This window comes from Cyclospora cayetanensis, unplaced genomic scaffold, assembly GCF_002999335.1.
Source record: "Cyclospora cayetanensis isolate NF1_C8 unplaced genomic scaffold, CcayRef3 CcayRef3_contig_43, whole genome shotgun sequence".
Taxonomy (NCBI): Eukaryota; Apicomplexa; class Conoidasida; order Eucoccidiorida; family Eimeriidae; genus Cyclospora; species Cyclospora cayetanensis.
This window is the reverse complement of record NW_020312403.1, coordinates 1-64,583: the sequence shown is the minus strand read 5'-3', so window position 1 is coordinate 64,583 and position 64,583 is coordinate 1. Positions and strand designations below refer to the sequence as shown.

Sequence of the window (64,583 nt, the reverse complement as noted above, 5' to 3'; positions counted from 1 at the left end):
CCGTAGCAGCGAAACTCTACACTACGCCCCCAGTACCAAAGTTTGTGGCTCTGCTGTCGCTGTGTCTGTACTGTGCTGTGCATAAGCACTTTGCATGCATGAAGAAGCTCGAAGGGGGGCGGCTGTGCAGTTGGTGCGTGCATGGACGTTCTTGAAACATACCGAGGAGGCCAAGGCTGTTCAGTAAGAAATGAAACTTGTTTTGGGGCTTCCGCGGCTCCTGCCATTCTCTCTTGCAAATCACCTGGTGTGCATGTCTCGCATGCACATCAACATATTTGAATACATGTGCATGGACACGGGGTCACATCCACACACATAGACCGATGCACACATACATGCATTCATGCAGCCGTACATTCGTACCAACCTACATGCAGATTAACAAACATTCATGCATGCATACATGCATAAAAGCGAATCTCGGATGCAGGACAGCAACAAAACGGGCACGACTGCAAAGGAGCTGCCACCGACTTAGAGGCACAGAAACACGCACCCGAGGACGGAGGAACAAAAGAAAACGGCATCGGCAGACACAATGGCAGCCACAGGACTTACGACGTCATCCTCAAGGGGGTGCAGTTGCTGCAGACGCCGCCTCTCCTCTGGCGAGTTTGCATTGTGCTGCACATTGAGCTCAACCACTTCTGGCCCCTCCTCGTTCTTCCTACTGCTTCTGCCTTTGCGCTGCAGGACAGCCATGCAATCGCCGCTGTTGGCGACAACCACTCCCTTTTCTGTAAAAAGCAAGGCAATGCAGCAGGCTCCAACCTGCATGCGGCAAGCATGCACGCGCGCAAGCAGGGGCGGAAGGATCACAGGCCTCCCGCAGATGAGGTTTCACAGAAAAAGAATAGCACACGGCGATACAAACAACCAAAAAACAACATGCAGGCTCGCCTGAAGTCATGAATCCGGATCACTAACTGCGAATTCACTCAAACACGGACTGATCGCATGCGCGAGTGCACTGATATTCACGAAGTCAATGCAGCATATCCCCCCCACCCCCCACCCCACTGTGAACCCCAACACGCATGAGGTGAGTTCCCGCGGCCTTTTCTCGCTTTCACGCCGCTGCCTTGAAGGCCTCTGATCGCTGCATCCTCCCGAGGAAACGCATGCAGCGATAAGGCAGCCCATATGCACGCCCTTGCGCAGACATATGCACTGCAAAGGCGCTGTCCATAGGTGGTAAAGGGCAGCAGTAACAGCAGCAGCAGTATCAGACTTGCCCTGACACTCCGTTTGATACCGATCCCATACGCTGCATCGACAGAAGCGCCTATAGCTTCATCCTGCAGCAGCAGGCAGAAATCAGCAGGGAAGGCACGATCTCCTTGAGCAACAACAGCACTTCTAGCCACCACCCGCAGCATTATTTTATAGCCGCAGCAGACGACTAGGAACCACCCAGCCAAATACACAGCCGTGGAGTAGGGAAGGGAAGAAAGACGCTCTCGAGGAAAACGTCGTGCTGCCTGTACACCCGAATTCGGGGTTGTGATGCCAACGCATCCACAGGTTGTTCCTTCTTTAGAGGGGTCAAACAAAAAATTCTCCTCCCGTTTATCTCTTGCCCAACGCGAAGGGAGGAGCCAACCCCGAGAAGCAACGCAGACAACGCACCAGGCGGCAAAAGGCGCGACTAAGTGCTTTTTCCATCATTTCCAAATCGCCGGGATCGCCTGTTGCTGCCAGTTCAGCAGCCACAAAGCGTGGGAGTTCCGCGTGAACGTATTCAGCTGCAACCGCAGGAAGAGCAGCAGAGATTGCACGCAGAATAGGAAGCGTCGGAGCTGCTCGAGGCGCTGTTTCACGAGGCTGAATCTTGAGTTTGGAGTAGGTGTTTCGTAGGAGCAGCGACACCAGCAACAAACGGCTCTCTGAAGCAAAAGCTCACCGACTTCAGGACCGCCATGGCCGTCCACGATGGCAACGAGGCAGCAAGGCCGTTGCAGGTTTCCCTCCTTCGAGCGAATTGCCAGCTGAACGGATTGCACGACGGCAGCACCTGGTGGGGGTGTGTCAGAGGAGGTGCCTGCGGCAGCAGCAGCCCCAGTGGCTGCGGCCTCTGGAAAAATCCGCTGCGCGAGGAGCTCCTGCTGATTCTGTGTAGCAGCGAAACCAGCGGGTGTTGCGGCTCCCGTGGCACCAGCAGCGACAGCGCTGACATTGGCGATGAGCGCTCTGTCCTCAACAGGGCTGTTTGCAGCCACTTGGGAAACACCGGCTGCAAGGCCTAAGTGCTGCAGAGCCAGTTGTGTGGGCTGTACAGACAGCGACCATGCACTTCGAGGCTGCTTCACGAGTTGCTGCAGCAGCAGCGAATGCCTTTGCGCTTCATGCTGCTGTGGCTGCTCGCATCGCGCTGGCGACTGGAGAAATATCGCCCCCCAGGAACCCTTCTTCCCAGCTACGCCCTGCCTCTGCCCGCGTCTGTTGCCTTGCGGAGCCAGCAGCGGCTTCAGCGGCTGCGACTGCTGCCGCTGCTGCATGCTCTTGAAGGCGAAGGCAGGCAGCGCTGCAAGCGCGAAAGCCCATAGCATGGCAGAAGAACGCGGCGAGGAGCAACAAACCGCAGGGCCAGCCGCTCCCTGCGGAGGGGTGGCTGCTCTGCGGGGGCATGCTGCGAAAGACGCATAGCGGCGTTGTTGCTTTGAAGGAGCAGGGGCAGAAGCAGCAGCAGCAACAGTCCAGTCGCCTTGCGTTGGAAAGGCGAGGCGCAGTGAAGGCCACACAGCTGCCGCATCCCCCTGAATAACCCCCCGCACACTGGACCTGCCCCTGCTGCGCTCTGCCAAGCGGCGCAGCGTAGCCGCAGCAACAGCCACAACTGCTGAAGGCTGCCTCCGCTGTGGCTGCATGGTCAATCCCACAAGGCAAGCTGCCCAGTCTCGGAGGGAGAGACGGGGGAAGGGGAAAGTCTGAGATGCAACACAGACAGCTGTCACGCACGAGCAAATCGCTTGAGACAGCGTCGTGTGCCTCTCGGCCTTCTCGCCCTCTCTGAGGCAGAAAGCGGAAGCAGGCTCAACAGACAGCGGAGGAGGGTGAATAGAGGTTCCCCCTGCTCCCGGGGGTTGAGTTGCGGGAGGTGCGCCGGCAGCACACGAAGAGGAGCATAAATACACCTAAACACCAGAAGGAATAAGGCAAAAAGAGGCAAAAGAATCGGATCTCTCTGCCCACTGGGCTTGCTCCTCCCGCCTGCCCCGTGTGTCTTGTCGACAGCAGCAGCAGCTGGCGACTGCTGCTGCTGTCGCCGCCGCTGGATTGTGCGTAGGTGGACCGGACGGAGGAAGGGATCCTTGAAGGGAAAATGACTGGCTCTCTTGCTGAAATATTTCTTACTTTCTCCTCATTTAGGCCTAGCTGCTGTTTCCACTACCGCAAGCGTTCCGTCGAGCCGCGCCAGGAAGAAGATTGCCACCATCATGCCCAGCGGCGGGGGGAGGGGGGCCCCTCCTGTAGGGGCCTCCTGATCTTAAAGTGCAAATTCGCATGACCATCCGACTCTTTTTCGCACCCTCCCCCCGTTCCCTGCACTTAGGTCTCTTTTTTACCCCAGTCCCCTTCCTTCGTGGCAGCTGAAGGCTGCGCCGCATCGATGCACTTCATCAAACGCGGAAATATAGCGGCTTTCTTTGCTGCGGCGCAGCAGACAGCCAAAGCATCAACATCTACTGCTCCTCCGTTCTTGACCTCCTCCGCTGGCGTGGCGACTTCCGGCAACGTGTCGCACTTGGCAGGAGCAGCTGCAGCATCACCAGCGCCGCCGCCCCTGTGCCGAAGAGCCTTGTGTGAAACGCACGAAAGGACGGCTGCAGATGCTGCATCCGCCACCCCTCAACATTCTGCTCGAGCAGCTGCAACACCGGCGCTGGGAACGGCTGCAGCAGCAGCTGCTCCAGTAAAGGCACCAGGGGGAGCTGCAGGGGAGTCTCCTTTAAAGGTTCTACGCAGGGCAGTAAGACGCGGAAAACCCTTGTTGCTGCTTCAGTGTGCTGCTTCTAGTGCCTTGGACGCCATGCAGCGGCAAGAGGTGTCGCCTCGGGAGGCGGCTCAGGTGCTGCAGGTGCTGTCAAGACACCACGAGCTGCTGCCACGACACGTGTGGCGAGATGCAGCAGCAGCCCTCTTGCCCCTCCTGAAGAAGCAGCGTCAGCTTGTAGATGCACCGCTGCTGCTTTCCAGCCAAAGTTACCGCAAGCAGCATGATCCTGAAAAGCCGAGAGCGCCTTCTCAGCGGCAGCAACAGCTGACACTCGGTGATATCGTCACCATCTTCAATGCCTTTGCCCGAGTAAACCACAGGCCTTCTCTTCTTCTTCAGGAGGCTCTCCGCCTCATTTCTCCGCAAGACGCCGCAGAAACGCAGCAGCAGCAGAAAAAAGCAGACTATAAAAGACACAGCAGACTTGGTCGTGCAGCCTTTGCAGAGCACAGCGCTGGTAGCGTTCCACAGGAGCAACAGGCCCTGCAGCAACACGCTCAAGAGTCTCAAAGGGCAGCTAGCTCTGCTTCTGAGGAAACTGTTGCTGCCGATGCTGTTGCTGCTGGTCGTACTGAGGCGAATATATGGGCTCTCAGGACGAACTCCGAGAGGAGAGAAGGCGCTGACACACCTGCAGCAACAACGCCAACGTCGAACCCTCAGGCAGCAGCTTCGGAAATACCAGCTCCGGTAAATCTCGTAGGCGCAGAGGGGGAGTGTAGGAGTATGCTGCAGCCGTCGCCTGCTGCCACGCGCTCTACCGACAGAGACTTGCTGCTGCTGCTGCATGCTGTAGCGAAGCTGCAGCTAAGTGCTCCTAGTCTGTTGCGGCAGCTGCGGCAGTGGCTGCTGCAGTCCTCCGAACGGCTGCGTCCACTGCAGCTAGCCGTTGCACTGCACGCCCTCGCGGCAGCAAAACATGCAGATGCAGAAGTGCTGCGCACAGTGGGAGACGTGTTGCTGCAGCAGACGCAGCAGACTGAATACAGGCAGCAGCATGGGCTGCTGCGGCTGCATGCACTCGACGCAGGTGGAATCAGTATGCTCCTGCTCGCACAGCTGCGGATGAAGACTGCGGACTCACGTCTCTGCAGACCCTTGCTGCAGCATCTTCTCTCCAATGAAAGCAGAAAACCTAGCAGAAAAAGAAGCGAATTGCTCAACACGTCCAGCACCAGAGACTTCGACACAGCGCCGGCATCTGCAGAGAGTCGCACGCCTTCAACAACCACTAGAAGGAGGGACTATCAACTTGACGATCACCATCAGGACCCCAACACTAACGACGTATCTTTGCAATTACAGCATTTTAGAGGAAAAGAACTTGCAATCCTTCTGCTGTACTTGTCAAGGTACCATAGGTTTCATCCACCAGCAATGGTGAAGAGCATTGCAGAAGAAAGCCTGCTCTTGCTGCCCTCCTTAAGGGACAGAGCGCTGCTTCTATCGGCGCATGCACTGGCGCTGCTTCTCCCACAGCTGCAACGGCAGCAAAAGGAACAACAAGGGCAGCTGTCAGAGCAGGAAGACAGTGCAGCAGGAGAGCTGCTGCGTCGGCAGCAGGATCGCGTGGCTTCAATTGTTGCTGCTCGTTTTGCTGCACGTCCTCCTGGGGGGCACCTGGCCTTCGCGCTGCTTCACGTGCTGCAGCTGCTGCTTGGTGGACTTAGGCAGCAGGAGTTTCCTTCATGCTGTCTCGATCTGCTGCAGTCGCTACAGCAGCTGCTTGCCCGTTCTCTGCAGTCGCTGACAGATGCCCAGCTGGCGCGCACTGCTGCGGCTGCTGCTGCTCTGGGGTGTATGGACAGTTCCCTTCGAGACCGCCTGCTCACAGAGGGAGCTTGTCGCTTGCATGACTTCCATCCAAAGCATGCGAAGATGTTGCTGGCCGCGCTGCAGCAGCAACAACCGTGGGAAGCGGAGGGATCCGACTTGCACTGCGAAGGCGAGGAGGGGTCGATCCATTACTTAGGGGAGTCCAAGCTGCTTCAACGACACATTGAAGGTTCAGCAGAGGTGTTGCAAGCTCTGGCTGCGCGCGCATCTGAATCTACGCATCAGGCCTCTCCTCCGTGACTGCCGCTTCAGGGTGTCTTGCCACCTCTGCATTTTCTCCTTAGGGCCTCTCGGACCTTATTCCATCAGGTGCCATGGTGGTCTCTCGTATGAGTGCATCGCTTTCTTCTCGCATTTTAAAATTGTACTCGGGTCTGTCATATTTGAAGCGGAGAGGCGGTACGGCGACTGCCAAAGCGCAAGGACCGTAGCGCACACCGCTCCCATTCGCTCGAGAAGTTTTCTGTGATGTCGAGAAAAAGCCGCTTTTTATGTGGATAACTATGGGCCGCCGTTTGTCTTTTTGTCTGGTGAAATTCCACACACTGATCTGCATTGCAACGCTCGTTGAGATCCGTAGGGAGAGTCTTTCCGCCTTAATTCACTACAAAGCTTGCTAGAAATTCATGTTTAGCATCTCTAGAGATGTCCCCTGCTACCTCCCCGTGCTGATCAGAAGTAGCGCCAGAGGCCTTTGGAGGAAAAAGGAGGGAAGGCCACTGCTAGGCTGCATGAGCGCTGCGGAAAGCTGTGACCTCGATGCGTATGTACTCGCACCTAGTCGTACATACACATACTTATAAGGCAACGGCGCTCCCAGCTACACTGACTCGCGCAGAAGTGCCGAGAGAACCAACCCCGCATACTTTTTTGCAGCAAGTAGCATGTGAGTGCGCCGTAATCGAACAGTCAATCCCACAGTTCTTCATTAAGCGGAGATAGGACAACGGTAAGTGCCCCCATTGATTCAGGGCCCACTGCGTGTGATGTTTTGCTTGTTAGGTAGAGCCTGTGTGATGGCAAGCGTTCGGGGGTCATCGGGGTCTAAGACGCTAGTGGCATTTTCTGTTCACCAGCTCTTGAGTTGGCAAGACAACGACTAAGCCTGTCGAAAGCATCTTTCAATGGCTTTTGGCATATTGGTGTGTCGTCTCTGCAAGGGCATGACGCTCGGCGTCAGGGGTCTTCAAAGTATGGATTTCGGGAACAGTTAGTCCACACCGAAAAACGCTGGATGGCAGTGGGGCGAATGGGGCAAAGACTAAACGTCCGTGATGCTTTGTTGTTGCGCATACTGCCACACAGGATCACGCGAAGACAGAAAGTAATGCAGAAGAGTGCAAAAGTGCAACTTGTCGCTCTAGAGCGGCACGGTGTGCGACATCATAGAACAGAGTCAGCATGAACATTGCTGCCACACGGGGTATAGGGCCCTCGGCGTTGTGGCCTGTTAGGCCCTTCAATCATTCACACACATGGTTGCTCTAATAGGATTTCTTTTCAAATCCTCTTTTTAGGCTCTGTCATAGTGTTTTTCTCTCGCTGTTCTTGCAATCTCTTCGTGTGTTACTGCCATCCCTCGCTTATGGCAGAGGCGGCATGCGCCCCCCCTCGCTTCCGCCCTCTACGCCGTTGCTCGACCTGCCTACCGCTTCTTTCCCTTCCTACAGTCCTGCACTGCGGCATCAGCAAGTTTGCTTTCTTTGCATTTCCCTTTGGATTGTGGGCCTTATACCCTCATAGCGGCTATCTGAACCCTCCTACAAACGGCTGGTTGTCTGCGCCTGCAGCAGCTCACCGGTGGCACGGTAGCGGGGGCGTTACGGCTGCGTTGGGAATCCTATCATGGGGGAACTTCTGTCGAGTATCTGGCTGCATGTATTCCCTGTTTGCTGGAGCCACGGCTTTCTTTTGCCTGAACGGCTTTCCCCGCCGTCCTTTGACGCCCCTCTACAGCCCAGTCCGAATCTGTTGTAGTGCCTTTGAAAGAGCTATCAGACACGCGCAGCACCTTCTTCTCCACGCCTAGTCTGTACGGCGCGGGGAAGAATGGCGCTTAATCCAGTTTTGGCGGAGGACGCTTCCGGCTCCCTGTTCCCGCTACCCCAGTCGGGCGAGGTCTTTTTCTTGAAACGCGCATCCATCGGTTTCAAACTCAAGGGCCCTGGGGTATCCCTAAAGGGAAACGGCAGCTTTTTTCTCAGCAGCCAGCGCATCGTTTTTTTAAAGCAAGGCAAGGTTCAGACGCATGGATCCTTTTCCTCATGCGAGCTGCCGCTACACCTCGTGCAACGGGCGCAGTTCAAACAGCCCATTTTTGGAGCGAACTATATCGAAGGCACAGTACACCCCAAGCAAGAGGCCGAAAGCCCCCTTCAAGGCACGAGCACCTGGTCGCTCACCTTTAACGCCGGAGGATGCGGAACCTTCATTAACATCTTTTTCAGAATCTGGAGGCAAGCTCGGAACCACCAACAACCCGACGACGCCCTAGTGCAACAACTGCAATTTGGAGCTGCGGCTGCCTTCGTGGACCCTAGCGACCCATCAATTGTGTATGTTTCGCAGCCTCAACCCGTAGGTCAGCAGCCACCCCACTCCCAGTTGCAACAGCAACCACAACCACCCGGTATGCCGCAACAAACACACCAGTTCACAGCGTCTTCCGCCACACCTCAGCATCCGCCGTGGCAACAGCAACAGTGGCAACCTCCTCCGCAGCAGTATCCCCCCCCTCAGCAGCAGCACCAGCAGCCCCCAGGACAACCCTCGTCACAGGTACACCCCCAACAACAACCTTGGTATCCACAACAACAACCTTGGTATCCACAACAACAGCCGTGGCAGCAGCAGCAACAGCCGTGGCAGCAGCAGCAACAGCCGTGGCAGCAGCAGCAACAGCCGTGGCAGCAGCAGCAACAACAACAGCCTGGGCAGTCCCCTCCTCAACAGCAACCACAAGCTCCGGAATTTTCAGGTAGACCCCGCCCCCCTGAGTCTGTGCTGTAGCTTTATGAAGAGGTGCATGCGGTCGGCTACCCAGCCGTTACTCAGCGGACCTCGCTGCTTTGCACCATCCTATGCGTCTTGAATTCCATGTTTCTTGAAATCCATGTTTCTTGCTTTTTTTGAGGCGCTGCGGAGAAACTCCTCACGCCCAACGCACGCGCGAAACATCCGGAAATTCACGCGCGTCCCCTCAGGCTTGACTGCGCTTCCAGCGTATATCCTTTTTTCCTAGTTTTTCTACCTAAGAAAATGTAAGACTGCTCTCCTTTGAGGCAGCTAAGCTGCGCCTTACGTCGTGCCGCACATGGGGATGGCTCCCAGGGCCCTCCTGTATAGCTGCAAGCAGTGGAACGGAAAACTGCGTTTCGGCTATCACCCGATTCCTAAAACACCTCGACATGCAGACAAACAGGACGTACTGGAAACGAGGGACTGCCTCCGGGAGGTTCTGACACACCATTGCCCGCCTTCTAAGTGTTCAGATTGCGGTCTGTTCATTGAAGGGAAGAGTAGCCGTCTTGGCATCAGCAAGGGGTCACACTAGCGACGCCTCTCACTGCTTCTGTCTCGGCTTCTACTTTTGCGCCCGTGCCTTTCCCTCTCCAACCCTCTGTCGCTGCTCTTTTCTTTGTTTCGTCTAGAACGCTCGTCTCGGGGATCTCTGTCTCTTGCCTCTCGGGAGGCCTCTCTTGAAGGGGACGCAGCGACTTTCTCCGCTTTAGTCACTGCATCTTTTCGTCTACCACTGCTGACGCTGAGATGGTCGTGCCCACTGCTGCTATCATCACGCCTGCTCTTATGGCGAGCCCTGATGTTGCTGCTGGTGCTTTCGTTGCTGCTGTGTCTTCGTTTGCTGCTGTGCCTCTCTACTTCCCGAGCGCTCTGCCGCTGCTCCTTTTTCACCATCTCGTCTTCCGATCTGCTTCCTCGGCCGCTACTACTGCTTCTGCTGCTACTCCTACTGCTAGTTGTACGCTGGTGCTTCTTAATTTGCTTCTTTAGGCGCTTCTTCTCTTTTTTCAACTTCTTCTTAAGCCTCCTGTCTTCTTGCATCAATTCCGACACCTCAGCATCCGCTTGCTCATTCATCTGCATCCCAAATAGAAAGCAACGGATGAGCGGACAAATAACACATCCATAAGCAATACGGGGAGAGATACATGAATAAATTTGCATTTACTCTGGTGCCTCCGTATATATATATACTCGCGTGTACTGCGTGTGTTGCCTAGAGGCGCACCTTCGAGAGCATCAGTTCAAACTCTTCAGCCCACATTTCGTCTACATCTTTACCCCCCTCAGCGGCGCGGGCCATTGCCTGCTGCTTTCGCTGTTCCTGCAGTCGCTGCTGTTGCTGACGCGACTTGCTAAGTTGCTGCTCCCTCTTCGTAACCAAATACTTATCGATCCCTGCACCCTCGGCGCCTGTGGGCTGGTACTCACAACCCTTCGCAAGGGAGCACACACATCCACACACCTACGCACATGTACTTACACTGAAACAAAGGTACGTTTGGCGAGGCGTATGATGAGGGAAAAGTCGGGAGGGAGGAGGGACATCCGTGGAATGTTCAAGAGTCATCCCCTGTCGAGCAAACATTCGTGATTGCGAAGCCAAGGAGGAAGCGCATCTGGTAGAGGAAAATGAGGCTGCATATGGTAACCTAAGGGTAAGGGGTCAATGCAGGAAGGCATGCATGCTAGCAACACAAGCGCACGAACAGAGTTCATGGTCTGCGCGTCAGCCTAGCAAGGTTCCTTCAGAAAAGAGAAGAGGTGGCAGGCAAGTGCCGAAGGTAAAAGCGTACACTGCGGGCAGCACGGGAAAAACCAATATGTAGAGGCTCTTGAGCAACAGAACCATCAGGTGACGGTTATGGAGTACCTCTTTGTCTGCATTTGGTGGCCTGAAATCCTTGCAGTGATCAACACGAAGAGTTCTTTGCAAAAGTTTCATGCCGTTTGCATTATCAACTGCCAAGATTGTTGAACGTTGGTCCTCATACCCCAAAAATCCGAACCCCCGGGGGACGCCTGTGCAGCCAGCAAAATGCAAAGCGAAAGGTCAAGAAAAGGGAGACAGGTGATGAAGCAACGATGGTGATGACAATGCACAGGCAGAAGATCGCGAAGATGAGGGTGAACAGGAGCCTGACAATGAAAGGGCGGCACAGGGAAACGGTGAGGCTATGCCAAAAGAAGACGATGAAAGCGAGGGATGAAGAAATGCTCCTGCTGAGAAGCGACCCGGAAGATGGGAAGGAGGGAAGGCAAAAAGGGGGATTCACTCTCTCACGAAGAGAAACTTAGATACACGCGGAGGGAATCCAGATAGAGAACAGAGGAAAGTCGTTACATAATTAAGACCCTTCATGCGTACCTGTCTTTTGATCTCTGATGAGGACGACATCAATGGGCTCTCCCCATTGGGAAAAAACAATCGCAACATCGCCCTCTGTCAGACGCGGGTCTAATCCACCTAAAGGCAATGGCACCGTGTACTGGGAAAGAACGCAGCGTGCATGCACGAAGGGAGCTGCACACAGAGCTCTGCAGCGAAAAGTTCGGCGATCAAGAGAGAAACAAACACGCACAGACACAAACAAGGGCACAGTACCCCCGCTCGACACCCCCATCGCACAAACAACAAACGAAATAGAAACAAGGGCGAGTGAGCAAATGCCGCGGAGCCACGAAAAATGCCAATCGGCAGGTTGAGAAGGGAAGGATGGATGCCTCGCAGGGATAATTTGTGGTGTGGTGCCCTTCTTTTCCCCGTGCTTCTATTGATACAGCATACGGAATAAGTTGAAACTCTTGGGCCTTAGTCATACGAACACGGCTGAGGTTTCTGCGTCCTGTCGCCTTATATCCCCTGCGCTTTTCCCCCCCTCCCCCCAAAACGGTTGCTTTTGCGAGACACGTGCATCTCTATATGTTACGACACTTTCATAGAGGGCAGGAGCCGAGAAGGAAATCAACAGGCAACGAATATGCTCACCAATATAGATGTAGCAGGAATCCTTGTACTGGTGGTGCCACGAGGCCTCCCCACTGATGCCCAGCCGAAGCTCCTCGGCGTTCAACCGCTGGACAGCATTGATGTTGCTGAACGCCCCTGTTACGTTCAATGACATCCTGTCAGTGCCAGGTTCTCAGGTTTAAGCGTAGAAGTTTTTGTGCGCCGGATCGAGGTCTATTTCTGTCAAGGCAGGAGGGGGGGAAGAATGAATGGACAGGACAGGAGGTAATAGACAGGGAACGGCTTGCGGCTTCTCACGACTCAGAAAAAAAGACGAAACTCTCGGCAAGAGACTGACGAAGGCAGATTCGCCTTCATCTGCGACCGATTTGGGGGGATCGGACGGCAGTGCCTCGGACGGCCAGGAGAACGAAAAGGCTGTAGAGCGAAGCTACACCGCGTCCAACACGAAAAGCTCACAAATCCCTGTCACGAAAAGAGCAAGAAAACCGCCCTTCCTGACGGGCGGAACCGAAACACATCAGAAAAACAAGCAGTCGAGCAACATCGCATTTACTTCAATTACGCATGTACGCGCAATCTAGCATTAACAAAGTTCGACAGGAATTTTACGCTTCTTGTTTGCTTGCTCAGTGGAGTCAAATTCGCTGCCAGGAAATAGGGGGCCCCCTAGGGTCCGCTGGACCCTATTCGCTTCTTTGACCCAGGGGCCCCAAGGGCCCCCTCCACCCGTCTTTGACCAAACCAGAGGCCCCTTTTTGACCCCATCTAGTTATTTCAAAGAAAGCCGAAGCGCTTGTTGCTTATAATATAGATACCTGTGCCTCTTGACTCACATTGTGTTGAGACGCTACCTCCCCGTTTGCCGCAGCACGACACTCCTGGCCCCTCCACTCGCCATCCTTTCTATCTGGCTGCCACCAACTGCACTCCGTCTTTTTCGATCAGTCCCTTCATCGTTTTCCGATGCAAATCTTAAGACGGCGTTCTTTTTCAGCCTTCGTCACGGCCTTCCTTCTGGTCCTTTGGGTATTCCTCCCGCGCGTCTAGATCACCTAGGTTCTTTTATGTCTTGCCCAGCTCGCTCTCTGACACAGTTTGACATCGGGGAGGGGTATTCATGAAGGCAGCAGCATCTGGGTAAACGTTAGAGTAGCGCGACCTCCCCTTTTCCACAGTCTGTACAGCAGGGTGTCTTGAGCGGGGAAGCAGCGAGGGACAGAACACCACGCTTTTCGCCCCTGCTTTCTTCCCCTCTTGGAGTCCGATTCGCGGTTCAAAGACGAGCTTGAAAAAGCTTTCCGTGGCTGCAGCAGTGTGTGGCTGCATTAGGGGCCCGATCAGGGGCTACCACTATAGCAGCAGTAGCGCTCATGGCACAACTTCCTCAGAAGCTGCCTTTCGAGGAGGGAGCCTCAGAAATCTCAGATTTGTATGAAGAAGCAATCAAGGGTACTTGCGCTGCCGAGATTGCGGCTGCCTTGCCTGTGGCTGCAGGACTCTATTTGCTGGCGCCCACTTTCCTTGCAGCTCCTTTTTGAACCAGTGTCGATCCTTTTTTCTCCCTTACTGCTGATGCTCTTCCGCATTCGCTTTTGCGCGGATTTTTGCCTGCCCCAAACCGCGGTCCGCTATCGCTAAGCTTACGTTTAGCTGACCTATTCCAGTGTCTCTCGGTGTGTGTATTAAGTGTGTGTGTATGCATATATGTATGTATGTGTGTGTGAGTACCTCTTTTACAGCAACGATTGCGCAGTGCCACTTGGTACAAAATGGAAAAGTTCTTGCTGCCATTGAAAAGGTATTTTTGCTCAGGGTCCAGCAGCGATTGTGTGTGTATATATAGCCGCGCATCTGCCGTTCGTGCTCAGTATCCCCCTTTACCGTCTAAAATATCCCCCTTTACCGTCTAAAATATCCCCCTTTACCGTCTGATTCGGTCCCGCGAAGAGCTGCATATCGTTGCTTGAGGGGATATTTCAGTTTACTGCGCTCAAATGCACGTGCTCAAAAACGGCGCTGAAGAGGCGAGGCGGAGGGGGCTTTCTGTGAGGATGAAAGCCAACCCCTACCGCCTAGCTCGAACACGACAGCCTGCCCCCCTTCAGCTGTTGCTCTTGCTGCTGCTTCACGTGCAGAAGGGTGCTGCTTGCTTTCCTGCCTGTGCGCAGCAATGGAGGCATGCGCTTCGCAAGAAACAGGTCGAGCTCAGTCGGGCTGCTGCCTCGGTACGCTGCCCGTGTTGCCTTCGTTTGCCGCATTGTGGCTATTGCGCCTTCACTGCCGCATCTGTCTGCCCTCCCCCACCCCACCCCCCACCCCCCTGTCTCTCCCCGATTAACAACTGCCCACTGCTCTCCCCTGCTGCAGGCAGCAGCAGCAGCGAACACCATACGCCCTCGGACTGTCCGAGAGGCGCAGGAGACCAGTCAAACAGGATTGAAGACCCCTCCGAGCGCCTCCACTGGCGCTTCTGCTGCTGCTTTTGAGGGTGGAGCGTCGTCTTCCCTCCCGGGGAATAGTACACCGCTGAATGTAGAGCCAGGGTAACGCGCTGGAGAGACACCAGGAATGCGACGCCAAGGCAGCAGGAAGGCCTTTTGTGCTCTGAGAGAGACCCTTCCTTCATCTTCTCTCCTCGTGGCGATGCAGCGAGGGAGCAAGCCGCCACTCGTTGGCTACACGCCTGCTTCCAAAGCCTTCAACGTAGGGCGGTGCATAAGGGGTCACCTGCTTTTTTCGGTGTGTTTGTGGTCAGCGCAACCGCTCGAGCAGCATCCGAGCCGCCGTCAAGAGCCACTGGGGCACCACGTGCCTCTGAGACTTCAGAGCCTAAAAATGAGGGCGAAGACGAAGGCGACGATACAGGTGCTTGCTCTCTCTCTCTCCTGCCGTTTGGTGCTCCCTCCGCCTTCACTCCCCTTGACTGCTGCTGACTTCGCATTGAGCCTTGCCTCCTTCCCTTCCCGCGATCCTGCGGCGCGTCCATCCTTCCTTGCCTCCCGTCTCGATGTTCTCCTGGGCGCGAGGGAGGGAGGCTTTGTTGCGTTGTGCTGGTGTGTGTCGTTGTGTTCGTCCTGACTGTCACTGCGATGCGCGCTTTCGGATGTGCTATCGGGGTAAACTCGTCGGCCCCTACGCGAAATGCACTATGACCTCCTCTTTACGCGTCATTCGCAGAAGACGAATTTGAAGACGCGGAAGTTGACGCAGCAGAGGAGGGCCCTCCAGTCTTGGGGGTGCCTCAAGGCCCCCTATGTGCGCTTCGGAATCCCACAGATGAGGGAGGGCAGCCCGAACCGCGAGTGGCTGCGACTGCATCAACAGGGGGAGGAGTCGAGGGTAGTGTCACGGCAGCAGCAGTAGCAGCAGCCCAGCCTCCTCATGCCACAGAGAACGCCTCGCAGCAAACCAAAGAATCGAAGTCCTTGGATCAAGAAGACAGCGGTAAGCGGTTCCCATCCCCTAAGAGCGCTGCGCATGGCTTCAAAAAATATGCTTGAGCCGACCTAGGGGGCTCCTGGCCGCTCTCGACGACTCTGGATGCAGGACGATTTCGCTCTCTATCCGTTTGCTAATTCAGATGAAGACAGAGAAGAGGGCTTCGGACTATCGGTTGACGATGTTTCTGACCTCGACGACGCAGAACCCCAAACCACCGATGGGATTTTCGGCTTCTTTGAGAAGGCATGTTTCGATCGTTTCTTTGTGTTGCTTTTCATTATTATGTCTGGGAATTTCTTCGTTGCAGCTCGCGATCCTGCTTCTTCTTGGTTTATTACTCCACACGACGGCACTGCACGCCGATCTCCGCTCTCCTCTCGCTGGTCACATGGTGCAGAGTATGCGTGCTAGCTCTGCAGTTTCCACTCATCGCTCACATCCTCCCTCCTTCGTGGGTGTAAATACTTGTGGCGTAGGGTCTACTTTGTTTGTACAAATAGGTTTTGCATGGTAAAAGGGCTTCAATTCTGAGGTTTCAGGTCGAGCGGTCGACTGCTGGCGCATCTCGACGGTCAAGCAAATGGAAAGTTCTTTTGCGACACGGAATTCTTCGGGCAAGCGTTCTGTCCCTCAGGGCTTATAATTCTCTGCCTCCTGCTTTCAATGGACGGGACTCGTATCTTGAATCTTAGTGCTCGTGCCATTCCCGCGCTAGTATTCGCGCGCATGCTTCATCCTATTTCTCCTCTGTATCTGCAGGTTGGCGGCCGAGAGATCCCCTTTGATCGATTTAACGGGGAATTTTTGTTCTGATGGACCCCATCGCATCTGCTGAAACAAAAACGGAATCTGGATGCCCCCCAAAGCTAGATCTGGCGGGCTCGTTACCTCCTTTTGCCACTGCCGTGCTCGCTGACCTTCGGCCGCACTCCGATACAGGAGGCTAGAGAACAAATTTGCCATGAAACACGCGACGCCTTTACATGCGTAGCACGCCAGTAGAGGCACAGAGGACTTCATGGGGGGCGCTAGTACGGGAGGCGCGGCGTCCTGTGAGTCCGAAATTGGGTGTTTCATGCAACTGCGTCATGAAGAGTTGTCCGAGGGAAACCCTAAGAGAGCCCCTTGACTTCAAATATTTGAGCATCAGACACTGTAGTGCTTCCAGTTTGATAGGTTGCGCGTCTGGCTTGTGTGTCCTACTGTAGAGGTTGGAGGGCTTTTTTAGACCCTCAGAGCAGAGCAGAAGAGACTTCTGCACACTGCTTGAAGTGACTAACTTGCTATGGGGCTTCAGGTTGTGTGTGCTTTGCACACCCAACACCCTTTGCTCTTTATTCATACGATATGTTGGCCTATATATCTACGCTACCTGCCTAACGGGTCGGTCCTGCTGCTACCGCTAGTTGAATACACACACTTCAGCGCGGCCCTAGAGAGCAGCACGTGCAGGAACCCCAAATGCTCTTGCTACCTGACGCCCCCCCCGGCAGCAAGAGTACCCGTAAGGGAAGAAGAGCCACAAGGTCTCTTCTTCTTCTTTGGCACAAGGACACAGGTGTTCCCGCGGTCGGTGGCAACTGCCTTTACGACTCCAGCGACGCTACCACCATCTACCGTTTCCGCGCACTCAAATTCCTAGTGGATGCACTGGCACAGAGAACGCGCTAAGCAGAGCAACGAAAACAGAACAGCTTCACAGCACTGGTGGGGCTGTGCTGTAGTTGGGCTGCAACGCCGTTCCCACGCGATCGGGCATCGAAAGAAGCAGCAGCAGCACACCCTAGGGACCTCCCTGAGCGTACTCTAGGGTCCTACAGGAGTAGGCAAGGTGATCCCATGAGGCCTTGCTCCCTCCGCAGGATCCTTGTGCAGCACCTTCGACGCACAGAACGACGCCTCTCTGGCTTCCAACCCTCTACAAGGCGAAGGCTGGAAGCCTCGCAGCAGGCGGGGAGTGAGGTGTTGCCAGCACATCCCAGAGGTGGTGTAACTAGCAATACATGCGTCCACAGCGAGCCTCGAAAGGTGCCTCAGGCGTGCAGGGAGCCTTGACAGCCCACCTGGACCTCTAGGCGGCTGCAGCAACTGCGCAAACGAGGAGCATGGCCAGAGACACAGGGGGGAAGGCCTCGTCTCCGTTGTGTTGCCTCCTGCAGATCACCACGACTTTCTGCTTGCCGCCTGTCACCTTGCGCTTCCTAGGCTGGTGATGGTGCTGCTGCAGGGGTTGCGGCAGGCAGTTTTTGGTACACGAAGGCGCTTCGTCCGCTGACTGGAGGTCTTCCAGCGATACAGAAAACGAGTCGACTACAGGGGTCAGAGCCACCAACGCGTGCGCCACCTTCCGCTCAAAGCCGTTCAGCCGCCACAACAACAAGCAGTAGCGGCCTTCACTGGCCTCGTTTGCAGTTGGATTCCCCCCCGTTGCCGATGCTGCCGCGGCTCCTCCTCTGCCCCCCGAAGCTCCTGCTGGCGCTGCCCTTGTGAGGCTGTGCAGTCGCCTCTTGAGACGCTTCAGCACTTGCGCTTCTTCCACGGAAAGAGACGACAGCGACAGCTCCTCGACACAAGGCGAGCCAGAGTCTCTCCTAAGGTGTGCGCAGCGCGTCGCGAGGCCGTCATTGTCGCCTCTGCCATTGTCATTCGTACTGCTGCTGGCAGCTTTGTTGTGGCTGCTCTCTTCTCTACAGCTGTTCTGTAGAATGGGTCGATCCTTCTTCCGCAGCTCTCCTGCTGCCGCAGCTGCAGCAGCCGGATGCAGGAGCTGCGAAAGGCCTCCCCGGACTGCGGCAAGCGATGGATATGCGCCTCTAATCGCCGCTTCCAGTGCGAAACTCAAGGCGTAAAGTGTTGCGGGGTCCTTCGTGATCGTTTTCAGAGGGCGAAACGCAGAGCGAAGAGACTTCATGCGCTGCACCGAAGGCAGATGCTGCAGCTCTGAAGGCTGCAGCTGCTGCAAGAGCACACGCTGGTCATCAAGCGCTCGAGCCAAAGCACCTGCAGTCGGCGAGAGCGCTGCTGGTGTTAGCGCTGCTGCTTGCAGCGCGCGCACTGACGACGCGATCTCCGATACTGCGTCTGCTGAAGGGAGAGACTCCACACCCCTGGAGGTACTTGCACTCGCCGAGACAGAAGGCCTCACGAGCGCCGAGCAGCCTAGCCGATCACAGGAAGCCGCCCTTCGCAATGGCCGTCCAGCCCTTTGCTGTTGCTGGTGCTGCTGTTTCTTCATGAGACTCAGGCAGTGCGCCTTCCTTTGCAGAAGCGCGTCTTCTCGCTTCTGTAGCGCCTGCTGCCCCTCTGACGAGGAGTCTTGTAGGCTTTCTGCCAGGGGAAAGGAAATTTTCCAAGTGCTTTCTTTCCGCTTGATATAGACATCGCGCGCGATCGGATCGTCCTGCAACAGCTCCCAGCACGAGGGGCCGCGGGAAACCCCCCACCTGTCTGTTGCGTCGGTCGGATTTTCCCCGGCTACAAAGATTAGACGTCTTAGTGCAGCCACAAGTAACTGCTGGTGCAACCAGCGTCGCTGCTTGTGCTTTCCACATCGCCTGCTGCCGCTGCCCTCCCCTTGCTGCTGCTGCCGTCTGCTGCGCCGCACACGAAAGCGGTAGCAGTCCTCCCCCGCGCTGCTGCTACCTGCATCTGTGTTTCCAGGAGTCGTGGCCTCGCCTCCTCCCGCCGTTCCGAGGGATCGATCTACGCCTGCACTGCACCCCGGGGGCAGTCCCCCCCCACTGCTGCTGCTGCTGCAGGAGGGGAGGGCCTGCAGCCACCGCACGCGTCTGTCTCCCGTCTCCGTGAGAACATGCGGTATTCTTCCTGCCGCTGCCGTGTCCAAAGAGGCTTCAGAGTCCGAGAGGCTTCGCGCCGCAGCGGCAACTCTTGCGGCTGCGAGCGCCCGCAGTGCCGGGTCAGAAACTGTCGGCGGACGAATTACGTCATCTGGGGGAACGCGCATAGCCGCAGACGCGGCTGTCGGGGTCACTTGGTTCTCTGGTGGATCTGGGGAGCCCTGGGAGACACCGGAGGGGAGTGCGATGATGCCTCCGAAGTCTTCCGCTCCCTCCGCCAGCATCGCTGGGGAGTGTTTGCTAAAAGGAAGTGTGCGGCCAAGGCGTAGCAAAGCACAAGGGAACCCTGGCGTAAGAGCCAAAAAAACTGTTGCGAGGCGCGGGCGGGTGCAGGAGGTGCTAACCCTCCATTTTACGGGACGTCGAAGGGAAGAGGGAGCCTGCGAATAGAGGGTTCTCGTGGGAGAGGAGTACTGCTAAGAGGGGTAAATAAACTGCCTTGATGTAGAAAACAATAGATCAAACCATAAATTTGCGTGATCTCGCTGATTTCCTGTTGTTGTGGACCTAATCGCCTTGCCTGGCCCCGAGCGCACGCTCCGTGTGTGGTAGAAGGCACCTGCTTTGCTGAGACGTTGTTTCTCTGATTTCGGAGTTAGGCAAAAGGCATGACCGGCGATGAGGGAAATGAGCAGGAAGATTGGGGATAGAAATGGGGTTTTTACGAAAACACTTACTTCTGGGGCTGGTGCCTTGCTGTACGTGGCTGGCTACAAAGGACACGGTTTCCGAAGAAAAACCAGGAGGTAGACGGGTGGAAACTAATTAAATAGTGCAAATACTCATTGCTTCGGCGAAATGTAATCCTCTAGCTCCATACTGCTCCCCCTCTCGGTCTACGGTACGCAGCAGGAAACTGTTTTGCTCATTGGGCGAAAGACGTGAAAGAACTGCCTTGTGTTGCTCTTTCTGCCGGACAACTAAGACAACTAACTGCAAGTTGCACGAAATAATACTTCGATGTTTGCCCGGCTGGCCACTACCTCCTGCATGAAGTGAAACACAATCGGACAGATACGAAAATCTTCCAAATCACGGCACGCACTCACACCCTTTCCCTTCGATTGCTCAAATAGTCCATCTGCGTCAACTCTCTACTGAAGACGCGCATTTCCGCATCTTTGTCTTGAGCTTACTGTGCTGCACAAATTGAGCAACGCAGGCAGGCGCTAAACAGTCAGATCTGCATAGAACCTACTAAATTACACAATGACACACGAGTGTAACGCTGCATCGAAAGTCTCTCCAGGATGTGCTAAACCCAGACTCAATGTAAGCTTTGTATAAATTTATTGGGTGTTATGTAGGAGAGCTCGAGCATTCCCCTGCCAGCGTTCATAAGAGTTTGTAGTATTATGGAAGGAGAACAGGTAGGATGCCCCGAGCTGCAGCCCCCATGGCGCTCCAAACACTCATAGCCAGTTGCATATCACATCTATGGAATATGCACATGACACTGCGTACTCTTGCATCAACGTAGCAGTACTCTGCAATATATAGGATACGCGTACAAACTAATCAGTCAACACTTCACTAATTTTTAGTTATAAATTACCACCGCAGTAGAAGCTGCTTAAGTGGAGCTTAGCCCACTACATCTTTCACTCACTCCAAGTTCAATATACATGCCCTCTCGTTCGGTATCTGAACGTGGAGACCAACTGCGTGCAGGACGGTGGAGGAGATCCTGCCAAATCGCCATCCTCAAACAAAAAAAGGCGAAGCACTGCATATGAGAACAGCGAAAATGTGCTCCAACTGCTGAAAAGAGCTCGAATAAAAATAGGCACAATACTCTGAACGAATGAAGGACCTAACAAGCACGAGCGTGGCTGCGCAGTGGGTTACTGTCGTAGGAGGGCAGAAGGGCGCGATTCTCCTACATCGAGACGACAGAAACAATTAGAACGTGTGAAGAAAAAAATTAGAATATGCACTACTTTAGAATGCCTCTGCGCGTCATAGGGCAGTTTCTGCATGAAACAGGTTTGATTAATATAAGGCCTCAAAACAGGCAAAAGCAAAAAGGCAGGGACAACACAGTTTAAAGCGTCTCCGCTTAATCTGAGTGTAGAGAACGCCTCGATAGTGATTACCGGAAACATCAAAAGAAATACTTATAGACGAATCTAGGTGCTCCAAATAGAACATGCGCTGGGGAAGGACAAAAACCGAGGAGATGAGGAATCTGGTTCATGGCGGCTGGCATTGTCAAACTCTCGCCCTCCACAATGCTCGCAAGAGCCTTTCCATCAACGACTGAGGTTGACGTTCCCTAGCAAGCTTCACTGCCCTTGATGCTCAATATTTCGATAATTTAGCTCTTCCACCGCTCCCTGTGAGCCCTACGTCTGCAAAGGGTCTACGAATCTGCGGCGCAAAATCTACCAGTCATGTGGGGATATTTAAAGCTTTTTTACCCAACAAATATGCATACATCCGGGACTCTTCCAACTTCTAGGCAAATTGATAAAGTAAGAAAGTGCGTTGGTTTGTTCTAGACTTGCAAGTGTTCCTAGCCATCCATCTGGCCCCAAGTTCCTTCTCCTGCACACTTTCAGTTGTAACTTGCAAAGTCTGCCCACCCACCAAAACTAAATCTACCAGCTCTAGTGCACAGCTCATAATTCGTGCTTGCCCCTCTTGAGCTTTGCCCATACATTTGGGTGCATTAGCCAGCCCTTTCCTAGATCTCCCTGATGCTGAGGCCCTATGCTAACCCCGAAGCACCAGATCCGGCACCAGTTCCAGGCCAAACGCCAGGTCCAGGTCGGGCCTGAAGAGGGGCTCCTCGTCGTAGACGGATGTGTAGTATAAGTGGGTAGACGAGCTTCCTCTCAAATTGTCAACTCACTCAGCAAAGAAAGGAACAACAAACCAAGCAACCGTTTTTTGTCAATATACAGCCGCAAAAACTACAGAAGAATGAGTCTGCCGCGCCCTGTGTGTCTCCACCTGGCGGAGGGTGATTTTTGGTGGCGATATATAGGGTCAATGTGTGGGCGGGTAAGAACCGCACGCCACTAAGCACTAACGAAACTTGGATCCCTTTCTGTAATGACACCCTTTGAGGAATCGTGAATCTTTCGTGGAAAAGTCAAAGTAAATGAGCCACGGCCTGAGCCGTGGCAGTCTAGTGTATGGGATGAAATCAGCATATTTGCAGACTATCGACAACAATGCAGATGCTATTCTGACCCTTGATACTTGGCAGTCTAACAGTGAAGTCCATTGTCAGAGCAGTTCAAATCCTTTTGTGAGCTGGAGGGCACTGCAAAGGGTCATCTAAGAACGTTTCCCGCCTCCTGTTGCTGAAAATCTAGTGACGGTAAACACTCCTCTGCCACGAGGCGTACTCGTACCACCAAAAGTACTGTGATAGCGTTTTTTACTGCAGTTCGAATCTCGTATTTCCCCGAATGAAGCATAAGCATGCGCTTTGTGGAAAACAGCATTGCGGAGCAAAGTCGGCATGTAGAAACTAGGCAACACTTGCTTACTTTTACACCACAGTTGGACAGCCTCAAAAAGGTTGGCCTTCAGCCTTTTGCCACTCCTGTATGTCGGCAATACTTGAGGATGCATGGATCTCAGGAAGAAAGACTCACGCAGCTCTGATAGAAACCATAAATTACGCAGGTAAGGCCTGCTGCGCTGCTCTGCAAAGGAACACCAAGATTGGGCGAATATTTAGGAGAATTTTGCACTTGTGCTTCCACGTAGCGAGCTAGCGGCAGGCTGCTCGCTTTCTGGTCGTCCAGTGCCCTATACGGAGCTGATCGCCGGGTTAGCCTCAAGCTATGTGCCGCAATATTGGAAGTCCCCTCAGCATGAAGAAAAGAATGAGTAGCAGGCGCATCATTTGTTGGAAGAAGGACAGCGCAGGAGTCAATACATGCCTTTGAGTATAAGCTAGTGATAATGCCGAATTGGAATGGAAGGTGTTGCACTTGTGCTAATGAAGGCCCCGGAACAAGATTTCTGTAAAGCAAAGGTTCCCGATGCCTTATATCTTGACTTTCTCTCAGTGCGTATACCAACAGTATGCTGGACATCTGATTCCAAAGACACCTTGTAAGATCTCATTCGTCTAAACGACAGGCACAAAACGGCTTTCCGCAGTGCCACACCCACACGTTAACTCGTGGATACCTGTATTCCGTTTGGACTTGCGAGTGACTCAGCTGAAGGGTAACGTCGAATTAGGGTAGTTTCCAATAAGCCTGTTGAGGAGGGGTGAACGGCAGTCTGCATCGACAAATTCACAGCATGTAACCCGTTTCAAGGGCACCTACAGCGGCGATGGCAATGTTGGCTAGAATTTGTATTGTCCTTTGCTTCCACGTCTCTGTACCAGGTGATGCTTCGATATACTTACTTAGTGGCAATGATTTTTGCGTTTCTGCATTTCAGGGGAGTGGCAGTAGTGCGAGCAAGCTTGTTCTGCCTTGTGTGTATTGGATGCTGAAGGACAGGAACGGAACACGGGGCCTTGTGTTTAGGGACTGGGGGACAATGTAGCTGGCTAAATCACACTTAAACGTTCTACATTAGACTGCTGGTATTCAATGGAGCGTTAGTCAATAATCTCTTTGGCTTGGCTGTTCGTATATGTTATCGGTTGTGGACTGGCGTTAGCTTGACATGATACGAATCGGTATTGTGCGTATATGCGCTATATGTGATGTGCAGCTAGCTGTGAATGCCTTAAGGGCTTAGAAAATGCATCTACGCGCATCGTAGTTGCCCCTCTCCTCTCCTGTCTGTTCCTGAGGGGCACAGGCAAAGGGAAGAGAGAGCTCGTGTAGAGGGGCACTCATTCGTTTCAAAGTAAGTCTGTATTGAGTTTGCCCTTGAATTAGTCCCTTTGGAAAACTTAGAAGGAAGTTACAGTTCGAAGCCTTTGAGGCCCCGCAGGGCAATTTGCATCCTAGTTGTCCCTTTTCCTCCGACCCTGGAACATGGGAAGAAATGCACTATTAACAGGATAGATGATCACAGTCTCTTAGACCGGGACACTGCTCTGAGGCGATGAGTGGATATACAGAAGCCCAACAAAGAGCCGTAAGGAAAGGTGTAAATGCTCCCACCGTGGATTGCCCTTTGACTTCTCAAGGAAGCAATCTGTGCGCTTACAGTGTGAGGCGGGAAGAAGCTTTGAGGGGATGGACAAAAGCGTTACTAAATTTTGGAGTGTGCTTCCGTCACTGTATTCTCTCCTGGACACTCTAGGAGGAATGGCATATTGTCCTTCAGACTCATCGTACCTTATCCCGCCAAGCCAATACTGTTTTATACAGCATAGAAACATTCCTTTTGAGACCCTTATAAGGATTCTACATGTAACGCTGGGCTCCAAGCAGGTATGGCCCAACATTCATCCTAGGAAAGCAGATTCTGTTACTGGTGACTGCTTAAATGAAGCCAGAGAGTTGAAACCAACAACGTATACTGCAATTGCACAGATTGTGGAAGTGTCTGATGGGCCTCGGAATGCGGACCGATGGCTCAAAATTTCACTTGATGCGCTTACCAAGGTACCAAATCCTTCAAGCAACCTCTCTGAGAGCTTTGAAAGGGATGTATCACGAGCGTACGCTTGGATGAAGGTGACGCAGCACAAGGAGGCATGCAACAGAACTCTTCATGCAGTCTTCCACTGGCACTATTTTAAAAGCGAAATTTCTTTCTTAAGCGCATCTACTCCCCATTTGAGCTAATGAGCTCTGAAGTTCAAGAAATAATTGGGCAAAACGGACGGCGTAGCAGGGTTAGCTACATCCAGGCATTTTCTACTAAATCATTTGCCTTGCACTAAGAATTGGTTCTTCTGAACATATATATTAGTTATTGCAAAGTAGTTTTAGCTCGATACAAGAGTACGCAAAGGTACGTGCATTCGCGCAAGAAGGTATGCGCAACTAGCTCTGCATGCCCGGAATGCTTAGACGGTGCAGCTGCGCAAACATTTATAGCCCATATCCCTCGTGTGGGGCACTCTGATGGGCGCAGGAAAACAGAGCTGGGGGTTCGCTTGTAAAAAGCTCAACAGCTTGTGCATCAAGTGCGGAGGTAGGCGTCAATGTTAGGAAACCTCTAGAGAGTTCCAACTGCACGAACAAGGCATCAGGCTACTGGGCGTGCGCTTCCCCATGTTCCACGATGCAAAGCACCAGTGACTACATGCTTCACCGTGATTCATTTGAATCACACATTTAGAACCCTGTGTACCATACCCTTGCCCTCCCCGCTGATCCATATTCTTGAAAACCGAGAGGAGCCACGAATACTAGGCAGTAAATTTGATTACTGCATTTCATTCATTACATGCAAACAAAACTGACAAAGGCAGGAAGAAAAATAATTGGAAGGTGGTCTTGATGCAAAGCGCTCAAAACTGACTGTACGTTTCTCGAAAGAACTGAGCATTTCCTGTCGCCCACACGGCTTTTCCCAAAACTGCTTGTCTTTTCACCATTCTTTGTCTCCTCCTATCCCTCGCATGTACACTGCATCCTCGGTCTACGTTTTCCCTCCATATATTGCTGTATTTCTCCTAGTGACACTTGATAAGTCGAACAAAACGATTTTTGTTTGAAATCTTGGGTCATATAGACAAGGAAGTGAGAACAAACAGAGACCTAGTTAGACCCCTCTATATCCTTTTTCCAGGCTTACCGGTGTTTCAACAGGTCGTAGTAGGAGGCAAGTAGGGGTGGCATAACAAAACCAAAAGGTAGCTCGCATAGAGCAGCCAAATGAAGGGGGAAATACTTTCAAGGATTTCCTTGCAATGCGTCTGTCAGAGCTTTGCTTAATACTCGATATTTGAGATCATAGAACTCATGCAGAGTGCGTGTTTTTAAGAAGCCTTCCTTTGCTTCTTTGTATTTTGCTTTTGACTGCTCATATCCTCCACTCCAATCTGCTTCCTTGTTGTCCTGAAGCCCCTCTTCGAAAACTTCATCGTTCTGGGCCCCTTCGGACTTCTTTGACTTTTTCTTTCTTCTCTGTCTTTTCTTCTTGTTTTTTTTCTTTTCTTTTTTCTTCGTGTATTTTTTCTTTTTGTCTTTCTTCTTCTTCTTGCCTTCTAAAAAGCTACCCGTCGCCTTTACTTCCGCTGCAGCTTCGCTGTGTGGAGGTTTCTGAAGTCTCGCCCACTGGTGCTCTTTCTCCTGCTTGTCATGATGCCCCGCAAGCTCATCTCTCTGATGCACACCGACTAATATTTCAGTTGTAGGCGTCTTTATAACTTCCGCTGCAAGGCCTGAAAATTGGATTTCCTTCCACCATGCCAAGCATACTGCAGTCCCGATTGCCTGTACGAGCAGCAATCGCATTGTGGCGCGCCTAATATACACAAAAAAGAAGAGAGAATCGAACTGTTTTAAAATTTTTACCTAAATTTTCACAAAAAAATTGTGATTAGAAGGAAGGAAAGCGCGTCGGTCGAGCTGCGGGACGCGCAGTGACCCGGTCCTTGCCAGGTCAACAGCCAACCTGTGTTAGTGTTAACAAAAGCCTGTTTTAGTAGCAAGACAACCAATTAATCTGGCACCAATGCGCTAATGTAGATAATTCTACTAATCCGATGGCCTATGTCTTGAGGCAGGAATTGTTTTCATAGCCCTCTCCGGTATTCTCATTGTTCGGCCACACAACTGCGGGGCAAGCGCCCTCCTCCTGTGTGTGTAAAGAGACTTCAAGATAAGAAAGCCTAAGGCTCTGTCTCCTTTTTTAAGTAGTGTCCTTATTGAAATCCTTTTATATTCTAGTACGAGAGGCAACTTCGCCCGAGGCTTCTTGTGAAGTATTTGTACAGAGTGCCTCGGATACGTGAGGTAAAACGTGGGAACCAAGGCTAAAAATAGATTTTTCCTGTCCATAATAGTGGCGTTGACGAAACTAAGAATCTGTCGCATGTTCTGTGGAGGCGTGCCGCTTAGAGCGAAAAAGACAGTGTAGCGGCCTGGCCTACACCCACAGTTGCAACTGGATTGGCTCGCCCGCAATTCTGCAACAATAATAATCTGATCCTTTATGTCCCGCTGCAAAGCTCTTGACAAGAACACGTGCCATGATTTTGCCTCAAGATACTGTGCAGACTATGTAGGGGTGTTTGGAGCGCCCATAGGTGCACGCCCGTTTTCCAGTAGTGTAGATTCGCGACCGTATGAACTGAGGCCAACAGAGTACAAGCTCCATTAAACTTAAGAAGCCTTTCTTCGGGTTCTAGTTTTTGTATTAGGTTCTTCTTTTGGATAACCTAAGAGGAGTGCTAGAGAACACAAAAGCAACCAGACTGCCTTTCGTATCCTCCTAGTTGATGACAAGCATAATATTAAGCCAAAATTGAACGTCACCTCTTTAGTCTCCGCTAAATGCACAAGCGAAAAGCCCACGGAGCATCGAAGCGGCCAGCAAGGGACAGTTGAACTGACCACCTTGCCTAGTAAGAGGTACACTCGAGACAAGCTTCAGAAAGGCAAGTGAGAAACTGAAAACGCTCAGGCCGCATCGTGGGTATAAGCAGTGCTTAGCCCCGGAATAATTGTACTTCCCTTGCACACCCCTGCCTATCCTTTCATCAAGGCAGGATGGGCAAGTAGAATCAGGAAGTGGAGGTCTCATCTGCACCTTCGCCTGACACCGCGCCTTTGGATTCTGCATTGCTCTGTGTAACCGCATCTACAATTGCTTGTTCCTCAAGTATTTTGAGTTCTTCCTCGCTGTGATCTTCCATGTATTCTTTCTCAGCCTTTTTTCGTGCTTTTCTCAGTTTCTTCAGCCTCTTTTTACGCTTCTTCGCCTGGGACCTCTCTGCCAATGAACCAGAGCCACTGCCTACAAATACGCAGCCGTCCTCATCACATTCGGAAGAAAGCAGCGTATCGTTATTTGCATCGGGGGAGAGATTCAGAAACCTGGCGGCGGCTTCGGCGGTCGGGTCCGGGGCCTGGCTTGCCATATTGATTGTAACTGGATCAGTTTGTCCCATCCTTTTTATCTTCAGTGCATCGCCCTCCCCGCAGGAAAGGAGCGCCAGAAGCACGAATGGAGAGACCTTCCACATTTTAAAGAACAACAGACAATGAGTGAACCAACAATGCTGAGACACGGCACCCGCCTCGCACCTACCAAGCTTGGATTCCAGAGATGCCGATGCTGCTGGAAGGGAGGAACGAATTCCTTCGTATGTGCCCGAAGATGAGAGACAAGCAGAAAAAAAATTATCACGCAGTATGCAAGGGATAACCCTCTAGTTTTATTAGTGGGGTTTCAGCATGACAAGAACACACAAACACGCACGCCGATAGAGGGTGGGGGGTTGTTGTGTGGCTATATACTATCTCCAAGGGGTCCACACTCAGTTTCCACTGGCTATCGAAGCACAAAAATTCTTAGCTGCAAAGAAGTGTGACTGGTTCCAGCCCGTTTTGGTGGGTGAGGACGACGGTGTGTCACAGGGTGCCGGGGGTGCCAGTGGTGTGGGTGTGACCACCACAAACCACCTGATGATAGACAAACCTAAAATGGATACCATATCTAGTTATTTTGAGCATTTAAACAGAAAAAGCAATGAAGTACCTTTTAGAAAGATTTTCACAAAGTGCTGCGAAGTAATTCACTGACTTTCATGTTACTTTTGCTTTCCCGCTAGTCAGTCGGAGGTGGGAACTGATAGGTGGTGTCAAATGGCATAAAGATGCTGTTGAATTAATCCGAGAGAATTTTTAGCTCGAAAAACGTACCACTTTCAAAAAGAGACAGGGTAAGTTACTTCCTCGAAAACACAGTCCAAGGGATCATTTGCTTCATTACTCTTGCGGGCTGAGTTATTCCTCGGTTGTCTCTAAAGGTAAGAGAAAAACCCGCAAATATAGAGTTTTCATTCGAATAGCTATCATGTGAATGATATTTTGTTAATGATTGTCTGTTTGGCTCCAGTTTGTATTTTCTTTTTATTGCAGGAATGAGTAACTCCGTGCTGTTTAGAAACATTTTTTGTAACGGGTCGACCTACAGCTACGTAGTTTGGACTATAGTTGTTTACGTAAAAATTAGTTTAAAGATCCTACACTTGGTCTGTCTCTGTCTTAAATCGCATGTATCGTAGAGTAGCGCTAGCCGGATGTACGGACACGCAATGCGGTCAGACGTGCACTAGGTGTTGTGTGCAACTAGCTGTGAGTGCTCGGGCTTCCTAGAAGGTGAACAACACATACCCTAGGTATCTCTGTCCTCTCAGACTAAAAGTGTATGGGGTATGAATTTAGGAGACCCCGGGAGCAGTCAATAACTCTCCATAGGTTTGTATAGAGCGTACAATTGTTACCTCAAGAAGACATCGTATGGAGTACCACGGTTGGTTACACCGCAATGATTAGATCGGACTGTTCTCAATTTATTCACTAGGAGTGCACGCAAAGGGATGCCAGTGTCGCCTACAACACTTTCCTGGTTTCGACCACGCTTTCAGTAATTCAAATTTTGATTTTTCTTCGCAACAGTTCGGGAATCAATCCTTCTGGAGATGGAAGATGGAAGTGGGACAACACCTATTGGGGCGGCAGAAGCCGTCCTGCAAGCTGATGTGCACGCAGTAGTTCCACTAAAAAGCATGATTATCCAGCCAATAAAAAGGCCGTGGATTCATCAATGAGGATGTGCAAACCAGAAACATATGACGGCCATAAGGATGGGAAAGTATTTTAAAGTTTTATCAGCCAGTTTGTTGTTCCTCTTTTTGAATCCCCAGACTAATGGGGAAACTAGTGCTTCTTGCGGCACTTTTTTCGAGTTTGGAAGCACTCTAGTGGTAACTTATTCCGATATAAGACATCGCGTGCTTGCAGAAAGTACTACAACTCGAGCATTCGTAGAAGCCCTCGCTCACCGGCTTATGAGGAAACCACCTGAACAAGCAGCTTTTGCAAAATTGAAAAAGCGGTTGTGGAAAATGTATTTGTATATCAGTATTTCAGGAAACGTGAAACTTTGGATCACAAACGCCACAACATAGGCAAACTGTTGCTTTACTGGGTATCTCCCTCGGACCCATCTGAAGTGTTACGTCAGGTGGTCACAGGATGAGCAACGAGTAAGTGATAAAACACCCCGTCTGTGTAATTCCCACAATCGATGGACGTGACATTCTAGGAGCAAATGAGCCCACCGTCTGCATCTTTGACTTATACAAAAGCCAAGACGAGACTTAGAACAAATGGATATTGGGGCTGTGTCAACCGGCCCTAGCCTAGAGGCTGAAGCGCACAAAAAGATGACGCCAGTAGGAGCCTACGTCTATGCAGCTCTAGAGAGCCTCGGAACAACGCACAAATTCCTATTGTGGAAAATTCGGGCTAAACAATCACGAACGAAGTGGATGCAAAATGCCTTGCAATACTTGGACAAGGAAAAGCCCCACCGGAAGCAAGGTACTTGGCACGAAGAGAAGGCACACCACGGAAACGGAAAGCTTCCCATGCAGGCCGCGACGCAGTGAAGGGAGCTACAGAGGATAGGACCGCAGTCGAAGGCTCACCACGGGTCGCTTCTGGGCTGAAACGAGCTCGCCTTTATGGCCAAGAGTTGCTAGCGCTATTTGAAACTGGTTGTGAAGTGGGTCTCTTTCCAGGAAAGACGGCGCAGAAGTGTAACCCGCAGTACGAACAGTCCCTAGGACTCAGATGGCCTTCCAAGTAAAAGAATCCAAGGCTTTGCAAGGCTGCGGCGGTTGGAAGCCGCGTGCACTCTAAATCAGGGCTTTATTAAATTCCTGCGTTACCTCTATGTTGGACCTGTGCACCATGACGTAATCCTGGGTATGCCATCGGTGACGCAGGGGAATGCATACCCGCGACCACCGCTGAGCACTGTGAAGGTTAGTATGCAGGGGAGTGCCAGAAATGAGGATATCTTGGTCTCCTCAGCAAGGCACATTTCATCTATGGTAAGTGGAATAGATTTGGTGCCCCAACAAGGTGAGGCAAAATCTTCATGCGGGCGCCTCAACAGAAAAGTAGGAGAATACGGTGTTGAGCAGAAATCCGGTCTTGACGGCTTGGTAGTGACTATATATTAAGGTATTTGCTGGAATGTTCAGTAAAGGGGCAGAAAGAGTGGGAAATCGTAAAGGAGGAGTTCGTGGGTGTGCTCAGTTACGATGAAATTCCAGCAATCTGGCCTCCTAGTGGTCGGCCAGTGCATCGTAGTGAGCTCGTGGCCGGGTTAGCCTGTAGCTGTGTGCCTGCTGTATTGGAAGGCCTTACAGCTTGGAGGGACGAATTTTGGAGCGGGCGTCTGATTTGTAAAACAAGGCCACGGTGCAGGAATTGCCCATCGCCTTTGAGCAACTCCTGGTCAAGCTGCCTAGAAGGACGGAATATGGTGCATGTGCATCACCACTAAGCCTCTGAGCGATGCATAGCTATGATGCAGGAGTGTCTAAATTAGCGTAGTGACGACCTACTAGCCGTATTACATGCATTAACAGCCTAATAGGCTGTTGAGTTCCTGGGGAAATTTCTACTAATAATCATGCACGCTGATAACAGGAATAGACAAAAGTTTACATCATTTTCTATTTTTAGTGGTCTAGCTGAGCTGCAGCGTATAATCAAAATGTCGGCAGGCCTATTAAGGAATTGTAATGACTGGGTACACTTACGAAGCGTATGTCTTCAACCGTAACATTCAGTAGCACCTCCCGCAGCTATGGTGTGCACTTGAGCTGATTTGGGAGAACCAGTGCCATGTTAAGGCACACAGGTGCTCACCGTTCCTCATAACAATTGAATTCCTGGATTTCGTGTTTCGGCTGCAGGAGTTAGGGCGGAGCTACAAAAAATTGAATCAGTCAAAGAATAGCTCGTGCCTTTTGAGCACCTTCACAGACATCGAAACGTTCTACGCTTTTGCACTTATATTATAAAGGTTCATTTGCCTATCTGCTCGGATCTCTACTCCTTCGATTGGTCTTCTCAAGAAGCCGCAAACTGTGACCTGGAAAAAGTCTGATGTCGCAGCAAGGACGCTTATTGACAGCCCTAGACATCCTCCGGTACTCGCAATGCCCGATAAGTATCAGTATTATCTCATCTCTTCCAAACAGCCAATGCTAGTGATGTACCGGTGGATGCTAGTCCCTCGACAGATATTACACAATCTCCAAAAAGACCCAAATAAGGTTTGATTAGACTTATACCTTCACCAAAACTAGTTAGTAGTATCAATTGGGCAATGCAGTGTGTCGGAGCTTAGACAAATGGCAATAATATTTATATAAGCGTTGTTTTAGTGTCCTGGCCGACTAAGCTTCGAGGTGCCCTATAAAGATTTTCAGGACTAGTCAAAGAATGCTCGCCGGCTTGGGCACCGCCTACAGTGCGTCCTCACGATGAAGCACATTGACGACATCACCATCGTGGTTGCCTACGCGCTCACCAAATGCCTTAGCAGTTCACTGTTGTGGAGCGCAGCAGCTCTTATCTGTGGAGCTTCATGGTCTCAATCAAAACAAAGTGGGCTTCCGTTGACAGGTATGCACCAGCTATTGTAACCTACAACTCACGTGGCACAAGCGAAGAAGCCATACTTTGCTGAGGATTTCCCTCTGCTGCTCAAAACAAAGCGGAGACTCCGTCACTTGTACATTCCGATTCTGCTTCGCAGTGCAATTTTGTGCAACGCACATGATAATGTTCTTTCAAACCAGCATTGGAATCAAAATAATGTGGAAATGCTTGTACAGTCCTTCTAATGGCTTCGGCTGCTTCCCGCGCCAGATGAAAATGCGCGGTCATCCCAGACTGTGAGCAGTTGATGGTACGCAAATCTTTTCCATCTAGCCTCTTGCAAAGCTTCTCTATCCTGTGGAGGAATTTAAACTGGTCTTACGGTGAGCTTTATTGTTAGGCTGGCGCAGCTCAAAGGTCAGGGTGCTACATAACTCGCTGTCAACAGACTCAGCTAGTATGCTCGTCTAATTCCTTGCTCCAGCACTGTCACAGCCAAGGCGATTGCTTACGTATTCTTCACTGCTTTAATGGGCTTTGCGGGATTTCCAATTGGGATAGAGTAAAACAACTGCATGTAGGTTCTGGCGTTCTCTTTTGACCCGCCTACATTTCGACAACGATAGGACCACTGCCAACCACCCTAAGGCGCATGGACAGACAGGGTGCACCAACCGCACTCCTCTGCAGTTCTTGCAGCTTTGTGCCAAAATATTCAATAGCTTGCCTTGATCTGTTTCCTATTGCTGAGTGGGTTTATAACACGCCCTCCCGCATTCCTCGTTTAAACTGGGGAACCTCTTTCTCATAAGGGCCTGGAAGTAGTGACCTGCGATTAGCAGGCACTCGTATTACCAGACGGATTCAGAGGACAGTTGGCTATTGCACATGAATGTATGACCAAAGCTCAAAGAACAAGTGCAGAGTTACGATAAGTGGCGGCTGGCCGTGCTTTTCGAGCCTTTAGATTTGCTCCTGAAGCGTGCCACCTTCCTGTTAGTTTGGCGTCTCGTTGGTTGTTGGCTAGCGTGTTTCGTTCCTGCCGATGAATTCCCTTAAGCGCCTGGTGCACACTTTGCTTTCCTAATTTGCACTTTTCGCGTTTGTGGCTGTTTGAGGGGCGACAATAGGGCGAGAACTCTTTTATTGTTCTGCACATTGCTGAACTCCACGAGGAGGTGCAGACTTCGGGGAATGTGGTCAAAAAATGCGAGACGCTATCTGCAACTGGCTGCGAATGCTCCGACCGCATAAAGGGTGCAGCAACGCGCACTGTAGTTGTCCCTACTCCTTACTTAAGGAACTGTAAGAGGCACATGCACGAGATTGAGACAGGTTTTTTGTAACACTGTAACTTTTACTAAGTTTGTATTGAATCCGGAGTGAAATGCTTTCCTTTGGATACCTTAGTTCCTCCTTCATAAGTGGTGTCCCCCCTCCATGCCATACATCCACTAAACCATTGATCTGAATAGAAAATAGTAGTAGGGACAGGCTGCTACACCTTCCGGGTACCATACATTTGATATTACGCACAAGCAGCTGAGAGCACAGATGCACCGCACGTATTCTTTAGGAGTAGGATTGACGCCTCATTGCACTGATTTTGAATAAAAACTACGAGTAGAACATGCGGCAAAAATCCATTTAAATCTTGCTCAAATGCAAAGTTGTGAAGTCCGACTGTGTCGGTAGCACCGCAAAAACATACATTACTGCTCTTTTGTCTGTTGTGCATCGCCAGAATTAAATTTACTACAAAATCATCTCTCTCTGAATTAGTTATCGAGTTAAATCAAACTTTAATATGGCAGACCATCCCTTGAATTATACAAATGCATTATTTTAGTACATAACACGCGTTTCACATTTTTAAACGATGGGGTGAATGAACATGCGGCCGAGCTGTGAGCGCTGGCACCGAAGGGCCACTCACAATAGTCTGCTGTCTTCAAATACTGAAGCGCCCGCTTCTAGTAGATATATAAGGGTTATCTTGAAGAGGACGTGATATATCAGACAGACACGCGAAGGCCGCCGGGGCGGTGAACTACATTGCTTCAGCCTTTTTGTGAACATCCTACACTTCACCCTGCAAACCTCCATGCGTTTTCTGCCTACTACTTGTTCATGTTTCTTTTTCTTATCCTGTCATCTCCTTCAAATTTAGAATAGCTCCGACTCTTCGACTTACTAAAGCGTGTTCCGCCCCACTGGGCGCTGCTTCTCCCTTCATCCACCACCAAGCTGTACTAGTTTGTTTCTCCTCCGTGGATACCATGCACAAGGCTGTACATCGGGATGACGATGGCGAGGGAGAAGTCCGCGTGCCTAAGCCGCATGCCGAATGAAGTCCGATTGCTGCAGCAGGCAGATGCAATCACGGATTACCCAACACAGCTGTTGCGGGCAGTGGAAGATGAACTCGGGGAGTACCACCGCCAGCTACAGGCTTGTAATGCCTTCGTGAGCAGGTAAATTCCACAAACCCTTGTGGCACCTTTAATAAGACCCCTGCAGTTTTGTTCCCAGTGAATCTGATTGCGTGATGCATGCTCAACAGAAACTGCCCCTATGATGCGACCGGTATCAATATCCTCGAGCTTCGTTTACTCTATTTCAGACTGGGTCCGGATACTCCACGAGATGAGATAGAGGCGCATGAGAACAGGCGGCAGTTATTGGAGCTGGACGTGCTGCACGCGTTGCGTGTACTGAAGGCGTTTCAGCAGACACGACAGCACTTGCTGGACAAAATGTGTGTGCGGGCTTTGGGGCAATTCGAGGCTTTCAATGAACAAACTCTCTCAAAACTTTCAGACAACGAGAAGCAATATTTAAAAGATGCATGCACAGCTGAGCACTCGCGAAGAGATGAATTCAATGCCCGGAACGTTGAGGACAAAAATGGGAAACCTTCGGCTGTAAGACTGTCCGGCAGCGCTTTCCACTACCAAATATCCGCTGCAGCTGTTTCCGGAGTGCGTATGCTCAGGCGCTGCTTGTCTTCAGCACCTGTGTCTGCCTCCCCCAAGCTGTGCTGTCGTTTGTGGGTTTTCCTCGTGTACCTTTTGGTTGGCGTTCATATATGAGTTCCTTGGATTTAGGGAAAGTGCCGATGCTCTGGGAGTGTAGCATGAGGCAGTTTAGGCATTTCTCAGATAGCAATTCATACATCTAAGCAACCAAGGGAAAATGTATGGCTTTCGTCTTTTGTTTGATGTTCTGCACAGTTCGCGGACGTCGTCTTTGAGAAGGAATGCCTATTGGAGGAGCCGTGGCACTTTAGTGCTTCTCTTTTTTCAGAGGACGGCGATTCATCCGAGTCTCGCCCCTTGAAGTATTTTGAAAAGGGGACTGTCTCCCGTCTACCGCTGTACAGAGCAATGCAACTGCGAGCCAAGGGAATTGTTAAGGTGATGCAGGTATCTGACCATCAGTGGGCACAACTAGACGCCGCGGCTTTCTTAGGCCTTGTCTAGCACCTCCGCAGCGTGCTTGAGGACCGGGATTGAGAAAAACACTTCAGCACCGCCAACAAGCAACAGTAACAACCTGCGAGGTGGACGACGTGGGGGGGGGGGGTGAAGGAAGCAGATTTAGTTCAGTGTCCGACTGAACGGGTAGACCAGCACTTGGCAAATTGCCGGGGTGTCGAGCATCAGGATGGCACTGAAGCGGGAGATATTTCAGTATCAGACGGCTTATAGCCCGTAGCCTTCCACGTCGAGAGGCACATACATTCATTGGGCGGACAAAGAATTGACAATTGCTACTGTGCCGCAAGCCCGCGGACAGCAGTTGTAGTGTGGTCTATATTTTGGAATGCTTGGGCCACTAAAGTAGTGGATACTATCAAGCAGAACGCATTCACCACAAAAGCCACCATGCAGTATAAGCGGCGCTGGGGGGGGGGGCGAAAATGAACGGTTCTACGTGTGCATTGCTTCACTGGGAAATTTAAACCTTGGACTCCATTAAATCCGCCCTTCCTACTTTTAATGAATTAGATAATTGGGCACTATAGTGGTAATATTGCCATGTGCTCAAAAATATTCGACTGCTACCGGCAGGCTCCCACTGTTAAGCGGTGCTCCATGCAACATCTCCGTAGAGAGACTTCACTCCAGGCATAACACAAGTTTTATCAAAGAAATCAGCTATTTTGCGGAATCTCTGCTTTCGTGAACTCGCCCCTCAGTGCACTACATGGAGGGGGAAAGGCAGATAGAGTGAGCTTTTTTGCACCTTTTAAGCCATCGGAGCATTTACAGCTAGATGCTGGTAGCATCTAGCGCACACGCACACATCAATGTGCATTGTTGTATCAAGCAAATAGTGCTTGAATAGGATATGCGAACAGACACTTCCAAGGTCAATTCTTTACTATGTCGGTCAAATATAGCTACTGTAGGGGAAAGCGCTGCAGTCGAGCGTGGCTCGCTGCACCGTCCGGGCACCCTATTTCAAAGATACACCTCCCGTGCCCTGTCCATATCCTGGGAGCTCGGCTACGTGCAGGAGAGCGGAAGAGTTCCTGTTCTTTCGCCCCTCTGCATGCTAGCAAAATAGCGATAAAAATGCAAATGAGAAATGCAAAGTGTGCAACAATCGCTTGAGGAGAAATTGACCGGAGGAAAACCTACACACTAGCCAACAACAAAACAGCGCACCAAATTAACACGGCCGCGGCGGCGCGATGGATTGCTGTCGTGAGAGCCCTGAACTCTGCAAGCTTCCTGCCACTAGAGAGCAGAAGACAAGTAGAATCCTCGCGGAGAATTAAAATGCACACTAGCTCAGCGTTGTCTCCGCACCTCATACAGCAATTTGTTTAGTGCAAATACAGCCGGTGCATGCAGCATAGTGAACTTTCCTGCCCCGAAAATGGTAATCAAAAGCTAGGCACCATATGTGGAGGTGTCTGAGGGTATTGAACACGTAGCAGTAATAAGCGGGATCTTCTTAGCAACACCAATAGAATAAGCTGGCTGTCACGGCAGAATAAGCATTGGAGAGGAGCTACCAAGAAACGCAAAGAAAACCGTCTAAAGAGAATATCGCTGTAAGAAACTGCAAATGATGCCTCGCGCAACGAAGCCCGCAACTACTAATCGTTCGAACACTGAGGTTAGTGCTCCTTAGCCCATGCTATTAAAGACTCCCGTTCACTGCACCCTCGGCGCTAAGTGGTCTTAGACTACGCCTGCTCTCGGTGCTCCCCTTCTGAGATGCTAGCCCGATTATGAAACATTTCACTGCCTGTTAGCTCAGATTATAAGCCTTACTCTTAAAGAAGGCTTATCAAAAAGTATGCTTCAGCAGAATAAACAAGTAGAGATCAGAGAAGCTTCAGTGGGCTTCCTAGAGGCGAAGGCTCGGTCTACCGAGGGCCGAACTGCACTATAGGCTTAACGTCTTTGAACATATTACAATATGGGATAAATCTGTAGCTTTGGGGGGCGAAAATGTATTGAAAAGGATTTGATTACCTTGGAACTAACTGATACGGCAAAAGAGGAGTCCTGTCTGGCAGCTCGAAGAGCAGCTCTCGTCCACCTGCCTGTCACATAGCGCTCGACACGCGATGGGCTGCGACTAATAACCTTTCCAAAATTGTAAGCAAAATCGCCTTCATTTAGCTTAGAGTTCCGGTGTTTTTTTGCATTCCTTCACATATACGCGTAGGGTTATCTGGCCGTCTGAAAAATCAGTGCGCAGTGGACCAGACAACTTATTACACTGGTGCCTCGGCCACTATGGAGTTGGATACTCCTCTTAAATTCTATGTTGTCTAAAATCTATCAATGGGCATATGTACGAACTGTGCGATACGCAGGCTGTATAGTATTGCACAGCACTTTCCCCCGCTACTGCTATAGGTCACCTAAAAACAGTCTCGAGGCCCTGAGCAGCCGCTGCTGCGCATCCATCTTTCCCGTTCAGCTCCAAATCCATCGATTTAGGCATACCTTCTCAAGGTTGAAGTAAAATTTTAAACTTCCAATCTTTCCACAAAAAGCTGTATGCGCGCCCTGGCATGAGAGGCATACCGACCTAGGACAGCAGAGCCGTATGGCTTCATAAAGCAGCGATGCCCGATTCCCTTCGCAAATGTTGAAAGGAAGGCACGGAAGTAAATTTCACACTACTTTATCTTCTCAGGAGTGTGTAATTTGCTCTTGGTGGCCTTCGGCGTTTTTGAGGTAGAGAAAATGAGGCCGGTGTCCTTGTGCCTTCTGACTTCCGCTTGGCACGCTGCTCATTCGATAAACAGCCTCGAACTTTTAGCTGGTAAGCTAGGCTCAATCGATCGAAAAATAGATAAAGACCACCTACTGCGTTTACCCCAGGGACAGCCAAAACTGTGCACTGTGGAGGCTGTATAAACTTGGGGGGTGGCACTTTGGGATGTAGTGGAGCAGGGCGCATTGCAGCAGATGGACAGGAAGCAATGCTAGTGGTATGCTAGCCAACCCAACGACTTGAATTCGACGCTATGTCCCAATATGACGCAAACACACTATTGCTTGCAGTACCTCGATATCTTCAGTAGTTGACAATTCTCTACTAAGAAAGGCGTGCTCATAAATTCGCAGCATTACTGTTTTATGCTGCATATTTCACAGAAGCATTGCCGCCATCTCACAAGTGGGAAAAAGCTGGGGTGAAGCATCATGAAGTTGGTGATCTTTTGGAGAAACGCTATTCAGCGACTACGGAAGCGCCACCGAATCATTTCTCGAAGAGCCTTGCGAAACCTTCCGGGATTACGGAAGGGTTTTTTGAAGACGAAAATTCAAAAGCACTCAGTAATATAAAAGGAAAAGGTTTTGTAAGACAAGCAACACTATCCTTCCCTTGTGATACTCGGTGCACTACTGCATCGACCCAGCAGAGTGAAAGGCTCCCTTGATCATCAAAGCAATCCTTGTAAATGTGCAGATATGCACGAGTAGTTTGCCCCCTACATTTGCAAATGCTCAGGTATTTGCATGTACTGATGCGTGCATTTTTACATACATTTGATGCGGCTGAAGGTAAAGCCTCTGAAGATACACGGGCATGTTTGCACTTGTTAATTTATCTACACATCAATGCAGATACGTTACTTGTTTATATGTATATACGTGCTAGCGTGAATGCATATAGGCTGGAAATATCAGATCCATTTTATCTAAGATAAAAAATTTTTTTAGAGGAAAGGCTCTTCTAGAGAAAGCAGAAATCGACGGGGCCCTTGACACCTATGTTTCGACTTTGACAGGAACACGTAAGCTACTACAAAGCAACTATCATCAGAAAAAACGACGGATCAAAAGACACAAAAGTCGGTATCGCCGTAAATCAGTCTCGCACGTGTCAGACGGATTCGTTGTACGTTCACGGAGCGCCTCGGAACTGTATCCCTAGCCATTACATCATAGAACCATGAAGTAGGTGTATGCGTGCTTCAAGGTTACATCAATGTTTCACTGAATGCTTTTTGTTTCATGCAGTATATCGTTAGGGCATCATGTCATGATTGTCTGCTTCTATCGTTCGCTTGCCTATCAGACCTTCTTGACTGCGTAGAACTTCTACCATCTGAAAAGCTTCATGAGAGGCACAAGGATTTTTGCAAGAAATTCAACACTACTAGACTTGATGATCTGTGCACACAATTAGGAAAAGAGGCGCTGCAGATGCTGACGACGGCTTACAGCGACTGCAAAGAGTCAGCTGGACGAGGTAAGAGTAATTCCGCATTTTGCCTTTTATGGAATGCTTGATCATACCCATGTATGCAACTTTCTGACCGCGTAGCATGAGCAGAATGTAGCTCGCTCTCTATAAATTATATAGAAAGAGAGGAGAGATGGAATTACGCATTTTCTGTGGAATTGGAGGGAGGGAGTTGGTAGTATTGTCCTTTCATATTGAACACGCCTGTGCATTTTGAACAATATTATGAGACAACCAACACTTCAAACGGTTTTTTGGCTTGTTTGGTTGATGTTAATTAATATTAATAATATGCATAGCTGGAGTACAGGGCACCTAGTGGCGAGCGTTTTGCGCATGTTGCGTGCTGGGTGCCTTTTACATGCAGGTTGTCTGTTGAGGAAGCTTAACCTTCCAGTTGTTCACCCACTTATTAGCTCTACGGTCGATAGTAAGACAGTGCACGAAACTCATACGACAAGAACTTGGATATTTATGAGCAGAGGTCCCACTAGCCTCATGTTCAATCTTTCTTGCTGGTAATATCAAATAGTCCGTTTTCTTGCGTATCTACTCACAATGTCTATTGTGCTAGATTCTATGAACCAGCGATGAATTTAAGCTTGCAAGTGGCTGTCTTGTATTACTTTCCATATATTGTGTATTCTAGGCCTCGGAAAGTACCCTCTCCGAGATTTTGTTCTGCCTGCACTTCGGCGCGAAGATTTTGCTCCGCCTGCACGATGGGGACTGATTTCACAGCTACAAAGCCTGTTTTCCCTGGAGTTCCCAACTCGACTGGACCTCCATAAGCGAGTAGAAAGGGAAATAAATAGAATTCGTGGAAAGGCAGGAAAATCGACGAGCCAAGGTGAACAAGATAAAGCCTTTTGGGTAAGGCACAACATTTGGCAGGATAGTGCTAGACTCACATTGGTACTAAGTAAGAAAACATAGTACATATGATTTATTTATTCAAAAGTAATGTTGATGCCATATTCAAAGCAGAGGTAACGAAATTTTCTATGATTAGACAAAGACATGTCGACACCAGTTTGAATAACAAACGCACGAACCTTCAGACAATTCGCACAACGTTTTCTTATTGCCAGATCATACACACTTGCTTTATTTGCCTGATGCGCTGCAGAGGTCGTGGCAGTTGGTGGTTCATGAGATGAGGATTAAACCGCATATGGACCCAATGCTTATTCGTTTAGTACTTCTATCGCTTTCTTTCGAAAAGTGCCCTAAAAAAAATGTGCCTTTACTGGTATCTGGAAAGAAGCAATCTCTCTCGTCTTCAGATATCTACAGAAAAGCACTAGGAGCTGCCCTTTCTGGCAGCATGCGACTCCAGGAATGCACTCAAAGCAACATAACGCATAACTGTCAGACTCTCTTAAGATTTCTCAAGTTAAAGAAATCCCTTCAAGCGTTTTCTGACCTAGATGAAGACCATCTTCCAAATGAACGGACAGACTTCTCTGATGGAGAAAAAGTGGGTTTGCCAACTGACGAAGATATTAAAGACCTACGCCTGGAAATAGAAGAAGACGCACAAGCAGACATAGCATATGGTAGGGCCCCAACTGACACTCGTGTAAAAATATTTTTGGGCAGATTTCTGGAAACCTTCATTTAGCCTTACGCTTTCATGAATCAAGGAATCTTTCTCACATAAGGTGTACATTCGTATTTTTGAATCCAATGGATGGCTTGTCCTTATTTTTCTAGGCACGCTTGTTCTTCTGTTTCGTTTACTCAGCTAGGACTGCGGCCGATTCGGGCAGCACAAAGATTATAGGCTTTATTGCCAAGTCGCGGATCGCCCGAATTGTGATCTCTTCCATTGTCCGCGGAATACTGCACTTTGTACAGCATTTTAGGAAAAAAGCGCAGGGGAAAACCTGTAGGCCACGACTTCAGAAAAGAGCTCCGGCGGAGGAGGGCGCGAAACTGCACAGCGAATCAACTACACAGGCTGTCGCCTTTGTCATCGGCTCTGCCAGGGCATCGTCTGTCTATTGCATGTCGGGAAATAGTGGTCTTGCAAAATTGCAGCAAGATATAGTCACAAAAATATTAGCAAGTGAGTTGAAAAAAGAACGTGAAAAGCAACTTCCCAAACGATCGATTGGGCAGAAACTTAGAGACATAGTAATGCAGAGGAAAAAGCAATTTGCGCCTTCATTTCTCCTTTCACGGCAAAAACCCCCATGCTTTAGAATCCCCTATTTCAGCTCCACAGTGTCACGTTCACATGTTATTCAAGAGCAAGAGACCAAGGTTGCCTTCCCCGAAAGAACCTCTTTGCTGCAATCTGTCGAAGAGTCTCAAGGAATGAGCACTACTGCTAAGCTCCTGCTAGCTGGGGGCACTTTCATCTTTATTGGCATTTCCATGCTGGGTACCATGGTTCCAGGGGTCCTAGTTGCTGGAATCATCATTGCAGGAATAGCCGCTTTGCTGATTCCGCTAATAAAAAGGGTTATGGCTTTCTTCTCTAATAGGAAGAGTGCAAATGGGGCAGAAGAAGACAGCGAAGCTCTTACCGCTAGAGGAAGAGGGGCGGCAGAAGATGACGATTATGAATAAAAGCAATCGAAACTTGGCTATATGGTGAATGTAGTACAATCGCACCTGATGCATCTCCAATATTTTCAATAGCTCGATTTCGCTAATCAATGGAGGGTTATTCAACCGAATTGCCTTTTGCTGCAAATCAATTTGCGAGTGATTCCACTTTTTGACCTTTCTATCGTTTGGATAGGTGTTTCTAATCTGTTTAGGATAGGCCAAATTATTTGCGCTATGATCAATATGCGATACTCATTTGCGTAACGCAATGAGCTGCATAGTAACCCTCTCTTTTTCACTTGTCATGTTTAACTGAGCATAAGTACAGAGCCGACCGACTGGCTGCTTGTTTATCGTATTTGTCCCAGTGTAGTAGTCGCTTAGGGCAAGCAGCGACAATGCTGTGGGTACATCCGCCAGATGTTATGTGCAACTAGCACTGAATGCTCGGAGTGTATTAAGGGTGCAGTTACGAGCAGCCTGAGTGATTTTTCCCTTACGTTGTGAGCTAAGGGGTGTGGAGATGGTACGGAGGGAGGTATTTTTACAATATTTATTAAAGTGCACGCACATTTATAGTGTGTGGTGAAATGTGTCACAACGGACACATGGGGTAACCTACGGTTCGTTGCACCACGTGCTCCGAAGTTCCAAGCTCATTAATTGACTGTCGAGGCAGTGGGATGTAACTCGCTTTTTCTGCATTCGTCGTTTGGCTTGACTCAGGTTATTTGGTACCCTAAGCATTCAATTTGTGTTTGTAACAGTCTGGGGACTGAACCCTCTGTAGACGGACGTCGACAGTGGAACAACTGCTGGACAGGCACAGAGTATATTCGTCTGACCGTTGCCCTCCTGCATCCCTCGTCTACACTTAGTTGTCACTGTGCAATCAGGGCCTGAGTCAGATGGTTCGTCAGCAAGCACTGTTAGCGCGGAGCATTTCAGAATGCAGTTAACAAGTGCACGCGAATGTGTACGCTTACCTTTAGAGAGACCGTGCGAAATCATCATGGACGGCAGTCAGCTGTGTGCTTTGGGCCAGCACAGTTGGTTCTGGTGCGGCAGGCTATATGAGGTGCGCCTGAAGGTGGCAAGACAAATACCTGTGCCGCAAGACCGCTAGTTCTGTCTGGTATCGGTTTATGAGCCGGCTTGTGCCTCTCTGAATGCCACTGCGCCCCCGTCAGCTTCCAGCGGCCCATGGTGTCTTTTCCAGTGTTTCCAAAAGAAAAACTGCAAAATCACTGAGTGATGTGATTCAGACCAAGCAGAAAATTTAGAGAAGTCTGATATTCCACTGCATCTACACCCAATGGAAGAGCGGAGACCAATTACCGAACAATTTCATGCACACGTAACTTTCCACTCAAGACATCCATAGAGAGACACTCCACTCCATATTTAGATATTTGATTAAAATCATAGTGTTATATCTCCCAAAATTTCCACTTTTCCCTACACGCAGCTCTCAGGTTTCCCGATCTGAGCTGACGGGAATAACCAAGCTGAGCGCTGGTATATCCTTCAAGCAGTTCGAGGATTCACAGCCATTTGCATACATCATCCAGAACACATGCATACGGCACTGCATCTCCTTGTACTGAGCTAGCGATGATTCACAGTGATTAAGATGTATGGACAGGCAAATCATTCAAGCAATCACAAATTCTTAAAAGTAAGTAGTGCAGTGGAAAACGCTTAAGCGTAGCTTAGCCCTCTATACTAAGCATATGTATGGGCCGGTGCACCGAAGTCTTCTTTACCCTCTACCAGAGTGCGCTCACTACGCCAATAATGGTACCGAGAAAGCTATTTTTTCAACCTCATTCCGGTTTACTCGCAGCAGTGTGCCCAGGCGCCACCATCAAATGTCGAACAGTGTACAATTGCTCAGTTTACCTGGTGAAGGCTCTTTTCACGAATGATTTAATGGTTTATAATGACACGGACTCTTGCACTTATTCTCGGCTTAAAGTTGCAGGCATGCAAGATCGGGCCTAGAGTGTGCGAAAGCTTGCAACCAGCGATTAATCCTAAGTGAAATTACATGGAGTTTTGCATGAACTCTCAAAAATGTTTGGTTGGTTTTTTCTCATGCAGCCTGCACGGGGTTTTACGAGCCGTGAGGTGAGTGGTCATTGAGTCAGGGTTTTCTGCGTATAGGCAGGCAGCCCACATTGAGAACACTTGCTAACCCTTGGTGCTGAAACTGCTCACACCAGTACCAAAGCTCAAAATTGATCGTCATCACAGGAACCATTCCCTTTGGGGGCCCGGGTATGTGGATGGAAACATTAGGACACAAGAGATTATACCTGGCCTCTAGCTACGACGGCTGTTAGTGGTGTAGTCGGACTTTTAAGGACGTATTAGTGCTCCATAAGGCTGGCACCTCTGCCCCGTAGTAGGCACTAAGCGGATTTCCATGAAGTAGCCTCATGATCTAGCACAAAACTGTATCTTTGTTTTGTGTAGATTCATCTTGCTTCAACTGAGTTTATATTAGTCTCCTTGACAAAACTGTACGTGGGATTGCTTGTTCAGTAATGCAACGAAAGATGCAACATAAGCGGTCAAAAATACTGTACTCTCCTTAACGCAGCAATTAGCTCTCCGGCGTGAATAACTATGCATCTGCACCAGCCTTCGTTTAAAGGTTAGGCGTTGTCGAATCTTAAGGGCGCTCACCAGGTTCCTTGTTCTCTAAGTTCTGAGGCTGAGCGCTCCTTTGACTGTCATATTAATTACTGAGAACTCCAATGTAAGGCGATTTCACCCTGAGTGTTCGCAGTGTCACGTGCTGTACCACCGCCCAAGGGTAGAAACCTTCGGGAGCGAGGTTGAAGGTGGGGAAAAGCTGTACTTTATGAGAACTCTAAGAAGCTTACGCCACTTGCTGGTAGGGCTCGAGTGGTGAGTGCGTACAGTTACTTACCTTAGTCAAAGCCTCATCCAAGACACACATCCTAGTAATAGCTCTGGGAGTCCGCGACTAGGAGACGTAAAAATACAGGAGAGAGCTGTGTCTCGGCCAGAGCTTATATTCATCCATCGTCCGCCCCTAGTGCTGAAATCTACCCAAGACCTCTACTGAATAGCTTGTGAGAAAGCATACAGCGTTAAACTTCAGCTTAGCGCGCGGTACTCCGCTCCTCATACTGTTATTCAACCCACTAACAAATCATTTTGTCGTATTTGATGGATGCTTTTTAGGCGTCCAGTATGAAAGGCCGAGTAAAATCAGACTGGCACCGGATATCATGGGTGTGTGTAACGACCCTGTTTATTCTTCCTTTGCTGAATACCTACAATCCAAATCATAGCAGCAAATTTAAGAAACTTGATTCAAAAATTTGTGGCTTTTAGGATGGGATCCAGCAACATTCTGAGTGCGCAAGAAATGCGAAGAGGCCGGTGACCCCCGGAGACTCTCAGCAAATGAAGAGTATGCCAAAAGGAACCGGACGATTCATATCCCCATAGATAGTGGGGTTAGGAGCAGTTTATCATATATCGGAATTTGTTTAAACAAAGTAGTGGTCGGAATACAGCTGCAGATTATGGTTGAGTCGGCGTAGGCAGCTGTATGGCTCGGGTTGTGTCTTCTTCCTGCCTGAGCATTTAGGCTTGAATAGTACAATGTTTGGAGCCCCAAGAACGTATGAGACTCACAAGCGTTTGACGTATTGGAGCAGAAGGAACTAAGTGAGGAGGGAGATCAGTGGCTTGGAGAGCGGTGTGAAGAATTCGACAGCCAGATTTGCGAGGAGCAGAGCTTCGTTCAGATCCTTAATAATGGTGACACAATTGAAATCCTATCAAAACCCGAAAAAGTGTCATAACAAGTCTAAGAAGAGGTACCTTAGGAGGCACAAAGAAGATGATTTGAAGCTTCTCGAGCTCCAGGCAGTGAATGGTATGTCAGAGGGTAAAGCGGGGTAGTAGAGCTCCCCAAGCTGTAATATTTCCCTGATCTGGGGCTGGTGGAAACCCTGATAAGAGGATCCGTTGAAATAATGGCTGATTCAGCCCATTCCCATGATGTCGCAATGCCAGTTCCAAGCTTTTGGAGTCACCGCCAGGAGAAAGCCTTGGACGAGTTCGTGGGGCAGATGTTTGGAATAAGGTGTTGAACGCAACATCCGCATAGTTGGCAGTTCCCCGCTAAGAGAGGTGTATTGACATTGACCTTTCGCTTTGCTGCGGGGTGCGTGTCGATCCATCAGCTTGGGTACAGTGTTATGTCTGATTGGACCTTTTTTTGGCGGACTTCTTCGCCCGAGACATACGTACGCACAAATACGAAAGTCATATGGCGAAGCACATCACCAAACCGGACGGGTCTTATGACAACGGCAAGCAAGAATGACCACTGGCCAGCAACTCAACGCTGCTTTGCTTTTCCCCGAGTAGTCTATGTGCTTTAGGAAGCTCCCCGTGCCGAAGCAAGGCGCTTCTATGGATATCGGTATCAGGGTGCTAAAAACATGAGTATCTGCGCAAACTTTGCGGCGCTGGTCGCTGGAAATGTAAGACTCAATTTTTGTTATGTTTTATGTGTGTTCAAGCCATTTGTAAAGTTTGGGTACTGTTGCCACCCCAAAGTCAACAGGCAGTGCATTGCAGGACCCCCGATAGCTTTAGAGCTCTACGAAAGGGCCGCCGTTCCCTTAAAAACCCATTCCACATGGGCCGATAGAGTCACAGGACTCCCTTAGAACTAGGCTTTATGAGTCCAACAGCTTCTCTATGGTTTAAGTTGTTGCAGCCAGTACGCGTCTGCCTCTTCGTCTCCTCCCTTCGATTTCTGTTCCTTGGGCTTCTTTTCTTGCCCCTGTCTTGCTTTCTTCTCTTCACGCCTCTGCTGTAGCTCGGCCTTTTGCGACAAGAACGCCGCACACTCCGCCTGTAGATGGTAGATGGAGCCACACGTCCGGCAGCAGCCGCCCTTCGGGTACTTGCCTGCAAGATTCAGCAAACAAGACCGTGCATAGAAGGCACGGCTTTCATCAAGCGACGAAATTAAATCCCCGACACAGAAAGGCCTCCGTAGATGCGCCCAGTGGCTAGAGAAACAGCCATTCACCCCGTATGTGTGCCTGCCACTGGCCCAACGGGGAATTGGTCCTCTTGCAACTCTCGATGGATTATGACATCTCAGAGGCAGTGAGAGCCTGCAGCTCACCGGTCTTCGACTGGGGGCACTGCGAGGAAATGTGACCCTTTGCGTTGCAAATAAAACAGAGGGCGAAAGGTAGAGCTCCGTCCTGCACAAATGAGCAAGGCGGCAACGCGCAGATGTGCCACAAATAAGACTGCAAACAGGGAGGACGCGACTTATGTATATATAATATCTATATACACACACACACGAGGCATGATATAAACGCATGGAAGCGAACCAATGGCGGCCTTTCACTAAAAGCAGCTCTGCAGGGTCCTGAACGCCTCTTTTGTACGACTGAGACATTTTCACGGCTCTGAGAGATTCTTGAAAGCTGTCGTAGAGCCCAGCAGCTCCTTGTAGTCTGCTTCGTCACCACGTGAGTACACGCAGGCAACCCTTTCCAGGCCGGAAGAGCTCTTATGGTCGACAAAGGCCCTCAAAGCCATGAGAGGGGACGCAATACTGGTGCCGCACTAAGGCAACTGACCTCTGCCCGCGGCTTCTTACAGTTCTTCAGAGTGTGGTTGTGGCTCCCACAGTTGAAACAAATCCCGGAGGTAGCAGCGCCTTCAGCCTGAGCCTGAGAAACTCCCTGACGACACTCATGCAGCAAGTGACCTCGCTTACGGCCTGAAGAGGGAGGAGACATGCATGCGTATATATATGTATATATATATATGCATGTTAATTCTGCTGCTGCAACCACATTCCTACTAAGGAGCGGCTGGAGTATCTGCTACTGATGCAGAACCTACATCACCAAGAGAGAAGGGCCTTACATCTGAGACAGATTTTTTTGCTTCGTTTGTTCGATCTAGGGTCCTCTTCATGCGCATCAATGCGGGGCCGCTTGTGTCTTCTGACAGCTCTCTCCTTGCCTTCCAACTCTTCCTTCGACCCCTTCTGTTTCTTTTTTCGCTGCTTATTCTTGCTGACCTTAACAAGCTGTCCTCCAACCTGCGTCTCCCCCTTTTCTGCCTTTGAAAGCTCGGAGAGTCGGGCCTTAATCCTTTTCAGCCTTGAAGAAGATAGGGATACCCTGTCTCTATCTAGCTCTTCCAGCAGAGCCCGCTTTCTCTCCGCGATCTCCTCAGGCCCCCAGAAACCCTCCCGCTTCCGACGGAGCTTCCCGCGCGTAGGCGGGAGAGAACTTAGCGAGCTTCCAGGCCCCTCCCCAGTGACAGGAGAGGTACCAGTCTCTTCGTGCAGCACCTCCTCGATTTTGCCTCTCCTAGAGCGCTTGGAGAGGACCTCCTCTGCTGTTTCCTTCTCAGTGCGTGCTTCATCGGGTTTCGCGTTCTCGGAGGCTGGGATCAGACGCTTACCCTTATGGGGTGTCTTTTCAGGTTCAGCAACTTCAGCAGTCCTGCGTTCCCGCCTCCGTGCCTTCTCGCAGGAGCTCTGTGGCTCCTCTATCACATGCACTTGTTTACCATCTACTACCGGTGCCGCCTTTGCAGCGCGGCGAGCTTTCGCTTGCATCTTCCGCAGGTACAGTAGCCCACACAGGGGCCCAACTTGATCTGGCGCAGAGGCCTATTCAGGCGCTCTGCCCTTGTTCGAAAGCACCAAGTATGAAAAAGCAACAGGATTAAGCCTGTCGGAAAGACGCCGCTAGAAAGGCTTGCCTTTGCAGCCTGAGGCCTCTGCGAGCGGCGGGGGCCCCTCCTGGCACTTCTCCAAGCCCATACAAGAGGCCCACCCTCGGCTTCTCCTGCGCTCTGGAGTGTTTCCGAGGCAATAAAACTCTTACTTACTGCAGGAAAGCAAAGAAAAGGCGAGCGAGCCGCCTGGAATCTTTCATGTGACCCCAGGAACACTCCTTCGGTGGGGTCAGAGGCCGTGGGAACCCTGCGGCTTCTGCAGCCGACCGAGGCGTCTTCCAACTCCGAAAAACGCTCTCTTAAGGCTTTCCAGTAGATTTCACTATTTGAAGATGGAGCAGAAAGAGGGCGCGCCCCTCGACGCGGTGTTAGAGGTGCCTGTAGTTTAATCGGACTCCTAGACAACTAATGCGGCCCTCTTACTGAAGAGGTGGCGTCCTAAGAGGGTGTGAAAGCCAAGGGAACCGTGCGAAGGCACTAAGCGAATATACGGGGCGCTGTGTCGCTCCCCTCGTTGACACTTCCGGTCGGGTGGATACACATGGAAAGGGCCTTGGTGGCCATGGTAGAAATCTGCAGCACTCTAGCTTGCGTGGGAGCCCCCTGCTCCGTCTTTGCCCTCTGACGGCCTCTCCGGTGGTAGTAGCTGGAGGGCGACGTCCGTGTCTTGAATGCAGGCTTTGGGGACTTCTTTCCCGTCTTCTGCCGAAGAACATTGGCAACAAAGAAGGCGCATTTTGACTTTCCCAAGCGGCAAAAAGGACAGACAGACGAAAAGCAGCCAGCTGCAGAGCCGAAAAAGAGGGGGCCCTTGTGAGGAGGAGCACATAGTGCTGGTGGTAGCAGGAAAGGCACAGAAACAGTGCGCGCGGGGGTCGAGGCCCCACAGCATCAGAGAACACCGTGGGAAGAAGCTAGCTGACTCACCGTCAAGAATTTTTTCGACTTTGAAGAGGAAGAGAGTCCCCGCGATCTTCATGGGGATCCTAGTTCCCGCAGTCAGCGACGAAAAGTGCCGGAGTTCCCTCTCTAAGGCCCCCTGAAGAGCACAAAAGCCTCGCTATGGCACGTGAGGGCCTGTGGCGACGGGGGTGTTGCCTCAGGTGTACCCTCTGGTAGCGGTTCGTGCAGGGCTTCTCACGAGCCGTTTGTGTTCTCTTCGAGGCTAGCAAGCGGTGCTCCGTAAAAATCTCTAAGATACAATCTATTGAGAAGCTCCGGCAGGGAGCTGAGGCGTAGGAAGCTTGGAAGCTCTGCCGATGACACAAGAAGCGATGTCTACAGCCCCTCTTTTCCCCCAAGAAAGCCCCCCAAGCTCCAAGCGCATCGGGAAATTGGTCACCTGGATCCCCCCTGCCCCCTCGGCAGCGGCAGTGAGGAAGTTGGGGTCTGCAGGCCTCAGTTGTACAGTGGCGCCCACGGGCAGAGGAACATGGCGACAGAATACAGCGGCGTTACTCCTGCAGTAGCAGCAAGTAGCAGCAAGTAGCAGCAAGTAGCAGTAGCAGGAAGTAGCAGGAAGTAGCAGGAAGTAGCAGGAAGTAGCAGGAAGTAGCAGCAAGTGGCAGGAAGCAGCAGCAAGTAGCAGGAAGTAGCAGGAAGCAGCAGGAAGTAGCAGGAAGTAGCAGGAAGTAGCGGCAAGTAGCGGCAAGTAGCAGGAAGTAGCAGGAAGTAGCAGTAACAGCACGATCATTAGCGTACGAGCACCAGTACCGGTAAAAAGTGCAGCAAGCCAGCACTTGCAGACCAAAAAAACAGCTCAGCAGAAGGGAGGCTTTAAGGCGTCTTTCCGTCTGTATAGGCCTACTGAATGCCGAGCGCCTCCATTACCCATGGAGGGAGGAAGATGAAGCCTTCTGGAGAGGCAAAGTCGAGGGTGCCCACAGAAACTGAGGAAGGTTTCTTAGCTCCATCATCATCAGCAGCAGGTGCATCAAATGCTGTTTCTGCATGAACGCCCTGAGGACTGTTATCGCGAGACTCTCTAGAAGGCGGCTTCTCGAGTCTGACTGGCTCCAAGACAAAGTGCCACGGGGGGTCAGCGCGCTTGGCTAGCAGCTGCATCGCGGCAGAGAAGGACATGGGGGCATGCAGCGTGTGGGGAAGTGCATGCATGCATGCACCTGGGAGCAGGTTATTAAGCCCTTCTACGAGCGCCTTGCAAGAAGGAGCTTTTGTGGGCTGTTTGTTGTGTGGCCAGCGAGAGAAGAGAGGGGCTCTGAGGAGACCCCTATTCAGAGTAGCCTAAGTCAGTAGGTGTTCCTGCCAGGAGCTCTAGAGAAAGCTCAGGGCAGTGATGGTGCCTCACCTCTTCAAGAAAAGAAGAAGGGATGGAGGCCGCATCTCCATAATGCAGGCGACCATAGGAAAAGTGGCCTGTGGCACACAGATGGAGGGGAGAAACTCAAATAAAGAGTTTCGGTGAGCGATCCTGGGGAGGCTGGTTAGCGTCGAGGGCCCCCCTGCGCGTACGGTGGAAGTTTGGCGCAAAAAAAGAGGCCGCATAGACCGTGCAGAGACAGGGGAGAGACAGGGGACAGAGAAATGGCTAGGAAAGCGCAGGCAGCAGGGGCCCCTAGAGAAGACTTCTTAAGGCACACGGCTTATTTAGGAGAATCCCCTGCAGGAAGGGGCCATAAAGAGGTGGTTATTCACGTAGACATGCATGCATGCAACAAGAGCAAGGGGAGGCCCCTCAAGTTGTGCGCGGGAAGCAGCAGGAGAGCGACCCCAAAGGGGATCGAAAACAGGGAAGGGAAGGCAAGGGGACCCCGCGGAGCTGGCTGTACACCTGGATTGGGCACGAAGTAGTCGGCGATGGGCTTCGCGATGAGGATTCTTCCTTCTTTTTTTTGGTGCTTTAGAAGCACGTTAATGTCTCGCACATGCTGCTGCTGCTGCAGCGCACACGTTCGAATTCTGTGACAGCTGGGCCGCCTCACGCACCACGACCCCACGCTTTATCGTCCTCTTGACGCGAGGAAATTCAGCGACAAAGCTGCAGCGACACCTGGGAAGGCCCCTGCCAGGGGCAGCACTTGCCTGTGCAGCTTTGGCCGCGGATTTCAGCTTTTTAAGCAACCAGCAGCAGCAGCGGGAGCTCCGCGCGTCACTCCGAGAACTCTCGCAAAGAAGGGCCTTGCTTTCATCTGGGGGAGGTGACGAGGGAAGCAGGCGGGAGCTCTGGGGAAGCCTCCCCGAGGGAAAGACACGAACGCCGATGCTACAGGCTGCGAGCGATAGCAGCAGCAGCGGCAGCAGCAACTGCCGCTTCTGCCACATCAGTGCAGGCACGCGGCGAAAGAATAGTGGCCTTTCAGGGGGCCCTCTGAGGCGCTTCGCTGCCGCAACGAAACGCCCTCTTGGTCAGAATATCCCTTGTTGAGGTGGCTCCGAGTCTTACGGGATCCGCGGCTGGGGGCCTCATGCAATCGGCCATTCGGAGCACTTAGCTTGGAGCTTGCATGAGGTTTCAGTCATTAAAAAGCAGGGAAAACACGAGAAGGCAGGAAACTGAGCTGCAAATCGTTGCATGATGCAGTCTGCCTGCATGGAGGGGGGGAAGGGGCAGGCAGGGGGGCGGAGGGGGGGCCGAAGAGACACACACCAGAGAGACTTCCACACCAGAAAGGAACTCTCCGCGGTGAAAAATGCAGGAAACGCTTCTGCTTCTCATTTTATTCTACAAGATCGTTGCATTTGAGGGCTTTGGGCTCGCGTTTCTGGCGTGAAGGGGGAGCGTGGAACGCGTGCGATCCGCAGTGGTAAGCGGAGAAAAGAATTCTCGACTCTGCCCGAGTGGCGAAAGGGACCGCGTGGAAGGGCATTGGGAACTCGACACCCTTTGAAGAGTGCAAAGTAACACCTAGGAGCGTATCGGAGAGGCGCAGATTCTGCAGGCAGCGTTCCGGCTGTCCTCGCGGGGTGGGTAATTCTGCTCCTTCTAGTGTTGTTACAGCAGTTTTGCGCGCTCCCGCCATTGCAGCAGCAGAAGGGCTGCTGCCTCAGGAGACCAAGGGAAGGGAGCTGTCTCTCTCTCGGGGAGCAAGCCACACTCAGCATCGGTAAGCCCCGAGATCGCCGATGGAGTAGCCGTCCAGCTTAGCTAGCTGCATGCAGCTGCAGGGTCCGAGCAAAGTAGCAAGGCGGGCACCTGGCACGAGTTACTCAGCTTATTCGCAAGAAACTGACTAATGAGCATTGCCGTGCGTAGTAACATCCCATTCGTTTCAGACAACGGCTTGCTCGACACAACACCAAGACGCAGCGTTGTGCGCCAGACGCTGCATGCAACTAGGTGCAAATGCTCTGAGTGCTTACTTCATTAAGAGGAAGCTACAAGGACTCTGGCTGTTGAGGCGTCCCTCTTCCCTCACCTACTGGGAGCTCTAGGGGCACGCGCGGGCAGAAGGCGAGTTCTTCTGAGAACCCCTCAAAACTGCATGCCAAGTTTGTACTGCGCCTAAACTAAGTACCTCGTACAGCAGATCTTGACTACGGCGTTACAAAGGCCCTCCTGGGCAGCAGCAGGGAAGCCAGCGCCTTTGCACGAGGCCCAGCATTATATTTTCGCCCTTGGAGCTGTTAAGGCAACGCTGGTAGCAGCACCCGTGAGTGTGCCTTTTCTATGCGTTCCAGCAGCGCTTCCTGACTTCTCAGATCTCCGTGTTTTGGGGTGTTTTGCTTTCTTGAGATTCCTCTCTAAGACACCATCCCCGGCGTACAGCGGCAAGACGCCTGCAGCCACAGCACAGAACACACGCCGACGCCAACGAAATCCTTCCACAAGCAGCAGCTGATGGATTTCTGCGTGGTAACAGGAAAGCGCTGTCCGCCTAGGCAGCTTTCATACTGTCTTGCTCTCTCTCTCTATACATATGTACATATATATATATATACGACAGGCAAGTGGAGAACTCTCAACTCCAAGCTTCCCAAAGCATGAAATTCCTGTGTTTCGAGTTAGTGGCTGCTTGTCTGGCTGCGATGTAGCTAGCCGCTCGTGAGGTATCTAATTAAAGGCTTGCCTTCCCCCCTCCCCGAACAACTTACCTCCAGCCTTCCGAAGGAATTGGGACGGTGCCGCTGCTGTTTGCGAAGCAGACGAGAGGCGGCACTAGCAGCTCCTGCAGCAGCACAGGAAAAACACTTCACACCTTCGTTGCATGCAGCCCCATTCTCCATTCAGCACATTTTTGACCAGGCAAAGGCACACACGCCTCTAGACCACCCCATAGTGGATGCTCATGTAAAAAAAAGCAAGAGCTCCTAACAAGCATCGTACCCGTTTCGCGGCTCGCCGTCGAATCCACACAAAAGGCCCCACATGCCTCGGCAGTGTGTCCGCTGTCTCCTGAGAAAGCTGTTTCTGCTGCTGCTGTTGCTGTTTCTGCTCCTGCTGCTGTTGCTGTTTCTGCTCCTGCTGCTGTTGCTGTTTCTGCTCCTGCTGCTGTTGCTGCTTCTGATCCGAGTCGTTGCGTTCTCCTGCCTCACTCTCGTGCGAGTGCTGCGGTGGAAGAGGCAGCGCCACATGAGGCTGCAGCACGACGCAGCGGAAAAAGGAGGCAGCAGCAGCACCCACTCCTGGAAGATCCTGCAACCACAAATCGCTGCTGCCCTCAGACACCCCACTGCTAAGAAGGTTTTGACTGTTGCTGCTGTTGCTGCAGCTACAGCAGCTGAGGAGTTCTAAGGCAACACGCAGCAAGAGCACGTCGTCGAAAGATAGTGTCATCTCCCTGCTGCTGCAGATTTCCCCCAAGCGGGAGATCAACGAGACGGCATCAGCGAATGCTGCTTCGTCTGCCTCAGGAGAAGAGGCCGCAAAAGCCGCAGTTGCAGCTGCTGCTCCCTGCTGCGCTGCAGCAGCAGTCGCGGCAGCCACACTCAGTGCCGCTGCAGCTGCCCATTTGCCGTCGGTTATTGTGACGTGGTGCTCGGGAGACTCTCCCACAGCCTCTCGCAGGATGCCATGAAAGATCTTCGCTGTTTCTGCTCCCGCTGCTGTTGCCGCTGAAGAGGTCGTTCCCAGTGCAAGCGCCAAGGCAGCAGAACGGAGACAGCTGGAGAGCTCCTCAGGTTCCAGCGAGCGCTGCTGCATCTGCTGCTCCAGACGCAGCAGCTGCCGCTGCAAGAGAGCTTGAGGCAGGAGCACTCCGCAGAGGGGAGCAGCAGCAAGCAGCTGCCACTGTTGATGCAGCTGCAAGTCGTTGAACTGTTGTTCCACCTCGCGCTGCGCAGCCACCGCTGTGGGGGCGGCTTCCGTTGTGCCTGTCTCTGCGAGAGGCAGCAGAAAAGGCAAGAGCACATTTGATGAAGCGAATTTCGTTCCCCACGAGGATGCATGCACTGCGGCTGCCGCTGCTGCAGGGCCGTGCGGGGGTGTCGCCAGCGCTGAACTCGCCAACAAACTTTCTGCCGCTGCAACTGCCGCAGCCACGGATGCAACAGCTGCGCGTGTAGCGCAGAAGCGGCTGTACCTGCTGCTGTGCAGACGCCATCTCCGAGTGCAGTTTGGTGAGTCTAGCGGCGTTGGCTGCAGAATCGGCTTCCGTTGAAGGTTTCCTGCTGCACGCGCCGTCCGAAAGACACGCCTCGCCTGTCTGAGAGGCGCTCTGGGGAGGCTTTGAGTTGCTGCTGCCATTGGGAGTGATGAGGCTGTGGCTCTTGGGTAGCAGGGGTTACCCGAGGGAGTAGGGAGACGACTGCAACGCAGCATGTCTGCAGGCATCGAATTTGCGGGGGAGGCCGTCTCCGTGTCTGCCTTCCTGCCTGCCTGCCTCAGTCGAAGGCCTCTCTGTGTGCAGCTGACTCGATGTTCCTTCTTTTTCTCCTGCTGGTGCTGCTGCTACTTCGCGCATGATGCGCCCTGCCGCGCAAAGGCAGCAGCAGCAGCTGCTGCTGCTGCTGTACACCTGGTGTTTGGGGGAGGTCTTCGCATGAAAAAATTTCAGCAACTCAACACCTCTGCGGCAGGATTAAAAGCCGCCACAGGGCAGGATGCAGGTGTTCTCTGCCCGAAGGGCCCTTCTGTAGGAACTTCGACGCAGGGCACCTGCTACAGAGCGAGGGAGAGAGCACATCAGACAGCAGCTACCCGGAGAAACGTAGCGAGGGGCGAAGGAAGGCGGCCTGTGAAACGGTAAACTCCACAGCAAGAACAAAATAATGCACATGGGGGGTGCCACGGAATACCAAGACCATAGGGGCCCCCTCCTTTCTGCCTTCTAGGCGCTGCTGCTCCTGCTTGGCGCAGCAGCCGCTGCAGCAGCTGCAGCAGCAGCTGCTGCAGCAGCAGCTGCTGCGGCTGTCCTACACACCACCAGGGAGGATAGGGTGGACTGCACTTGCAATTCACGTGTTTTTTTGAAACTAATGAGTCCGTAATTTCCGTTTTGAGGTGTCTGGACGCCGCAAAATGCGCACAGCTGCAGCAAGGAGGAGGACGGCTGGTCCGACACCAGGGCAGCCGCAACGCCACGAATATCAAAAAACCCGCCCTGCTGCCCGTCGTCTTCGGGTGACTCAGCGAACAGTTTCCTATGCAGCGGCATCTGCAAAGGCTCGAGCGCTGCCATCAAAGGGATCCGCAGTGGCCGCATCAAAGCTCGCCGCTGTAGGTGCAGAGGTGCTGGCGAAGGTGGGGTTGCTCGCTGGAATTAGTGGCCTGTGTGTAGTTTGCCCACTTTAGCGGCATCTTCGTGAACTGTGGCAGCTCCGTTGACTCCTGGGCAGCAGCTGCGGCTGCTGCAAGCCCCTCGGGAAGGCACCCACGACAGCGCAGGGAGAGTGCGATCCTGCGTGGTGTGTTGCAGAAGCGAAGAACTTCCGCAGCTGCAACAAGAGCTTCCCGGAGCAGAGCCAGAAATGCTGGCACTGCTTTGAATGCGAGCAAGGCGCGTCATCATCTGGAGGCCAGAGGAAAAACTACGGTACGATTGGCTACGGGAAGGTGGTGCAGGGTTGAGAGGGGGTAGAGCTAGGGGGGCGAGCGGCTGTCGGGAAGGGGGTAGTGCAGTATCCGTCCGAGAGCACGCGCTCTTGATAGTGCTGCCCCTCTCACGACTCCGTGGGTGCAGTTGTTTTGCGTTGGCTGTTGTGGCTGCCGCTGCAGCTGGTGCCTTCTCCAGTGACTCGCTACGGGAAAAAGCAGCTGGCGTCTCTACTGCTGCCTTCCGCGGCAGCGGCAGTAGCCGCAGTGGCAGCCTCGTCTACAGATTCTTCGGGCGCAGTCGCAACCACCCCGCGCAGCGAAACTTCTTTGCATTCGGCTGCTGAAAGTCCTAATAGCCTGCGCTGCTCGCAAGGGGCCCCCCCCGAGAAGGCGGCAACTCCCCGCGACGGAGGCGGCATCTTTGGCTGGATTGCACGCACATTCTGGGCTTCTTGAGGCGTGTGAAGCCTCTGGAGTGCGGGGACAGGTGCTTGCTACTGCAGCGTTAGAGGGGGGCCCCTAGAAAAGAGCGGTTTTTGCGTTGCTCTCTTGTAGACACGGCGAGAGTGTGCTGCAAGGCAGCAAGCCTTGTAATTTAGTCGGACTCGACCTACGTGAGATCGCTTAGCGGGAAGCGCAGCGAAGCAGCAGGCGTAAAACGCCTGAGGCTCTACGTAGGGGACGTACAGGGGAACGTGTGCGTTAGCCTCGCTCGAAGCAGAAAACAAAGAAACCCTGCAGTATACAGAGAGGTGATGATGCAGCGTCGTGGGGAGAGCGGACGGTTAGAATGGAGGGCCTTGCAAAATTCTCCCCCTACACGCTGACGAATACGCACTGCATTTCCCTCGCGTGTTGCATCTGCTAGGGTACCCACCACTACTGCAAAGGCGCGACTGTCGCTTAGAACCGAAGGCAGCAGAAAACTGCCGAGGTGGCTGCCACAAGAGAGAGAGACGCAGCAGAGGCTGCCTATGTAAAACACACCCTGAATTAGCCATAAAGTCACACAATTACGCGAACGCTCCGACTAGGGGGGTCCGAGAGCGGCGGCATTCTTCTCTGCAAGCCTGCAAGGGGTACTTGAGCTGCTGCTGTCCTTCTTGCTGTCGCCAGGAAATCCTGTCTGCATTGCAGCCTTTGCCAGCACTTGCATGAGCAGCAACTTGCTGTTGGCGCTGCTAATGCCGGTACTTTTGCTGGCCTGCCGCTGCTTTTCCTCCTGTGCTTGCGAAAGCTGTCGCCGTCCCTTCTCTGCGTCGAGCTGCTCTTGGTGCTGCTTGATAGCCTGCTGCACGTCTTGCGGCAGAAGATACAGGAGGCTTTTTTCATTGTTTGCTGCAGTGTCTCTCAGTGGCAGTAGGGAAGAAGGGAGTGTCACTACGCGCCACCCGAAGGCCTCCAACAGCCTGCAGCCACAGCAGCAGAACTCTCGTTTGCAAAGCCCCTCCGTGTCAGCAGCAGCAGCAACGACAGACCACACAGAAGTCTTGCGCTGCAGCGAAGGACGCGAAAAAAGGCGGCACAAGCCATCATCTGTAGCCTGACCATCACCAGCGGCTGCCCTGCATTTGGCGAGCACCACGACCGCTAGTGCGGTAGAAGCCACGCAGGCTGCAGAAGGGCGACAATGAGAGCGTACATACACCCGAAGCAAGCACAGGCCTCATCGCCGAGCAATGCGTAAATCAACTCACCTGTTCCTGAGCTGAGCAGACGGTACAAGCGAAGGAGACTCTTTAGGATTCGGATTTGCTATCCACCTGCTAGGCCCCTCGATTTGGAGAGCTAGTTTCTTAAGGCCTCCCCCAAGAAAGCCCTCCTGTTGTTGCAGCGGCAGCTGCACGCCTATGTCCGGTGATACCCCTTCGAAGGTGGGAGGCTGCAGAGTGGCGGGAAGTTTCATCTGCAGAACCCGCACCAGCAGCAAACAGCAGAGTCCTCCCCGCATGCCCTCTGTAGAATTTCCGGTTGCAAAAGCGGCGCAAAGAGCACGCGTAGAAAACAGAGAGGGGCACCGGCCCAAGTGTAGCGACACACAACGAAGGGCCCTCCTAGAGTGCCTCGAAAACCAGCGACATACCTGCTGCAAGACAGCCACAGCGCGCCGCTGCGTGTCTGAGGCACAGAAGTCGCTTTTCGCCTTACAGAAGGCTGCATGCAGGGAGGAAACCCATTCCACAGGCCAGCCGCAAGAAGCAGCAATGCGTGGCACTATGCCGCCGTCTGCCGCTGCTGCCGCTGACGCGTCTCCTGCAGAGCAAGAAGACTCCATGTGCCCCTGGTGATTTTCCCTCTGCACGTGGACATATCTGGCAAGGAGAGCCTCGTAAAGGTGGACTGCTGCGGCTGGAGGACGCCGCAGCGTGTCGTAGGCCTGTACAGACACCAGCGAGCAAGCGCAGCAGTCGGCGGAAGCCGTGTTTGTGTCAACCACGAGGCGTTGAGACACAGAGTGCAGGACAGGGAGAGAATCGAGGGGGCTGCTGTGACGTTGGGGGGGCAGGAAAGGAAGAAGAGTCCACCATACTGCGTATGCGTGAGAAGAATCGCCATGCTGCTGCTGCTGCGCATGCTGCTGCTGCGCATGCTGCTGCGCATGCTGCTGCGCATGCTGCTGCTCTTGGCGCGGTTGCACAAGTACAGCCCACAGTGGCGAGGTGAGCGCCTTCGCATACAGATCCTCAGGGAAGTAGCCTACAAGTGCCAAGAGGCTGCAGCAACAACGACAGCACTGTAGCTGCAGGCCTGCATCTTGTCTGCCGCTCTTATCTGCATCTTTTCCAGTGTCTGCAGTGTCTGCAAGGGAAGCTTGACTAACCGCAACAGCGAAGCGAGCTCTTCCATTGACCACGCAGCCACGCGGCTGGGGTGGGATGCCAACTCCAAAGGCCTCCACGAGACACCCGCGTGTCCGCCTCCAGGAGCATCATCTTCATCATCTGCAGCAGATGATGAAGATGATGATGATGAAGATGAAGATGATGAAGATGATGATGATGAAGTAGATGATGAAGATGAAGAAGAAGAAGAAGATGATGATGCCGAAGGAATGCGCGCGCTGATCGCTGCAGCTACCGCGGCGAGAAGAGGATCGGCAGGCGAGATGCGCAAGTGGCTTAAAGCAGCCACCTGCATATATACAACATCACACCCACCACAAGCAGCAGCAGAAAGCACAGTGCACCTGCAAGGCCCACAGGAAGCAGCAGTGCTCTCACGAAAAGGACAGAAATGACAGCGTTTTGCAGTAGAAATGACAGCATTTTGCAGTAGAAATGACAGCTGTTCATTCTATTTAGGGAGAGAGTAGGGTAGTGTGACCAACAACAAATGCTGCCCACAGAAATTGCGGCAGTTGCTGCTAGCGACGCGCACAGGATCGCTGCTGCTAGTGCAGCATCAAGAGAAAAGCACTTAAAGGACAAAAAGAGCAGTAGCAGCAGCACCATCAGCAGCAAGATTCGACTGTACCAGCCTGAGGAGTTGCATTTTGCTGGTGCCTCGTCTCCAAGCATGCGTATGTTGCCTGAGTGCTGCGAGCACCTGCTGCACTGCAGAACCCTCTCGAAGGCCTAGCTGCTGCGCTGCATGCAGCATTCTTAAAGCGACACTGAAAGACATGTCGGCTGCCCTGTAGCAGACACATGCATGCACACAGCGGACACACAGTGCTTCCTTGCCATGGACAGATGCGGCAGCAGCCTCTTCGCTTGTGCAACACGTGCACTGCTAATGCACGCTGCTCTGGCTGCCCCCTTTCCCTCCTCCTGCCGGTGCAGCTGGCTGCTTACGTATGCTTTGAGAGCAGCTCAACATATTTATTCAGGACGGCAGCTCTGTCTGCCAAAGTCAAGCCGTCTCGTCCCCTGAGGCAAGCAAATGCGTGAAACGATTGCGATGCCCAGTGCATGCGTGTTACAGCAGCGCTTCTAGCGGCAGTGGCAAACGCAGCCAGTTCACGCTGCCTTTCCTGCAGCTGCCACGATGCAGAACCTTCCGGAGAGTAGGGCTGCGTCAACAGGCGCTGCTGCTGCTGACGCCAATGCATCTCGTTCTGGATCGCTGCTCTCATGAGAAGGGCGGCTGCTGTATTTGCTTCTGGAATCCATCGGAGCAGCATGGCGTGTGGCTGTTGTTTACGTGGCAGCAACACGCGAAAGCCGTCTTGTTGCCGCCACTGTTGGTGCTGCTGCTGGGACTGCTTGCTGCGCATGCGCTCGAAGAGCTGCAAAACCTCGCACAGCTGCTGCGGCTGCATGACGTGGAGGTGTCCAGACACAGCGCGGTGCAGCAGCAGCTCTGCAGCTTCCGCCAGAGGTTGCAGCTGCTGAATCACGAACGGCGGCAAAAAGTGCTGCTGCTGCTGCTGCCGTACTGGGGGGACGCCTGTCAATCCGCATTCATACAACGAACGTGCCACGGAGAGCAGCAGTGTCAGTTGCTCCTGCTGCTGCTCTTGCTGCTCTTGCTGCTGCTGCGCCTCCGAGGAGAAAAGAGAAGCCGCATGCAGGGAGATCTCGTGCAGCAGCAGCCTCACAGACTGCACCAATCTTCTGCGGCCAAGCTTGCTGCTCAGGCTGCCGCGCGTGCTGCTGTCTTGTGCTGCTGCTGCAGCAGCTTCATGGCGCTCTCGCCGTCGTTGCTGCTGCAGCACCAACTCTGCAAGCCGCTGCATGCAGCGGCACAGGAGCGGCAGCGGGATCGTCGGACGCTGCTGAAGGGCGTCAAGATCTCCCGCTACAATGGCATTGGCATGCAGCTGCTTTTGCCGTTGGTGCTGCTGCAGCAGCAGCTGCTGCTCAGTCTGCGGCTGTTGCTGATGAGGAAGAGGGCTTGCACGTTTGCTGCAGCCTTTTACAGCAGCAGGCACATCGCTGAACAGCAGCAGGAGCTGCAGCAACTCCGTCGTGGATCGCGCTGTCTCTATGCCGCCCTGGAAAGCAGCGAGGAAGGCCGCCTCCCTCTCGGCTGTCTCCGCAGCTGCAGAGGCAGCAAGCGCCGAGACATCGGCGTTCAAGGAGTTCGCTGCCTTCCAAGGGGATCCCAACTGCTGCTGTGCCTCCTTCTTTCTGCCTCGCTGCAGCTGCTGACGCTTCTGCAGGTGCCTTTCCCGCCGCTCTGTTTGCTGCTGCAGCCACCGGCGACCGGGTGTCTGTACAGTCCCTGCGCTTGGCTTCCCTGCGCATGCGGCGCGCAGCGAACTTCCTGCATTGGGGATGCTGCACTCCTTCGCTGGCCCTTGCACGACTACCCCTAAAGGGGCAATAAATCCAGACGGACGCCTGGAAGCCTCCTGCGAATCAGCGGCAAACTGGCGGGGGAGAGAAGGGCCTCTTCCGAGCTGCCCGTGAGGCAGTGCGCATGCAAACTGTTTGGTGCTGCTCTCGCCGCTGGGGTTGTTCGTGTTGCGAAATGCGCTGCCTTCAACACGAACGTATGGCATAAACAACCAGGGCAAAAAAAGCAGCAGATGCATCTCCCAGAGCCGTATGCTACTGCGCTGGAGCTCCTTCTCCAGGCATATTCAGAAAGCGCAGACCGCTCAGCGTCCTCGTTGCTGCTGCGAGGCTGAAGCGGCAAAAGCTCCTGAGAGCGAACGTGCTACAGATCACCCCACCTGCTGCCCTTCCCATTGTGTTGTCTCGAGTGGTCCCCCTTCCCCCACCCTCAGACATATCGTCGCTCGGCGGTAGCAACACTGCTGCTACGTGGAGCCGCAGCGAGTCGATACCACGAGCATCGGTAGCAGCAGCTCTTGTAGCCGGCCTTTGTCGCAGAAATTCCTCCCCCTCTACCTTCGTTTCTCACGCTGCGAGTCTTGCGAACAATTCTCAGAACCAACGCTAAAAACAGCGAAGGATTCGTAAACGAACCACAAGGGGCCCCTCATCAGCAGGGGAGGGGGGCCTCAACCCCACGAAGGCGTGACCCTATGGGCTCCCCATAGACAGACATTGCAAACAAAGACTACGAAATATATTCTCATCGAAAAAAACACTTCGCGTATTGTCTCTAGTCGCGTGCGTGCTCCTCTGCTCCCAAAGATATTCTGAAATACGCACACCACCCGACTCGTCTGCCCGCTAGAGGCACACGTTTCCGGCTTCTTTATGCTTGAAAACGGCTCTTTGTCTCTTCATCACCCATGCGGCTTCTAGTGTCTTTGTTCTCCACGAGGCGCCTTACGCTACTGTAGACTCGTGCCCCCTTTATTCTCCAAGAAAGTCTTGGGGCCTTATTTTGCTCAAGGCTCGAAGCCTCCTTAGGATCTACGAGGCTCTTGGCCTCGTTTTACTTCAAGAGAGTCTCAGGTTGTTACACTCCGCGAGGCGCTCGGCATCTTTGTACCCTACAATGCCAACGGTTTCTTATGTCTGGACAGCCGACTGCACGAGACACCGCTAAGGCCCCTGCGCAACCCCCGTGCAGCCCTCTCTGCTGCCATGAACGCATCGTTACGCCAAGGCGGGAACTATGGCTCGTGCATACATATAACTCTATCTGTATATATACAATTAAGCGCCTAAAGCATGGGGTATCCGCAGAGACTGTGGGATCGCTGCAGCATAAATCGCCTCAGGGCCTCACAACGGGGGGGGGGGGGGGGGGGGAAATTGAACCCTTTGTGTAGGTAACGCGCGGAAGGGGGGCCCGCGGGGAAGGTCCACGATGGAAAAACGAAAACCGCCGTGCTAGGGAAAAACAGACCGCTCCCAAAGGGAAGGGACAAAAATGGCTACAACTGGAAAGGGGGGAAAAGGCCTTTATGGTGGGTTTTTTGGCCGCCTATGACCCAGCTCATTCAGCGTGACCACCACGACGCTCTCCGCGTGACAACCATAGGCCCCAAAAGGGCTTTCTTGCGGGGGAAACACCACCCTGCCGTCCAAAAAACCCCCGCCCCCCCCCCCAATGTAATTTTATCAAACAACCAAAAAAACCC

The 64,583-nt window shown here is 52.0% G+C and overlaps 14 protein-coding genes across 14 annotated transcripts in view; 6 read left to right on the top strand and 8 right to left on the bottom strand.

The window, feature by feature from the left end:
• The window catches only part of LOC34619436 (probable protein phosphatase 2C 67), a gene marked incomplete at its 5' end in the record, with an annotated part of 3,323 nt that extends 999 nt beyond the window's left edge, over positions 1-2,324 (bottom strand). Inside the window, 4 exons of the mRNA XM_026334474.1 lie at positions 163-244; positions 562-774; positions 1,633-1,748; positions 1,907-2,324. Of these exons, the coding sequence (XP_026190259.1) occupies positions 163-244; positions 562-774; positions 1,633-1,748; positions 1,907-2,324 (829 nt within the window). The remainder of the gene's footprint in view (positions 1-162; positions 245-561; positions 775-1,632; positions 1,749-1,906) is intronic.
• A 226-nt stretch (positions 2,325-2,550) lies between these two features.
• LOC34619437 lies at positions 2,551-6,076 on the top strand. Its single transcript, XM_026334473.1, has 3 exons — positions 2,551-2,643; positions 3,557-4,513; positions 4,610-6,076. Exons 1-3 carry the CDS (start codon positions 2,551-2,553, stop codon positions 6,074-6,076), a joined length of 2,517 nt encoding a protein of 838 aa, XP_026190258.1.
• A 1,809-nt stretch (positions 6,077-7,885) lies between these two features.
• LOC34619438 (WW domain-binding protein 2) lies at positions 7,886-8,845 on the top strand. Its single transcript, XM_026334472.1, has 2 exons — positions 7,886-8,494; positions 8,624-8,845. The coding sequence occupies exons 1-2, from the start codon at positions 7,886-7,888 to the stop codon at positions 8,843-8,845; spliced, it is 831 nt and encodes a 276-aa protein (XP_026190257.1).
• Positions 8,846-8,882: 37 nt separating this feature from the next.
• Positions 8,883-11,982, bottom strand: LOC34619439 (RNA-binding motif protein, X-linked 2). Its single transcript, XM_026334471.1, has 8 exons — positions 11,847-11,982; positions 11,226-11,324; positions 10,731-10,879; positions 10,086-10,292; positions 9,808-9,934; positions 9,403-9,533; positions 9,138-9,228; positions 8,883-8,983 (listed from the first exon to the last, which is right to left on the bottom strand). Exons 1-8 carry the CDS (start codon positions 11,980-11,982, stop codon positions 8,883-8,885), a joined length of 1,041 nt encoding a protein of 346 aa, XP_026190256.1.
• A 1,219-nt stretch (positions 11,983-13,201) lies between these two features.
• LOC34619440 lies at positions 13,202-16,085 on the top strand. The gene is made up of 9 exons (XM_026334470.1): positions 13,202-13,280; positions 13,571-13,629; positions 14,000-14,056; positions 14,253-14,349; positions 14,481-14,696; positions 15,012-15,301; positions 15,342-15,515; positions 15,812-15,886; positions 16,032-16,085. Exons 1-9 carry the CDS (start codon positions 13,202-13,204, stop codon positions 16,083-16,085), a joined length of 1,101 nt encoding a protein of 366 aa, XP_026190255.1.
• Positions 16,086-17,343: 1,258 nt separating this feature from the next.
• LOC34619441 lies at positions 17,344-19,353 on the bottom strand. The gene is made up of 2 exons (XM_026334469.1): positions 17,880-19,353; positions 17,344-17,723 (listed from the first exon to the last, which is right to left on the bottom strand). The coding sequence occupies exons 1-2, from the start codon at positions 19,351-19,353 to the stop codon at positions 17,344-17,346; spliced, it is 1,854 nt and encodes a 617-aa protein (XP_026190254.1).
• Positions 19,354-27,740: 8,387 nt separating this feature from the next.
• LOC34619443 lies at positions 27,741-28,202 on the bottom strand. The gene has a single exon (XM_022732734.2). The coding sequence runs from the start codon at positions 28,200-28,202 to the stop codon at positions 27,741-27,743; it is 462 nt and encodes a 153-aa protein (XP_022590336.2).
• Positions 28,203-34,953: 6,751 nt separating this feature from the next.
• Positions 34,954-36,128, top strand: LOC34619444. The gene is made up of 3 exons (XM_022732735.2): positions 34,954-35,120; positions 35,270-35,570; positions 35,880-36,128. The coding sequence occupies exons 1-3, from the start codon at positions 34,954-34,956 to the stop codon at positions 36,126-36,128; spliced, it is 717 nt and encodes a 238-aa protein (XP_022590337.2).
• A 2,733-nt stretch (positions 36,129-38,861) lies between these two features.
• Positions 38,862-42,948, top strand: LOC34619445. Its single transcript, XM_026334468.1, has 8 exons — positions 38,862-38,940; positions 39,006-39,109; positions 39,299-39,481; positions 39,799-39,919; positions 40,105-40,377; positions 41,021-41,286; positions 41,501-41,930; positions 42,119-42,948. The coding sequence occupies exons 1-8, from the start codon at positions 38,862-38,864 to the stop codon at positions 42,946-42,948; spliced, it is 2,286 nt and encodes a 761-aa protein (XP_026190253.1).
• Positions 42,949-47,680: 4,732 nt separating this feature from the next.
• LOC34619446 (zinc finger CCHC domain-containing protein 9) lies at positions 47,681-49,582 on the bottom strand. The gene is made up of 4 exons (XM_022732737.2): positions 48,880-49,582; positions 48,588-48,730; positions 48,119-48,200; positions 47,681-47,895 (listed from the first exon to the last, which is right to left on the bottom strand). The coding sequence occupies exons 1-4, from the start codon at positions 49,580-49,582 to the stop codon at positions 47,681-47,683; spliced, it is 1,143 nt and encodes a 380-aa protein (XP_022590339.2).
• Positions 49,583-50,287: 705 nt separating this feature from the next.
• On the bottom strand, positions 50,288-51,768 carry LOC34619447. The gene is made up of 4 exons (XM_026334467.1): positions 51,512-51,768; positions 50,814-51,093; positions 50,632-50,731; positions 50,288-50,403 (listed from the first exon to the last, which is right to left on the bottom strand). The coding sequence occupies exons 1-4, from the start codon at positions 51,766-51,768 to the stop codon at positions 50,288-50,290; spliced, it is 753 nt and encodes a 250-aa protein (XP_026190252.1).
• Positions 51,769-54,265: 2,497 nt separating this feature from the next.
• On the bottom strand, positions 54,266-56,564 carry LOC113146604 (AF4/FMR2 family member 4-like). Its single transcript, XM_026334465.1, has 4 exons — positions 56,476-56,564; positions 56,184-56,361; positions 54,989-55,555; positions 54,266-54,355 (listed from the first exon to the last, which is right to left on the bottom strand). Exons 1-4 carry the CDS (start codon positions 56,562-56,564, stop codon positions 54,266-54,268), a joined length of 924 nt encoding a protein of 307 aa, XP_026190250.1.
• Positions 56,565-56,949: 385 nt separating this feature from the next.
• LOC34619448 lies at positions 56,950-58,093 on the top strand (the record flags this gene model as incomplete). The annotated part of the gene is made up of 4 exons (XM_026334464.1): positions 56,950-57,039; positions 57,104-57,365; positions 57,596-57,712; positions 57,897-58,093. Coding segments are annotated over 4 exons (666 nt in total), but the record flags the coding sequence as incomplete, so codon positions are not given.
• A 516-nt stretch (positions 58,094-58,609) lies between these two features.
• LOC34619449 lies at positions 58,610-63,083 on the bottom strand. Its single transcript, XM_026334501.1, has 9 exons — positions 61,432-63,083; positions 61,112-61,271; positions 60,640-60,769; positions 60,459-60,507; positions 60,168-60,351; positions 59,721-60,014; positions 59,335-59,519; positions 58,852-59,046; positions 58,610-58,625 (listed from the first exon to the last, which is right to left on the bottom strand). Exons 1-9 carry the CDS (start codon positions 63,081-63,083, stop codon positions 58,610-58,612), a joined length of 2,865 nt encoding a protein of 954 aa, XP_026190286.1.
• Between the last annotated feature and the right edge of the window lie 1,500 nt (positions 63,084-64,583).

Bases quoted from the DNA above. Each gene is read 5' to 3' on its own strand.
- LOC34619437 (XM_026334473.1), top strand. From the start codon at position 2,551: ATGGCAGAAGAACGCGGCGAGGAGCAACAAACCGCAGGGCCAGCCGCT. The intron at 2,644-3,556 runs GCATAGCGGCGT...CCCTGCACTTAG, and splicing joins GGGGGCATGCTGCGAAAGAC to GTCTCTTTTTTACCCCAGTC. The intron at 4,514-4,609 runs GCAGCTAGCTCT...ACGAACTCCGAG, and splicing joins ACGCTCAAGAGTCTCAAAGG to AGGAGAGAAGGCGCTGACAC.
- LOC34619438 (XM_026334472.1), top strand. From the start codon at position 7,886: ATGGCGCTTAATCCAGTTTTGGCGGAGGACGCTTCCGGCTCCCTGTTC. The intron at 8,495-8,623 runs GCGTCTTCCGCC...CAGGTACACCCC, and splicing joins AACAAACACACCAGTTCACA to CAACAACAACCTTGGTATCC.
- LOC34619439 (XM_026334471.1), bottom strand. From the start codon at position 11,982: ATGTCATTGAACGTAACAGGGGCGTTCAGCAACATCAATGCTGTCCAG. The intron at 11,325-11,846 runs GTGAGCATATTC...CATTGCCTTTAG, and splicing joins TTCCTGCTACATCTATATTG to GTGGATTAGACCCGCGTCTG. The intron at 10,880-11,225 runs GTACGCATGAAG...CTGGCTGCACAG, and splicing joins CATCAGAGATCAAAAGACAG to GCGTCCCCCGGGGGTTCGGA.
- LOC34619440 (XM_026334470.1), top strand. From the start codon at position 13,202: ATGGCACAACTTCCTCAGAAGCTGCCTTTCGAGGAGGGAGCCTCAGAA. The intron at 13,281-13,570 runs GTACTTGCGCTG...CCTCTTTTACAG, and splicing joins GTATGAAGAAGCAATCAAGG to CAACGATTGCGCAGTGCCAC. The intron at 15,887-16,031 runs GCAAGCGTTCTG...CTGTATCTGCAG, and splicing joins TGCGACACGGAATTCTTCGG to GTTGGCGGCCGAGAGATCCC.
- LOC34619441 (XM_026334469.1), bottom strand. From the start codon at position 19,353: ATGCTGGCGGAGGGAGCGGAAGACTTCGGAGGCATCATCGCACTCCCC. The intron at 17,724-17,879 runs GCTGCGCACACC...CGGGGGGCAGAG, and splicing joins CAATGACGGCCTCGCGACGC to GAGGAGCCGCGGCAGCATCG.
- LOC34619443 (XM_022732734.2), bottom strand. From the start codon at position 28,202: ATGTGGAAGGTCTCTCCATTCGTGCTTCTGGCGCTCCTTTCCTGCGGG.
- LOC34619444 (XM_022732735.2), top strand. From the start codon at position 34,954: ATGGCGAGGGAGAAGTCCGCGTGCCTAAGCCGCATGCCGAATGAAGTC. The intron at 35,121-35,269 runs GTAAATTCCACA...ACTCTATTTCAG, and splicing joins TGTAATGCCTTCGTGAGCAG to ACTGGGTCCGGATACTCCAC. The intron at 35,571-35,879 runs GTAAGACTGTCC...TGTTCTGCACAG, and splicing joins AAAATGGGAAACCTTCGGCT to TTCGCGGACGTCGTCTTTGA.
- LOC34619445 (XM_026334468.1), top strand. From the start codon at position 38,862: ATGAGGCCGGTGTCCTTGTGCCTTCTGACTTCCGCTTGGCACGCTGCT. The intron at 39,920-40,104 runs GTAAGCTACTAC...GCGTGCTTCAAG, and splicing joins TTCGACTTTGACAGGAACAC to GTTACATCAATGTTTCACTG. The intron at 41,931-42,118 runs GTAGGGCCCCAA...TCGTTTACTCAG, and splicing joins ACAAGCAGACATAGCATATG to CTAGGACTGCGGCCGATTCG.
- LOC34619446 (XM_022732737.2), bottom strand. From the start codon at position 49,582: ATGCAAGCGAAAGCTCGCCGCGCTGCAAAGGCGGCACCGGTAGTAGAT. The intron at 48,201-48,587 runs GTCAGTTGCCTT...TCATTTGTGCAG, and splicing joins GTAAGAAGCCGCGGGCAGAG to GACGGAGCTCTACCTTTCGC. The intron at 47,896-48,118 runs GTGAGCTGCAGG...TGAATCTTGCAG, and splicing joins GTGCCCCCAGTCGAAGACCG to GCAAGTACCCGAAGGGCGGC.
- LOC34619447 (XM_026334467.1), bottom strand. From the start codon at position 51,768: ATGCAGCTGCTAGCCAAGCGCGCTGACCCCCCGTGGCACTTTGTCTTG. The intron at 50,732-50,813 runs GTACACCTGAGG...GGGGCCTTAGAG, and splicing joins GCACGAACCGCTACCAGAGG to AGGGAACTCCGGCACTTTTC. The intron at 50,404-50,631 runs GTGAGTCAGCTA...CTTCGGCAGAAG, and splicing joins AGTCGAAAAAATTCTTGACG to ACGGGAAAGAAGTCCCCAAA.
- LOC113146604 (XM_026334465.1), bottom strand. From the start codon at position 56,564: ATGCGCGAAGTAGCAGCAGCACCAGCAGGAGAAAAAGAAGGAACATCG. The intron at 56,362-56,475 runs GCAGGAAGGCAG...CAAGAGCCACAG, and splicing joins CCTTCGACTGAGGCAGGCAG to CCTCATCACTCCCAATGGCA. The intron at 54,356-54,988 runs GTACGATGCTTG...AGATCTGAGAAG, and splicing joins GACGGCGAGCCGCGAAACGG to TCAGGAAGCGCTGCTGGAAC.
- LOC34619449 (XM_026334501.1), bottom strand. From the start codon at position 63,083: ATGCCATACGTTCGTGTTGAAGGCAGCGCATTTCGCAACACGAACAAC. The intron at 60,508-60,639 runs CATCATCATCAT...TGGCATCCCACC, and splicing joins TTCATCTTCATCATCTACTT to CCAGCCGCGTGGCTGCGTGG. The intron at 60,352-60,458 runs GTTAGTCAAGCT...TTGTTGCTGCAG, and splicing joins GAGCTCGCTTCGCTGTTGCG to CCTCTTGGCACTTGTAGGCT.